General features: G+C 44.3%; 2 protein-coding genes and 1 long non-coding RNA gene across 9 annotated transcripts; 1 reads left to right on the top strand and 2 right to left on the bottom strand.

Moving 5' to 3' along the window:
- The first annotated feature begins 33,649 nt into the window (after positions 1-33,649).
- LOC123408442 (protein NTM1-like 9) lies at positions 33,650-35,198 on the top strand. The gene has a single exon (XM_045101556.1). The coding sequence runs from the start codon at positions 33,789-33,791 to the stop codon at positions 35,196-35,198; it is 1,410 nt and encodes a 469-aa protein (XP_044957491.1). The 5' UTR covers positions 33,650-33,788.
- Positions 35,199-35,387: 189 nt separating this feature from the next.
- On the bottom strand, positions 35,388-46,672 carry LOC123411406. 7 transcript variants are annotated; one of them, XR_006613257.1, is made up of 8 exons: positions 44,467-44,932; positions 43,482-43,734; positions 43,261-43,362; positions 42,672-42,732; positions 42,388-42,570; positions 42,148-42,289; positions 41,056-41,239; positions 35,388-35,404 (listed from the first exon to the last, which is right to left on the bottom strand). XR_006613257.1 is itself a non-coding variant. In XM_045104345.1 (7 exons), exons 2-7 carry the CDS (start codon positions 43,514-43,516, stop codon positions 41,160-41,162), a joined length of 603 nt encoding a protein of 200 aa, XP_044960280.1. In that variant the 5' UTR covers positions 43,517-43,734; positions 44,467-44,932; the 3' UTR covers positions 41,042-41,159. The 7 variants fall into 7 exon arrangements, 6 of the variants coding, with proteins under 6 accessions (XP_044960280.1, XP_044960279.1, XP_044960282.1 ...); XM_045104345.1 differs by lacking the exon at positions 35,388-35,404 and having other exon boundaries at positions 41,042-41,239; XM_045104344.1 differs by lacking the exons at positions 35,388-35,404; positions 41,056-41,239; positions 44,467-44,932 and adding exons at positions 41,342-41,802; positions 46,617-46,672.
- A 22-nt stretch (positions 46,673-46,694) lies between these two features.
- On the bottom strand, positions 46,695-47,336 carry LOC123411405. The gene is made up of 3 exons (XR_006613256.1): positions 47,307-47,336; positions 47,137-47,223; positions 46,695-46,971 (listed from the first exon to the last, which is right to left on the bottom strand). It is a non-coding gene; the product is annotated as an uncharacterized LOC123411405 (long non-coding RNA).
- Positions 47,337-72,089: the final 24,753 nt, after the last annotated feature.

The following is a 72,089-nucleotide window of genomic DNA, read 5'->3' as shown; positions in this document are numbered from 1 at the left end:
ATCTATCCGATGTAATCTTCTTTTGCGGTGTGTTTGTCGAGATCCGATGAATTGTGGATTTATGATCAGATTATCTATGAATCTTATTTGAGTTTCTTCTGATCTCTCTTATGAATGATTTCATATCCTTGTAATTCTCTTCGAGTTGTGTGTTTTGTTTGGCCAACTAGATCTATGATTCTTTCCATGGGAGAAGTGCTTGGTTTTGGGTTCATACCGTGTGGTGACCTCACCCAGTGACAGAAGGGGCAGCGAGGCACGCATCATGTTGTTGCCATCAAGGGTAAAAAGATGGGGTTTTCATCATTGGTTTGAGATTATCCCTCTACATCATGTCATCTTGCTTAAGGCGTTACTCTGTTCGTCATGAACTCAATACACTAGATGCATGCTGGATAGTGATAACCCACAAGTATAGGGGATCAATTGTAGCCTTTCTCGATAAGTAAGAGTGTTGAACCCAACGAGGAGCTAAATGTTGGAATGACGATCGTGGGGGTGAATATCTGAGTTTCGAGTTTGGTGCTCACTTAAAACAATGTGGAATTGTTTCACAGTTGACACCGCCTGGAACACCACAGCGTAATGGTGTGTCCGAACGTCGTAATCGTACTTTATTAGAGATGGTGCGATCTATCATGTCTCTTACCGATTTGCTGTTATCGTTTTGGGGTTATGCATTAGAAACAGCTGCATTCACTTTAAATAGGGCACCATCAAAATCCGTTGAGACGACACCATACGAACTGTGGTATGGCAAAAGGCCGAAGTTGTCGTTTCTTAAAGTTTGGGGATGTGATGCTTATGTCAAAAAGCTTCAGCCTGAAAAGCTGGAACCCAAAGCGGAAAAGTGCATCTTCATAGGTTACCCAAAAGAGACAGTTGGGTACACCTTCTATCTCAAATCCGAGGGCAAAGTGTTTGTTGCTAAAAACGGAGCTTTTCTCGAGAAGGAGTTTCTCTCGAGAGAATTGAGTGGTAGGAAGATAGAACTTGACGAGGTTGTCGAACCTCTCATCCCTCTCGATGGTGGCGCAGGGCAAGGGGAAACCTCTGTCGTTGCGACGCCGGTTGAGGAGGAAGTTAATGATGATGATCATGAAACTCCGGTTCAAGTTTCTGTCGAACCACGCAGGTCGACGAGACCACGTGCTGCTCCAGAGTGGTACGGTAATCCCGTCTTGTCAATCATGTTGTTGGACAACAATGAACCTGCAAATTATGAAGAAGCAATGGTGGGCCCAGATTCCAACAAATGGCTAGAAGCCATGAAGTCCGAGATAGGATCCATGTATGAGAACAAAGTGTGGACTTTGGAGGTACTGCCTGAGGGCCGCAAGGCTATTCAGAACAAATGGATCTTTAAGAGGAAGATGGACGCTGACGGCAATGTGACCGTTTATAAAGCTCGACTTGTGGCAAAGGGTTTTTCACAAGTTCAAGGAGTTGACTACGATGAGACATTCTCACCCGTAGTGATGCTTAAGTCCGTCAGAATCATGTTAGCAATAGCTGCATTTTTCGATTATGAAATCTGGCAGATGGATGTCAAAACGGCGTTCCTTAACGGTTTCCTTAAGGAAGAATTGTATATGATGCAACCCAAAGGTTTTGTCGATCCTAAGAATGCTAACAAGGTGTGCAAGCTCCAGCGATCCATTTATGGACTGGTGCAAGCATCTCGGAGTTGGAACAAATGCTTTGATGCGGTGATCAAAGCATTTGGGTTTATACAAGTGGTTGGAGAATCTTGTATTTACAAGAAAGTGAGTGGGAGCTCTGTGGCATTTCTAATATTATATGTGGATGACATATTGCTGATTGGAAACAACGTAGAGTTTTTGGAGAGCATAAAGGATTACTTAAATAAAAGTTTCTCTATGAAGGACCTAGGAGAAGCTACTTACATTCTAGGCATTAAGATCTATAGGGATAGATCAAAACGCCTGATAGGACTTTCACAAAGCACATACCTTGATAAAGTTTTGAAGAGGTTCAAAATGGAACAGTCCAAGAAGGGGTTCTTGCCAGTTTTACAAGGTACGAGATTGAGTAAGACTCAGTGCCCAGCAACTGATGAGGATAGAGAGAATATGCGCTCCGTCCCCTATGCTTCAGCCATAGGTTCTATCATGTATGCAATGTTGTGCACTAGACTGGACGTTAGCCTGGCCATAAGTATGGCAGGTAGGTTCCAGAGTAATCCAGGAGTGGATCACTCGACGGCGGTCAAGAATATCCTGAAGTACCTGAAAAGGACTAAGGAGATGTTTCTCGTGTATGGAGGTGACGAAGAGCTCGCCGTAAAAGGTTACGTCGATGCAAGCTTTGACACAGATCCGGACGACTCTAAGTCGCAAACCAGATACGTATTTATTCTTAATGGGGGTGCGGTAAGCTGGTGCAGTTCCAAGCAAAGCGTCGTAGCAGATTCTACATGTGAAGCGGAGTACATGGCTGCCTCGGAGGCGGCTAAGGAGGGTGTCTGGATGAAGCAGTTCATGACGGATCTTGGAGTGGTGCCAAGCGCACTGAATCCAATAACCTTGTTCTGTGACAACACGGGTGCCATTGCCTTAGCAAAGGAACCACGGTTTCACAAGAAGTCCAGACACATCAAACGACGCTTCAACCTCATCCGCGACTACGTCAAAGGCGAGGACGTAAATATATGCAAAGTGCACACGGATCTGAATGTAGAAGACCCGCTGACTAAACCTCTTGCACGGCCAAAGCATGATCAACACCAGAACTGTATGGGTGTTAGATTTATTACAATGTAATTCGCATGACGATGTGAGGGCTAGATTATTGACTCTAGTGCAACTGGGAGACTGTTGGAATTATGCCCTAGAGGCAATAATAAGTATAGTTATTATTATAATTCCTGTATCAAGATAGTCGTTTATTATCCATGCTATAATTGTATTGAATGAAGACTCATTTACATGTGTGGATACATAGACAAAACACTATCCCTAGCAAGCCTCTAGTTGGCTAGCTAGTTGATCAAAGATAGTCAGTGTCTTCTGATTATAAACAAGGTGTTGTTGCTTGATAACTGGATCACGTCATTAGGAGAATCACGTGATGGACTAGACCCAAACTAATAGACGTAGCATGTTGATCGTGTCATTTTGTTGCTACTGTTTTCTGCGTGTCAAGTATTTGTTCCTATGACCATGAGATCATATAACTCACTAAGACCGGAGGAATACTTTGTGTGTATCAAACGTCGCAACGTAACTGGGTGACTATAAAGATGCTCTACAGGTATCTCCGAAGGTGTTCGTTGAGTTAGTATGGATCAAGACTGGGATTTGTCACTCCGTGTGACGGAGAGGTATCTCGGGGCCCACTCGGTAATACAACATCACACACAAGCCTTGCAAGTAATGTAACTTAGTGTAAGTTGCGGGATCTTGTATTACGGAACGAGTAAAGAGACTTGCCGGTAAACGAGATTGAAATAGGTATGCGGATACTGACGACCGAATCTCGGGCAAGTAACATACCGAAGGACAAAGGGAATGACATACGGGATTATATGAATCCTTGGCACTGAGGTTCAAACGATAAGATCTTCGTAGAATATGTAGGATCCAATATGGGCATCCAGGTCCCGCTATTGGATATTGACCAAGGAGTCCCTCGGGTCATGTCTACATAGTTCTCGAACCCGCAGGGTGTGCACACTTAAGGTTCGACGTTGTTTTATGCATATTTGAGTTATATGGTTGGTTACCGAATGTTGTTCGGAGTCCCGGATGAGATCACGGACGTCACGAGGGTTTCCGGAATGGCCCGGAAACGAAGATTGATATATAGGATGACCTCATTTGATTACCGGAAGGTTTTCGGAGTTACCGGGAATGTACCGGGAATGACGAATGGGTTCCGGGAGTTCACCGGGGGGGCAACCCACCCCGGGGAAGCCCATAGGCCTTGAGGGTGGCGCACCAGCCCTTAGTGGGCTGGTGGGACAGCCCAAAAGGGCCCTATGCGCATTGGAAGAAAAATCAAAGAGAAAAGAAAAAAAAAGGAGGTGGGAAAGGAAAGAAGGACTCCACCCACCAAACCAAGTAGGACTCGGTTTGGGGGGGAGTCCTTCCCCCCTTTGGCTCGGCCGACCCCCTTGGGGCTCCTTGGGCCCCAAGGCAAGGTCCCCTCTCTCCCACCTATATATACGGAGGTTTTAGGGCTGATTTGAGACGACTTTTCCACGGCAGCCCGACCACATACCTCCACGGTTTTTCCTCTAGATCGTGTTTCTGCGGAGCTCGGGCGGAGCCCTGCTGAGACAAGGTCATCACCAACCTCCGGAGTGCCATCACGCAGCCGGAGAACTCTTCTACCTCTCCGTCTCTCTTGCTGGATCAAGAAGGCCGAGATCATCGTCGAGCTGTACGTGTGTTGAACGCGGAGGTGCCGTCCGTTTGGTACTAGATCGTGGGACTGATCGCGGGATTGTTCGCGGGGCGGATCGAGGGACGTGAGGACGTTCCACTACATCAACCGCGTTCACTAACGCTTCTGCTGTACGGTCTACAAGGGTACGTAGATCACTCATCCCCTCCGTAGATGGACATCACCATGATAGGTCTTCGTGCGCGTAGGAAAATTTTTGTTTCCCATGCGACGTTCTCCAACACTAAAGGCAGGACAAATATTCCCTCAAGTTCTATCGACCACCGATACAAGTCTACGCACACTTTACGTTCGCTTTACCTAGAACAAGAAGGAAACTAGAATTATTTTGTAGGAGTGAAAGGAAAGGCTTACAAGAAAGTAAAGAACACGTAAATAAAACTAGGGGCTGATTAGAAAAAGAAACAAATACGAGTGTCTAACGAGTGTGGAAAAGTGGTGGTAGGAGTTGCGGAATTGTCCCAAAGCAATTGACTACGTTACTAGATCGATAGCAAGTATTATGTGGGAGAGGCCTCTGCTAGCATGTCATCCCTTACTTGGAATTCTATGCACTTATGATTGGAACTATTAGCAAGCGTCCGCAACTACTAATGTTCATTAAGGTAAACCCAACCATAGCAATAAGATATATTGGTCCCCCTTCAATCCCATATGCATCAATTTCTATGCTAGGTTTGAAGCTTCTGTCACTCTAGACTGCCAATACATAGTCCTATCAACATACAGCTAACCCTATGGTGTGATCCACGCGCGCGATCATATGATGGGCACCAAAGGACAGCAACATAACCACAAGCAAATTAAACCAATCATAGCAATTCATCAATCACCGATAGGACAACGATAATCTACTCAGACATCATAGGATAGCAACACATCATTGGATAATAATATGTAGCATAAAGCACCATGTTCAAGTAGAGGGTACATCGGGTTGCGGGAGAGTGAACCGCTGAATATAGATGGGGGAAGATGATGGAGATGTTGGTGAAGATGAGGAGGTGTCGGTGTAGATCGCCGTCACACGATGATGTCCCGGGTGGCGTTCCGGCGCCGCCGGGAGAGAGGGAGAGAGAGCCACCCTCCTTCTTCTTCTTCCTTGACCTCCACCCTAGATGGGAGAAGGGTTTCCCCTCTGGTCCATGGTCTCCATGGCGGCGGAGGGGCGAGAGCCCCTCCGAGATTGGATCTCTCTCTCTGTGTGTCCTTCTATTTCTATGCTCCCAGATTCTGCGTTTCACCGTTTCTTAAATTCCCGGAGATCCGTAACTCCGATTGGGCTGAAATTTTAACACGATTTTCTTCCGGATATTATATTTCTTGCAGCGAAAGAAGGGCTCCAACCTTCTTAAGGAGTGGCCACAAGCCTGCCAGCCGCCGACGTACCTCCTGGTGGCGGCTATAGGGCTTGTGGGCCCTCCGTGCATCGCCTCGCGTTGATTCTTCTTCCCAAAAATCATAAATATTCCAAAAAAAATCCCCGTAAGTTTTTATTACATTTGGACTTCGTTTGGTATGGATATTCTGGAAAACAAAAAACATGCAACAAACAGGAACTGGCACTCGGCACTGGATCAATATGTTAGTCCCAAAAATAGTATAAAAAGTTGCCAAAAGTATATGAAAGTTGTAGAATATTGGCATGAAACAATCAAAAATTATAGATACGACGGAGACGTATCAGATAGCGGTCGATGTGTGGAGTAATAGTAGTAGATGAGAAAGTATCGGTCTACTTGTCTCGGACGTGATGCCTATATGTATGATCATTGCCTTAGATATCGTCATGACTTTGCGTGGTTCTATCAATTGCTCGACAGTAATTTGTTCACCCACTGTGATATTTGCTATTTTGAGAGAAGCCTCTAGTGAACACTATGGCCCCCGGGTCTACTCCACACCATATTTTCAGCCTTACACTTTTACTTCGTTGCACTTTCCACCTTCAGATCTCACTTTGCAAACAATCTTGAAGGGATTGACAACCCCTTTGAAGCGTTGGGTGCAAGCTCGTTTGTGTTTGCGCAGGTACTCTGGACTTGACAAGACCCTCCTTCTAGATCGATACCTTGGTTCTCAAACTGAGGGAAATACTTACTGCTCCTGTGCTGCATCACCCTTTCCTCTTCAAGGAAAAAACCGACGCAAACAAGAGAAGTAGCAAGAAGAGTTCCTGGCGTTGCTTGGGAATGACTTTTGTTGCCGTAGCAGCCACCGGTTGGCGTCGCCTCATATACCACTCCCGCCCTGTCATGGATCTAACATATTCACAGCCTCCTTGTCGGGAGCATCGCTGTCCTTGCCGTCGTCCGCGTCGCCGTCTTCTCTGCCATCCGTCGTTCTCGTCGCCATCTGCAATCACATCGTCATTGGCGCCCTTTCACGCACAGCCCTAATGCACGCCACCCTCGAACTTATCGAGCGACATCGACTCGATGTCATAGTTTTCCATTCTAAATCATTTGATGCGCATAGAAATTATGTTATATGTAAATAATATTATCACGCTCGGATTTTTTTAGATAAAGGGATTTTATTACTTAAGGGCTTTAAGCATTACACCCGACTTGTGCATAACAAGGATGCACACAGCCACAAGTTCTGGAGTTCACGAGTACCCAAACTGAAAGTAAAGCAAGGCGGATTACATATCATGATGAGAAATTGTAAAGCCACCTAAGAGGATGGTAGATCAATCCGGAGACTATGTTGTCATCCGTGCTGGGAAAATAACTCCCTGGCCGCTGCCTCCGAACGTAACGCCACCTCCAAAAACAAGTCTCGGTGCTCCACACACTGCAGGGCCGACCAAGTTTGAAGCGTTGATGTACACCGATGAATAACCTCCATAAAATAAGTTTTTTTGGTGTTAAAAACCTTGTCATTTCTACATAGCCATAGCGACGAAATAACGGCAATCGCTCCCACCCTACTGAATAGTTTAAACCTATGATCAACCCCATTTAACCAGTTGCCAAAAATGCTTGCAACAGAAGTCAGGGTATATAAGGTAGAACCTATCTGGATGGCTGACCATATAGACCTAGCGAACTCGCACTGAAAGAATAAGTGTGTAATAGTCTCGTCGTGTTGACAGAAGACACACTTTTTACTTCCATGCCAATTGCGTTTGGGAAGGTTATCTTTTGTAATAATTACACCTCAACGAAGATACCATGCAAACACCTTGGTTTTTAGCGGGATCTTCATCTTCGAGATTTTGTTATTGTCCTTAATATCAACTGGTACTTCGGGTAGTATTAATGCTCTATACATGGAAGCAACCGAGAATTTACCATTCTTTGTAAGATTCCATCGAAATTTATCTGGACCTTCCAACAGAAGGATGGAATCCAATCGGATGAGCAAGGCGTTCCAAGATGCTTGTCTTGTACCAAGTAAACTTCTCCTGAACGAAACATTTGGTGGGGAGGTACCCAACACTTAGCAATCGTGTCGCTCTTGTTTCGTACAATCGTATACAGAGCCGGATATTGCTCTCTGAGAGTGGATGGGCCTAGCCATTTATCCTCCCAAAAGCGGATTTCTGATCCATCCCTAATTGAGAAAGATCCTTGTGAGAAAAAGAACTTCTTCGTAGCCATCAGGCCTGCCCAGAAGTGCGAATCGCCAGGCTTCCAAAGAACCAGAGACACGGCTTGATTTCCCACATACTTTCTCCTAAGGAGGGTTTGCCAAACTCCATCTTTAGAAAGAAGCTTGAATAGACATTTACCCAGCAAAGCTCTGTTCTTAACCTCAAGGTCACGAACTCCGAGCCCTCCTTGGTCTTTAGGGAAGCAAACCACACTCCACTTAGTCAGCCGATATTTTATCTTCTCACCACCCCCTTGCCAAAAGAATCTAGATCGAAAGTAATCCAATTGTTTTAAGACTCCTTTAGGTAGTTGGAAGAATGAAATCATATACAGTACCATGTTTGTTAGTACCGAATTTATGAGGACCAATCTTCCACCAAGGGAAAGAAGTTTGCCTTTCCAACTATTGAGTCTTAGTTGAAGTCTTTCCTCCACCTTTTCCACTAGCATTTTGTAATGACTAAGATGTGGTCCTTTCCGATTTAGGGAACGAGGCCCCAAAATGGAAAGAAGCGCATCTAAGCGTTGCGCAAGCAAGATAAACATAGCACATACATAATATAAGAATGACAAATAGGGAATCGTTTGCCATCTCCATAGATAATATCAGAGTTTACATCCACACATTTATTCAGACAAGGTAGTTCCGCTACGGACTACATAACATAAGAAAAGGCTATGCTATCCCGCGTGCTTGCCCACGATCACGACCACGCCTCAGTCTTCTGGATAGTTCACGTACAGGCGGTCGGTCTCCTCATCGTACTGCCACGCCAGCTGCGTGCCATCTTGATCACCTGTGTCGGGTGTACCTGTACCTGTTGAGGTGTTGAAGTAATCTGTGAGCCATAGGGATTCAGCAATCTATGACCTTGGTACCGAAACTAGTCAAGTTATTAGGTGAGGAAGGTTCCGTGTATAGGTTGCATCATCCTTAGTCCTTTTCAGGTACTTCAGGATATTCTTGACCGCCGTCCAGTGATCCACTCCTGGATTACTCTGGAACCTGCCTTCCATACTTATGGCCAGGCTAACGTCCGGTCTAGTGCACAGCATTGCATACATGATAGAACCTATGGCTGAAGCATAGGGGACGGTGCTCATATGCTCTCTATCCTTATCAGTTGCTGGGCACTGAGTCTTACTCAATCTCGTACCTTGTAAAACTCGCAAGAACCCTTTCTTGGACTGTTCCATTTTGAACCTCTTCAAAACTTTATCAAGGTATGTGCTTTGTGAAAGTCCTATCACGCGTTTTGATCTATCCCTGTAGATCTTAATGCCTAGAATGTAAGCAGCTTATCCTAGGTCCTTCATAGAGAAACTTTTATTCAAGTAATCCTTTATGCTCTCCTAAAACTCTACGTTGTTTCCAATCAGCAATATGTCATCCACATATAATATTAGAAACGCCACAGAGCTCCCACTCACTTTCTTGTAAATACAAGATTCTCCAACCACTTGTATAAACCCAAATGCTTTGATCACCTCATCAAAGCGTTTGTTCCAACTCCGAGATGCTTGCACCATTCCATAAATGGATCGCTGGAGCTTGCACACCTTGTTAGCATTCTTAGGACTTCTTCTTCTTCTTCTTCTTAAAGATCCATTTGTTAGCATTTGGGTTATACCAAACCTCAGGACGCGACGGATGAGTCACACTATGGGTTATACCAAACCTCAGGTTGCCCTGTGGTTGCCCCATAGTCTGCTCAATTTGGACCAACACTCATGAGGAGCACTGGCCTGGGTTGTTGATTAATTCCTCGGGGTAGCTATTCCCTATGCAAATTATTATTAGGTGATTAGCAAATTAAAACCAACGTTGGGTTCTGCCGGACAAGTCTTAACACTACACGATTTATCAAGGGGGTCCCCATAACAACCCCGAACGTGTTAGGAGCGTTCAGTTATGGAATTAAACACCGGTAACCGGAAACTATGGCGGCAATAATGGAACAAAACACCCGGCAAAAGGCTAGGCCTCCCGTCATACACCAAGTATATAGGTGCATTAATTAAATAGCAGATTTAAACATAATGATATCAAAACTCATGTTATCACATGAGACAATTGCACCTGCAACTAGCAACGCTAACATTAGAAGCCGAGCAAGCCTACTTAGCCATTCAATATTAGCTAGGAGGGGAAAGTGTTTGGGTTTCATGGCATATCAGGAGGCAATTATTTCAGTGGTAGGCAGCCAGCATATGACGAAGGAAACGTGAATCTAGGCATAACAAAGCTAGAGACGGTATCAAGGTCATGGTCATCTTGCCTGTGATGTCTTCAGCTTGGAACTGCTCTTGTTCGTCTTGCACGTACTCTCTTGAATCCACGTACTCGCTCTCTGATCCCGGTGCTACCCAAGATGAAAATAACAGCTAATGAACAACAACACAACATGATGCAACAAACACATGATGCATGAGATGAGAATGTAGCATGCATCTATATTCTAGTCACTTGCATATGCATGAGAAGAAAAGACAAACTTCTGGACAGAACTTCACTCTAAGCTATCTTTACATGCATGAAGATGACATGCACAGGTGCATCACGAGAAAACGATGCAAAAACATATAAAGATCGTTACGAACGGAGCTACGGATCAACCGGAAACTACGAAAAAAAGTATGGAGTCCTACGGATCAAATACACCTCAAGCACACTTCAATGGCATACTTATGGTATTCCCAGGTTGCCACATGATCAAACAAACAAGCATAGGTGGGGTGGTGCAAATAAACTCACCACACCACCAACTATGCACTCACAAGCTCCAAAACAACAAAACTATGCATTCTGTCCTAAACAGCAACATAGCAGTTTGAGAGCAACATACAAGGCACCTACAGCCACCCGAGTGTGCCAAGCAAGATATGTGGCAAAATCTATTCAAAAGCTCTACAAGCATGAGCAAAAAGATAATACAAAGGAGTTACACACAGAAAGATCTACAGGTGCTAACTTGGACAAAAATATCAGTTTTCACGGACTTGGTGAAATTCTCCGACTTCCACCAGTTGTTTATGCTCTGAAGCATTTTGACAGCACCCAAAACAATATCTACAGGAAGTGAAAGTACATGAAAATTGGCAGAGAGCTAGACAAACACAAAAGCTCCAACTCTCTAGTTGATTGAAAGGGCTGATTCCCAACACATGAACTTTTGCAACCACAACTACAAGGGAAGAAAATATCAGCAGTTTCTCAGACTTAGTGAAAATCAGCCACATGCCTACTTTGACAAGCACAACTTGCACATATAAACTCCGAAGCATAAAACAAAACCACCATGTTGTAGAGGGGTTCACCCTCTACTGCCACATCAAGGAATCATCCTCTTAGGCTCATCACATCACATGGCACCAAGCTCTAAACAAAGGATCAAACAAACAAAAAATGACATTCCCAGAAAGTGTTCCAAAGGGAAATCTGATTCCACCAATGGATTCCTGGTATGATTCTACCCCCAAAAACATATATAATACCTAGGTACTTGCATAGAAAAAATAGGCGCAAAGTTGAAAGGAAAAACTACATGGAATCACTTTGTCACAAATAGTGCCATATCACATGTGTTGCTCACTAGATCATCACCTACTCATGCACTTGCACACACTCACAACTCCAATGGTGCACATGAGGGGTAGTCCTCATGTTCATGTGCCTTGGCACATCACCACACACCACATACATGCTAGCATCACAAGTGCCCATGCACCACACCTACACATGCTAGATCTAAAGCACACACATACTTACACCACTATCACTAACACACACACATACATGCTTGAACACAAGTGCTCACTAAGGCAAAGCCATGCCTTGGGCATGTGGGTGTCACACACACACACATGCACCACATGGATACATACACACACCACATGTAAGTTGCACGACATGATCACCTACACACAAGCACATGGGTGCTTGCACACTCACAAGCACACCTCATGCACATGCACTAGTGCACATATGCACAAGCACACACACACACACACATGGTTACATACATCTACACAAGCACTTGGGTGCTTGCACCACACAAGCACATATACACATGCCTACACTAACTCTACACAAACACATACATAAGCATCACTAATCTACACATGCACACTAACTAAAACAAATCGTGAAACCCACTCGCATAGATATTAGGCAAAAAATATGGCTGCCCAAGCAAACTATAGCAAAAAAACTAACAAGCAATATGGAACAGCAAAAGGAAATAACAAAAAAATAACAGGGGGCTTGGGGGTCGAACCCTCAACCTGCTGGCTTAACACACAGCAACAAGCCACTGCACTATCACCACTTGCTCGACAGAACAGAGGGAGTAACCAGGTTATGCTATCCCCTGCTGCTACTGTGCCACAAAATAAATCAACAAAAAGGGGTGGCGCTGCGGGGCTCAAACCCACGACCTGCCGATCTGCAATACCCACTACTACCGCTGCGCTATGCTATCGAGTGTTAACATAGAGGAGGGCTCTGCTCTTTTGAGCAACCCCATCTCCATCTGCTACAGGCCGACGGTAGCCGGAACAGGGGAAGCACGCCGCCGGCGATCCACACCGAATTGAGCACGGGCTCGTTGCTGGGAGGAAGAGGGAACATCCCCGTTTTCATTTCACTACTAAACACGACGAGTGGTGGCCTACAGCTACTGCAGCAACGTGCAGGCGACGCCGGCGACAGAGGGAAGCGTGGCGGCGCAGCTACGGCCTAGGCAGGAACCAACATGCCGAGATCGGGATGGGACTACGGCTAGCTCACCTAGGGAGCGTCGAGGAGGACGGGCTTGACGTGGAGGAAGAAGACGTCGACGAGGAGGAAGAAGCTGCAGCAGAACTTGTCGGAGCAGAGGAGGAAGACAACGTCGAGGAAGTAGGGGAAGCAGTATCGTTCGGCGCCTCCTTGACGCGGCAATGGAACCTCCTTGTGCTCCGCAATCTCCTGGTGCTATCAGCGAGGAGGGAGGGCGTCGACCTTGACGGCGACGACCTTACCAGTAGCCGGTCATGGCGGAGGGAGCTTGGGATCTTCCCCGACGGCGTAGAGAGAGAGAGAGGGGAGGAAAACGAGGAACCCTAGGCTGGAGAGGATGTGGACACGGCTTATATCGCCTCACGGGACGAGCTGGAGCCGCAGGATCGATGCAAGGATGATCGGTGGTGGAGGCTGGTTCGTACAGTGGTGACGCCAGCGAGAGGTAGGGGACGGTCTGGAGCTGGGCCAGCGAGGAGGGAGTTGGGCTTCGCTTGGCGCCAGATAGAGAAAGGAAAAACCCACTGGGGTTTTTTCTATTTAAAACATAGCCAGCAACCAATAATCTCCTAGGTAATCTATGGCTTAAAAAATAAAGATAAAAATGCCCCTAGTCATAAGGAATTATGACCTATTTAAATAAAATGAAAAGGGAATTTTTGGAGCACTTAAATATTTACAAAACAGAATTAAATTATCTGTTTTGTGAATATCTACCCCTCTCAAACATAGATTCAAAGCATATGAGACCTAGCACCACATCCACCACAAAACACTCTAAAAGATCTACATTTTTGAATCAGGGATAGAGCAAGTAAAACTTGAGCTTTGAGAAATAGAGAAGGGGGGTTTTGAAACCTAGTTGAAATAAAGCATAGTTGAAACCCACTTTCAAACACCACTCCACACATCACATATTTGTTGGTGAACGTCGCAAGGGAAACAAAAAATTTCCTACGCGCACGAAGACCTATCATGGTGATGTCCATCTACGAGAGGGGATTTCCGATCTATGTACCCTTGTAGATCGCACAGCAGAAGCGTTAGTGAACGCGGTTGATGTAGTGGAACGTCCTCACGTCCCTCGATCCGCCCCGCGAACCGTCCCGCGATCCGTCCCACGATCTAGTGCCGAACAGACGGCACCTCCGCGTTCAGCACACGTACAGCTCGACGATGATCTCGTCCTTCTTGATCCAGCAAGAGAGACGGAGAGGTAGATGAGTTCTCCGGCAGCGTGACGGCGCTCTGGAGGTTGGTGGTGATCTTATCTCGGCAGAGCTCCGCCCGAGCTCCGCAGAAACGTGATCTAGAGGAAAAAACGTGGAGGTATGTGGTGGGGCTGCCGTGGCAAAGTTGTCTCAAATCAGCCCTAAAACCTCCGTATATATAGGTGGGAGAGGGGGGCCTTGCCTTGAGGCTCAAGGAGCCCCAAGGGGGTCGGCCGAGCCAAGGGGGGAAGTCCTCCCCTTCCAAACCGAATCCAACTAGGTTTGGAAGGTGGAGTCCTTCTCTCCTTTCCCACCTCCTCTTTTTTTCTTTCTCTTTGATTTCTTATACTTTGGCGCATAGGGCCTTCTTGGGCTGTACCACCAGCCCACTAAGGGCTGGTGCGCCACCCCCAAGGCCTACGGGCTTCCCCGGGGTGGGCTGCCCCCCCCCCCCCGGTGAACACCCGGAACCCATTCGTCATTCCCAGTACATTCCCGGTAACTCCGAAAACCTTCCGGTAATCAAATGAGGTCATCCTATATATCAATCTTCGTTTCCAGACCATTCCGGAAACCCTCGTGACGTCTGTGATCTCATCCGGGACTCCGAACAACATTTGGTACCCAACCATATAACTCAAATACGCATAAAACAACGTCGAACCTTAAGTGTGCAGACCCTGCGGGTTCGAGAACTATGCAGACATGACCCGAGTGACTCCTCGGTCAATATCCAATAGCGGGACCTGGATGCCCATATTGGATCCCACATATTCTACGAAGATCTTATCGTTTGAACCTCAGTGCCAAGGATTCATATAATCCCGTATGTCATTCCCTTTGTCCTTCGGTATGTTACTTGCCCGAGATTCGATCGTCAGTATCCGCATACCTATTTCAATCTCGTTTACCGGCAAGTCTCTTTACTCGTTCCGTAATACAAGATCCCGCATCTTACACTAAGTCACTTTGCTTGCAAGGCTTGTGTGTGATGTTGTATTATTGAGTGGGCCCCGAGATACCTCTCCGTCACACGGAGTGACAAATCCCAGACTCGATCCATACTAACTCAACGAACACCTTCGGATATACCTGTAGAGCATCTTTATAGTCACCCAGTTACGTTGCGATGTTTGATACACACAAAGCATTCCTTCGGTATCAGTGAGTTATATGATCTCATGGTCATAGGAACAAATACTTGACACGCAGAAAACAGTAGCAACAAAATGACACGATCAACATGCTACGTCTATTAGTTTGGGTCTAGTCCATCACATGATTCTCCTAATGACGTGATCCAGTTATCAAACAACAACACCTTGTATATAATCAGAAGACCCTGACTATCTTTGATCAACTGGCTAGGCAACTAGAGGATTGCTAGGGATAGTGTTTTGACTATGTATCCACACATGTATATAAGTCTTCATTCAATACAATTATAGCATGGACAATAAACAATTATCTTGATACAAGAATTATAATAATAACTATATTTATTATTGCCTCTAGGGCATAATTCCAATAGTCTCCCACTTGCACTAGAGTCAATAATCTAGCCCTCACATCATCATGCGAACTACATTGTAATAAATCTAACACCCATACAGTTCTGGTGTTGATCATGCTTTGCCCGTGGAAGAGGTTTAGTCAGCGGGTCTGCTACATTCAGATCTGTGTGCACTTTGCATATATTTACGTCCTCCCCTTCGACGTAGTCGCGGATGAGGTTGAAGCGTCGCTTGATGTGTCTGGTCTTCTTGTGAAACCGTGGTTCCTTTGCTAAGGCAATGGCACCCGTGTTGTCACAGAACAAGGTTATTGGATTCAGTGCGCTTGGCACCACTCCAAGATCCGTCATGAACTGCTTCATCCAGACACCCTCCTTAGCCGCCTCCGAGGCAGCCATGTACTCTGCTTCACATGTAGAATCTGCTACGACGCTTTGCTTGGAACTGCACCAGCTTACCGCACCCCCATTAAGAATAAATACGTATCCGGTCTGCGACTTAGAGTCGTCCGGATCTGTGTCAAAGCTTGCATCGACGTAACCCTTTACGGCGAGCTCTTCATCACCTCCATACACGAGAAACATCTCCTTAGTCCTTTTCAGGTACTTCAGGATATTCTTGACCGCCGTCCAGTGATCCACTCCTGGATTACTCTGGAACCTGCCTTCCATACTTATGGCCAGGCTAACGTCCGGTCTAGTGCACAGCATTGCATACATGATAGAACCTATGGCTGAAGCATAGGGGACGATGCTCATGTGCTCTCTATCCTTATCAGTTGCTGGGCACTGAGTCTTACTCAATCTCGTACCTTGTAAAACTCGCAAGAACCCTTTCTTGGACTGTTCCATTTTGAACCTATTCAAAACTTTATCAAGGTATGTGCTTTGTGAAAGTCCTATCACGCGTTTTGATCTATCCCTGTAGATCTTAATGCCTAGAATGTAAGCAGCTTATCCTAGGTCCTTCATAGAGAAACTTTTATTCAAGTAATCCTTTATGCTCTCCTAAAACTCTACGTTGTTTCCAATCAGCAATATGTCATCCACATATAATATTAGAAACGCCACAGAGCTCCCACTCACTTTCTTGTAAATACAAGATTCTCCAACCACTTGTATAAACCCAAATGCTTTGATCACCTCATCAAAGCGTTTGTTCCAACTCCGAGATGCTTGCACCATTCCATAAATGGATCGCTGGAGCTTGCACACCTTGTTAGCATTCTTAGGACTTCTTCTTCTTCTTCTTCTTCTTAAAGATCCATTTGTTAGCATTTGGGTTATACCAAACCTCAGGACGCGACGGATGAGTCACACTATGGGTTATACCAAACCTCAGGTTGCCCTGTGGTTGCCCCATAGTCTGCTCAATTTGGACCAACACTCATGAGGAGCACTGGCCTGGGTTGTTGATTAATTCCTCGGGGCAGCTATTCCCTATGCAAATTATTATTAGGTGATTAGCAAATTAAAACCAACGTTGGGTTCTGCCGGACAAGTCTTAACACTACACGATTTATCAAGGGGGTCCCCATAACAACCCCGAACGTGTTAGGAGCGTTCAGTTATGGAATTAAACACCGGTAACCGGAAACTATGGCGGCAATAATGGAACAAAACACCCGGCAAAAGGCTAGGCCTCCCGTCATACACCAAGTATATAGGTGCATTAATTAAATAGCAGATTTAAACATAATGATATCAAAACTCATGTTATCACATGAGACAATTGCACCTGCAACTAGCAACGCTAACATTAGAAGCCGAGCAAGCCTACTTAGCCATTCAATATTAGCTAGGAGGGGAAAGTGTTTGGGTTTCATGGCATATCAGGAGCCAATTATTTCAGTGGTAGGAAGCCAGCATATGACGAAGGAAACGTGAATCTAGGCATAACAAAGCTAGAGACGGTATCAAGGTCATGGTCATCTTGCCTGTGATGTCTTCAGCTTGGAACTGCTCTTGTTCGTCTTGCACGTACTCTCTTGAATCCACGTACTCGCTCTCTGATCCCGGTGCTACCCAAGATGAAAATAACAGCTAATGAACAACAACACAACATGATGCAACAAACACATGATGCATGAGATGAGAATGTAGCATGCATCTATATTCTAGTCACTTGCATATGCATGAGAAGAAAAGACAAACTTCTGGACAGAACTTCACTCTAAGCTATCTTGACATGCATGAAGATGACATGCACAGGTGCATCACGAGAAAACGATGCAAAAACATATAAAGATCGTTACGAACGGAGCTACGGATCAACCGGAAACTACGAAAAAAAGTATGGAGTCCTACGGATCAAATACACCTCAAGCACACTTCAATGGCATACTTATGGTATTCCCAGGTTGCCACATGATCAAACAAACAAGCATAGGTGGGGTGGTGCAAAGAAACTCACCACACCACCAACTATGCACTCACAAGCTCCAAAACAACAAAACTATGCATTCTGTCCTAAACAGCAACATAGCAGTTTGAGAGCAACATACAAGGCACCTACAGCCACCCGAGTGTGCCAACCAAGATATGTGGCAAAAGCTATTCAAAAGCTCTACAAGCATGAGCAAAAAGATAATACAAAGGAGTTACACACAGAAAGATCTACAGGTGCTAACTTGGACAAAAATATCAGTTTTCAGGGACTTGGTGAAATTCTCCGACTTTCACCAGTTGTTTATGCTCTGAAGCATTTTGACAGCACCCAAAACAATATCTACAGGAAGTGAAAGTGCATGAAAATTGGCAGAGAGCTAGACAAACACAAAAGCTCCAACTCTCTAGTTGATTGAAAGGGCTGATTCCCAACACATGAACTTTTGCAACCACAACTACAAGGGAAGAAAATATCAGCAGTTTCTCAGACTTAGTGAAAATCAGCCACATGCCTACTTTGACAAGCACAACTTGCACATATAAACTCCGAAGCATAAAACAAAACCACCATGTTGTAGAGGGGTTCACCCTCTGCTGCCACATCAAGGAATCATCCTCTTAGGCTCATCACATCACATGGCACCAAGCTCTAAACAAAGGATCAAACAAACAAAAAATGACATTCCCAGAAAGTGTTCCAAAGGGAAATCTAATTCCACCAATGGATTCCTGGTATGATTCTACCCCCAAAAACATATATAATACCTAGGTACTTGCATAGAAAAAATAGGCGCAAAGTTGAAAGGAAAAACTACATGGAATCACTTTGTCACAAATAGTGCCATATCACATGTGTTGCTCACTAGATCATCACCTACTCATGCACTTGCACACACTCACAACTCCAATGGTGCACATGAGGGGTAGTCCTCATGTTCATGTGCCTTGGCACATCACCACACACCACATACATGCTAGCATCACAAGTGCCCATGCACCACACCTACACATGCTAGATCTAAAGCACACACATACTTACACCACTATCACTAACACACACACATACATGCTTGAACACAATTGCTCACTAAGGCAAAGCCATGCCTTGGGCATGTGGGTGTCACACACACACACATGCACCACATGGATACATACACACACCACATGTAAGTTGCACGACATGATCACCTACACACAAGCACATGGGTGCTTGCACACTCACAAGCACACCTCATGCACATGCACTAGTGCACATATGCACAAGCACACACACACACACACATGGTTACATACATCTACACAAGCACTTGGGTGCTTGCACCACACAAGCACATATACACATGCCTACACTAACTCTACACAAACACATACATAAGCATCACTAATCTACACATGCACACTAACTAAAACAAATCGTGAAACCCACTCGCATAGATATTAGGCAAAAAATATGGCTGCCCAAGCAAACTATAGCAAAAAAACTAACAAGCAATATGGAACAGCAAAAGGAAATAACAAAAAAATAACAGGGGGCTTGGGGGTCGAACCCTCAACCTGCTGGCTTAACACACAGCAACAAGCCACTGCACTATCACCACTTGCTCGACAGAACAGAGGGAGTAACCAGGTTATGCTATCCCCTGCTGCTACTGTGCCACAAAATAAATCAACAAAAAGGGGTGGCGCTGCGGGGCTCAAACCCACGACCTGCCGATCTGCAATACCCACTACTACCGCTGCGCTATGCTATCGAGTGTTAACATAGAGGAGGGCTCTGCTCTTTTGAGCAACCCCATCTCCATCTGCTACAGGCCGACGGTAGCCGGAACAGGGGAAGCACGCCGCCGGCGATCCACACCGAATTGAGCACGGGCTCGTTGCTGGGAGGAAGAGGGAACATCCCCGTTTTCATTTCACTACTAAACACGACGAGTGGTGGCCTACAGCTACTGCAGCAACGTGCAGGCGACGCCGGCGACAGAGGGAAGCGTGGCGGCGCAGCTACGGCCTAGGCAGGAACCAACACGCCGAGATCGGGATGGGACTACGGCTAGCTCACCTAGGGAGCGTCGAGGAGGACGGGCTTGACGTGGAGGAAGAAGACGTCGACGAGGAGGAAGAAGCTGCAGCAGAACTTGTCGGAGCAGAGGAGGAAGACAACGTCGAGGAAGTAGGGGAAGCAGTATCGTTCGGCGCCTCCTTGACGCGGCAATGGAACCTCCTTGTGCTCCGCAATCTCCTGGTGCTATCAGCGAGGAGGGAGGGCGTCGACCTTGACGGCGACGACCTTACCAGTAGCCGGTCATGGCGGAGGGAGCTTGGGATCTTCCCCGACGGCGTAGAGAGAGAGAGAGGGGAGGAAAACGAGGAACCCTAGGCTGGAGAGGATGTGGACACGGCTTATATCGCCTCACGGGACGAGCTGGAGCCGCAGGATCGATGCAAGGATGATCGGTGGTGGAGGCTGGTTCGTACAGTGGTGACGCCAGCGAGAGGTAGGGGACGGTCTGGAGCTGGGCCAGCGAGGAGGGAGTTGGGCTTCGCTTGGCGCCAGATAGAGAAAGGAAAAACCCACTGGGGTTTTTTCTATTTAAAACATAGCCAGCAACCAATAATCTCCTAGGTAATCTATGGCTTAAAAAATAAAGATAAAAATGCCCCTAGTCATAAGGAATTATGACCTATTTAAATAAAATGAAAAGGGAATTTTTGGAGCACTTAAATATTTACAAAACAGAATTAAATTATCTGTTTTGTGAATATCTACCCCTCTCAAACATAGATTCAAAGCATATGAGACCTAGCACCACATCCACCACAAAACACTCTAAAAGATCTACATTTTTGAATCAGGGATAGAGCAAGTAAAACTTGAGCTTTGAGAAATAGAGAAGGGGGGTTTTGAAACCTAGTTGAAATAAAGCATAGTTGAAACCCACTTTCAAACACCACTCCACACATCACATATTTGTTGGTGAACGTCGCAAGGGAAACAAAAAATTTCCTACGCGCACGAAGACCTATCATGGTGATGTCCATCTACGAGAGGGGATTTCCGATCTATGTACCCTTGTAGATCGCACAGCAGAAGCGTTAGTGAACGCGGTTGATGTAGTGGAACGTCCTCACGTCCCTCGATCCGCCCCGCGAACCGTCCCGCGATCCGTCCCACGATCTAGTGCCGAACAGACGGCACCTCCGCGTTCAGCACACGTACAGCTCGACGATGATCTCGTCCTTCTTGATCCAGCAAGAGAGACGGAGAGGTAGATGAGTTCTCCGGCAGCGTGACGGCGCTCTGGAGGTTGGTGGTGATCTTATCTCGGCAGAGCTCCGCCCGAGCTCCGCAGAAACGTGATCTAGAGGAAAAAACGTGGAGGTATGTGGTGGGGCTGCCGTGGCAAAGTTGTCTCAAATCAGCCCTAAAACCTCCGTATATATAGGTGGGAGAGGGGGGCCTTGCCTTGAGGCTCAAGGAGCCCCAAGGGGGTCGGCCGAGCCAAGGGGGGGAAGTCCTCCCCTTCCAAACCGAATCCAACTAGGTTTGGAAGGTGGAGTCCTTCTCTCCTTTCCCACCTCCTCTTTTTTTCTTTCTCTTTGATTTCTTATACTTTGGCGCATAGGGCCTTCTTGGGCTGTACCACCAGCCCACTAAGGGCTGGTGCGCCACCCCCAAGGCCTACGGGCTTCCCCGGGGTGGGCTGCCCCCCCCCCCCCCGGTGAACACCCGGAACCCATTCGTCATTCCCAGTACATTCCCGGTAACTCCGAAAACCTTCCGGTAATCAAATGAGGTCATCCTATATATCAATCTTCGTTTCCAGACCATTCCGGAAACCCTCGTGACGTCTGTGATCTCATCCGGGACTCCGAACAACATTTGGTACCCAACCATATAACTCAAATACGCATAAAACAACGTCGAACCTTAAGTGTGCAGACCCTGCGGGTTCGAGAACTATGCAGACATGACCCGAGTGACTCCTCGGTCAATATCCAATAGCGGGACCTGGATGCCCATATTGGATCCCACATATTCTACGAAGATCTTATCGTTTGAACCTCAGTGCCAAGGATTCATATAATCCCGTATGTCATTCCCTTTGTCCTTCGGTATGTTACTTGCCCGAGATTCGATCGTCAGTATCCGCATACCTATTTCAATCTCGTTTACCGGCAAGTCTCTTTACTCGTTCCGTAATACAAGATCCCGCATCTTACACTAAGTCACTTTGCTTGCAAGGCTTGTGTGTGATGTTGTATTATTGAGTGGGCCCCGAGATACCTCTCCGTCACACGGAGTGACAAATCCCAGACTCGATCCATACTAACTCAACGAACACCTTCGGATATACCTGTAGAGCATCTTTATAGTCACCCAGTTACGTTGCGATGTTTGATACACACAAAGCATTCCTTCGGTATCAGTGAGTTATATGATCTCATGGTCATAGGAACAAATACTTGACACGCAGAAAACAGTAGCAACAAAATGACACGATCAACATGCTACGTCTATTAGTTTGGGTCTAGTCCATCACATGATTCTCCTAATGACGTGATCCAGTTATCAAACAACAACACCTTGTATATAATCAGAAGACCCTGACTATCTTTGATCAACTGGCTAGGCAACTAGAGGATTGCTAGGGATAGTGTTTTGACTATGTATCCACACATGTATATAAGTCTTCATTCAATACAATTATAGCATGGACAATAAACAATTATCTTGATACAAGAATTATAATAATAACTATATTTATTATTGCCTCTAGGGCATAATTCCAATAGTCTCCCACTTGCACTAGAGTCAATAATCTAGCCCTCACATCATCATGCGAACTACATTGTAATAAATCTAACACCCATACAGTTCTGGTGTTGATCATGCTTTGCCCGTGGAAGAGGTTTAGTCAGCGGGTCTGCTACATTCAGATCTGTGTGCACTTTGCATATATTTACGTCCTCCCCTTCGACGTAGTCGCGGATGAGGTTGAAGCGTCGCTTGATGTGTCTGGTCTTCTTGTGAAACCGTGGTTCCTTTGCTAAGGCAATGGCACCCGTGTTGTCACAGAACAAGGTTATTGGATTCAGTGCGCTTGGCACCACTCCAAGATCCGTCATGAACTGCTTCATCCAGACACCCTCCTTAGCCGCCTCCGAGGCAGCCATGTACTCTGCTTCACATGTAGAATCTGCTACGACGCTTTGCTTGAAACTGCACCAGCTTACCGCACCCCCATTAAGAATAAATACGTATCCGGTCTGCGACTTAGAGTCGTCCGGATCTGTGTCAAAGCTTGCATCGACGTAACCCTTTACGGCGAGCTCTTCATCACCTCCATACACGAGAAACATCTCCTTAGTCCTTTTCAGGTACTTCAGGATATTCTTGACCGCCGTCCAGTGATCCACTCCTGGATTACTCTGGAACCTGCCTTCCATACTTATGGCCAGGCTAACGTCCGGTCTAGTGCACAGCATTGCATACATGATAGAACCTATGGCTGAAGCATAGGGGACGGTGCTCATATGCTCTCTATCCTTATCAGTTGCTGGGCACTGAGTCTTACTCAATCTCGTACCTTGTAAAACTCGCAAGAACCCTTTCTTGGACTGTTCCATTTTGAACCTCTTCAAAACTTTATCAAGGTATGTGCTTTGTGAAAGTCCTATCACGCGTTTTGATCTATCCCTGTAGATCTTAATGCCTAGAATGTAAGCAGCTTATCCTAGGTCCTTCATAGAGAAACTTTTATTCAAGTAATCCTTTATGCTCTCCTAAAACTCTACGTTGTTTCCAATCAGCAATATGTCATCCACATATAATATTAGAAACGCCACAGAGCTCCCACTCACTTTCTTGTAAATACAAGATTCTCCAACCACTTGTATAAACCCAAATGCTTTGATCACCTCATCAAAGCGTTTGTTCCAACTCCGAGATGCTTGCACCATTCCATAAATGGATCGCTGGAGCTTGCACACCTTGTTAGCATTCTTAGGACTTCTTCTTCTTCTTCTTCTTCTTCTTCTTCTTAAAGATCCGTCTTCTTCTTAAAGATCCATTTGTTCTGAATAGCCTTGCGGCCCTCAGGTAGTACTTCCAAAGTCCATACTTTGTTTTCATACATGGATCCTATCTCGGACTTCATGGCCTCTAGCCATTTGTTGGAATCTGGGCCCACCATTGCTTCTTCATAATTTGCAGGTTCATTGTTGTCTAAAAACATGATTGACAAAACGGGATTACCGTACCACTCTCGAGCAGCACGTGGTCTCATCGACCTGCGTGGTTCGACAGGAACTTGAACCAGAGTTTCATGATCATCATCATTAACTTCCTCCTCAACCGGCATCGCAACGACAGGGGTTTCCCCTTGCCCTGCGCCACCATCTAGAGGGATGAGAGGTTCGACAACCTCATCAAGTTCTATCTTCCTCCCACTCAATTCTCTCAAGAGAAACTCCTTCTCGAGAAAAGCTCCGTTTTTAGCAACAAACACTTTGCCCTCGGATTTGAGATAGAAGGTGTACCCAACTGTCTGTTTTGCGTAACCTATGAAGATGCACTTTTCCGCTTTGGGTTCCAGCTTTTCAGGCTGAAGCTTTTTGACATAAGCATCACATCCCCAAACTTTAAGAAACGACAACTTTGGCCTTTTGTCATACCACAGTTCATATGGTGTCGTCTCAACGGATTTTGATGGTGTCCTATTTAAAGTGAATGCAGCTGTGTCTAATGCATAACCCCAAAACGATAACGGGAAATCGGTAAGAGACATCATAGATCGCACCATCTCTAATAAAGTATGATTACGACGTTCGGACACACCATTACGCTGTGGTGTTCCAGGCGGTGTCAACTGTGAAACAATTCCACATTGTCTTAAGTGAGCACCAAACTCGAAACTCAAATATTCACCCCCACGATCAGACCGTAGGAACTTGATCTTCTTGTTACGATGATTTTCAACTTCACTCTGAAATTGCTTAAACTTTTCAAATGTTTCAGACTTGTGCTTCATTAAGTAGACATAACCATATCTACTCAAATCGTCAGTGAAGGTGAGAAAATAACGATATCCGCCGCGTGCCTCTACGCTCATTGGACCGCACACATCGGTATGTATGATTTCCAACAAGTCACTGGCACGCTCCATTGTTCCGGAAAACGGAGTTTTAGTCATCTTGCCCATGAGGCATGGTTCGCATGTGTCAAGTGAATCAAAGTCAAGTGACTCCAAAAGTTCATCAGCATGGAGTTTCTTCATGCGCTTTACACCAATATGACCTAAGCGGCAGTGCCACAAAAATATGGCACTATCATTGTTAACTCTAACTCTTTTGGTCTCAATGTTATGTATATGTGTATCACTATCAAGATTCAATATGAACAATCCTCTCACATTGGGTGCATGACCATAAAAGATGTTACTCATAGAAATAGAACAACCATTATTCTCTGACTTAAAAGACTAACCGTCTCGCAATAAACAAGATCCAGATATAATGTTCATGCTCAACGCAGGCACTAAATAACAATTATTCAAGTTCATAACTAATCCTGATGGTAATTGAAGTGAAACTGTGCCGACGGCGATTGCATCAACCTTGGAACCATTTCCTACGCGCATCATCACTTCATCTTTCGCCAGCCTTCGCCTATTCCGCGGTTCCTGTTTCGAGTTGCAAATATGAGCAACAGAACTGGTATCGAATACCCAGGCACTACTACGAGAGCCGGTTAAGTACACATCAATAACATGTATATCAAATATACCTGATTTTTCTTTGGCCGCCTTCTTATCAGCCAGAAACTTGGGGCAGTTGCGCTTCCAGTGACCCATACCCTTGCAATAGTAGCACTCTGTTTCAGGCTTAGGTCCAGCTTTGGGTTTCTTCGTCGGATTGGCAACAGGCTTGCCGCTCTTCTTTGAATTACCCTTCTTGCCTTTGCCGTTTCTCTTGAAACTAGTGGTCTTATTCACCATCAACACTTGATGCTCTTTACGGAGTCCAGACTCTGCGACTTTCAGCATCGCAAACAACTCGCCGGGTGACTTGTTCATCCCTTGCATGTTGTAGTTCAACACAAAGCCCTTATAGCTTGGCGGCAGTGATTGAAGGATTCTGTCAGTGATAGCCTCTGTCAGCGGAGTTCAATCCCCAGCTCAGCTAGACGGTTTGAGTACCCAGACATTTTGAGCACATGTTCACTCACAGACGAATTCTCCTCCATCTTGAAAGCATAGAATTTATCGGAGGTCTCATACCTCTCGATCCAGGCGTTCTTCTGAAAGATGAACTTCAACTCCTGGAACATCTCATATGCTCCATGACGCTCAAAGCGACGTTGAAGTCCCGGTTCTAAGCCATACAAGACTGCACATTGAACTACTAAGTAGTCCTCCTTACGTGTTAACCAAGCGTTCTTAAGATCCTGGTCAGCCGTAGCGGGTGGTTCATCTCCTAGCGCAGCATTAAGGACATAATCCTTCTTCCCAGCTTGTAAGATTAACTTAAGATTACGAGCCCAGTCTACAAAGTTGCTTCCATCATCTTTCAACTTAGCTTTCTCTAGGAACGTATTAAAATTCAGGGTGACTGTCGCGTGAGCCATGATCTACAACACAAATATATTCAAAGTGGACTTAGACTATGTTTATGATAATTAGAGTTTAACTTAATCAAATTACTTGCTAAATTCCCACTCAAAAAGTACATCTCTCTAGTCATTTGAGTGGTTCATGACCCACTTACACTAGCTCAAGTCCGATCATCACGTGAGTTGAGTATAGTTTCAGTGTGTAAGCATCCCTATGCTAATCATATCATCTATATGATTCATGATCGACCTTTCGGTCTCATGTGTTCCGAGGCCATGTCTACACATGCTAGGCTCGTCAAGCTTAACCCAAGTGTTCCGCGTGTGCAACTGTTTTGCACCCGTTGTATGTGAACGTTGAGTCTATCACACCCGATCATCACGTGGTGTCTCGAAACGACGAACTGTAGCAATGGTGCGCAGTCGGGGAGAACACAATTTCGTCTTGAAATTTTAGTGAGAGATCACCTCATAATGCTACCGTCGTTCTAAGCAAAATAAGGTGCATAAAAGGATTAACATCACATGCAATTCATAAGTGACATGATATGGCCATCATCACGTGCTCCTTGATCTCCATCACCAAAGCACCGGCACGATCTTCGTGTCACCGGCGCCACACCATGATCTCCATCAACGTGTCGCCATCGGGGTTGTCGTGCTACTCATGCTATTACTACTAAAGCTACATCCTAGCAAAATAGTAAACGCATCTGCAAGCACAAACGTTAGTTTAAATACAACCCTATGGCTCCTGCCGGTTGTCGTACCATCGACGTGCAAGTCGATATTATCTATTACAACATGATCATCTCATACATCCAATATATCACATCACATCGTTGGCCATATCACATCACAAGCATACCCTGCAAAAACAAGTTAGACGTCCTCTAATTTCGTTGTTGCATGTTTTACGTGGTGACCATGGGTATCTAGTAGGATCGCATCTTACTTACGCAAACACCACAATGGAGATATATGAATTGCTATTTAACCTTATACAAGGACCTCCTCGGTCAAATCCAATTCAACTAAAGTTGGAGAAACCGACACTTGCCAGTCATCTTTGAGCAACGGGGTTACTCGTAGCGATGAAACCAGTCTCTCGTAAGCGTACGAGTAATGTCGGTCCAAGCCGCTTCAATCCAACAATACCGCGGAATCAAGAAAAGACTAAGGAGGGCAGCAAAACACACATCACCGCCCACAAAAACTTTTGTGTTCTACTCGAGAAGACATCTACGCATGAACCTAGCTCATGATGCCACTGTTGGTGAACGTCGCAAGGGAAACAAAAAATTTCCTACGCGTACGAAGACCTATCATGGTGATGTCCATCTATGAGAGGGGATTTCCGGTCTACGTACCCTTGTAGATCACACAGCAGAAGCGTTAGTGAACGCGGTTGATGTAGTGGAACGTCCTCACGTCCCTCGATCCGCCCCGCGAACCGTCCCGCGATCCGTCCCACGATCTAGTGCCGAACGGACGGCACCTCCGCGTTCAGCACACGTACAGCTCGACGATGATCTCGGCCTTCTTGATCCAGCAAGAGATAAGGAGAGGTAGATGAGTTCTCCGGCAGCATGACGGCGCTCCGGAGGTTGGTGGTGATCTGATCTCGGCAGAGCTCCGCCCGAGCTCCGTAGAAACGCGATCTAGAGGAAAAACCATGGAGGTATGTGGTCGGGCTGCCGTGGCAAAGTTGTCTCAAATCAGCCCTAAAACCTCCGTATATATAGGTGGGAGAGGGGGGGCCTTGCCTTGAGGCTCAAGGAGCCCCAAGGGGGTCGGCCGAGCCAAGGGGGGAAGTCCTCCCCTTCCAAACCGAATCCAACTAGGTTTGGAAGGTGGAGTCCTTCTCTCCTTTCCCACCTCCTCTTTTTTTTCTTTCTCTTTGATTTCTTATCCTTTGGCGCATAGGGCCTTCTTGGGCTGTCCCACCAGCCCACTAAGGGCTGGTGCGCCACCCCCAAGGCCTATGGGCTTCCCCGTGGTGGGTTGCCCCCCCCCCCCCCGTGAACACCCAGAACCCATTCGTCATTCCCGGTAACTCCGAAAACCTTCCGGTAATCAAATGAGGTCATCCTATATATCAATCTTCGTTTCCGGACCATTCCGGAAACCCTCGTGACGTCCGTGATCTCATCCGGGACTCCGAACAACATTCGGTAACCAACCATATAACTCAAATACGCATAAAACAACGTCGAACCTTAAGTGTGCAGACCCTACAGGTTCGAGAACTATGCAGACATGACCCGAGTGACTCCTCGGTCAATATCCAATAGCGGGACCTGGATGTCCATATTGGATCCCACATATTCTACGAAGATCTTATCGTTTGAACCTCAGTGCCAAGGATTCATATAATCCCGTATGTCATTCCCTTTGTCCTTCGGTATGTTACTTGCCCGAGATTCGATCGTCAGTATCCGCATACCTATTTCAATCTCGTTTACCGGCAAGTCTCTTTACTCGTTCCGTAATACAAGATCCTGCAACTTACACTAAGTCACTTTGCTTGCAAGGCTTGTGTGTGATGTTGTATTACCGAGTGGGCCCTGAGATACCTCTCCGTCACACGGAGTGACAAATCCCAGCCTCAATCCATACTAACTCAACGAACACCTTCGGATATACCTGTAGAGCATCTTTATAGTCACCCAGTTACGTTGCGACGTTTGATACACACAAAGCATTCCTCCGGTGTCAGTGAGTTATATGATATCATGGTCATAGGAACAAATACTTGACACGCAGAAAACAGTAGCAACAAAATGACACGATCAACATGCTACGTCTATTAGTTTGGGTCTAGTCCATCACGTGATTCTCCTAATGACGTGATCCAATTATCAAACAACAACACCTTGTATATAATCAGAAGATCCTGACTATCTTTGATCAACTCGCTAGCCAACTAGAGGCTTGCTAGGGACAGTGTTTTGTCTATGTATCCACACATGTATATAAGTCTTCATTCAATACAATTATAGCATGGACAATAAACGATTATCTTGATACAGGAATTATAATAATAACTATATTTATTATTGCCTCTAGGGCATAATTCCAACAATATCATCATCACATATCACATCCAAGGAACCACAACAACAACAAACACCAGAAGGCATGAATGGAATGAATGCAAGAATGCAAAGGGAAGACAAAGTAACATCACATGAAATAACACATGCATATATCTCACATGGCAATGACATGATGGTCCCACATACATCAAGGTTCCAAATATGACAAATTACACTCCGGGGCATTACACATTTGTAAGTCTTCGATAATGAATCGGAATTCCCAAACAGTTGATAGGAAATTGGCCTTGTTCACAGCCGAAAAGTTCAGCATACAAGGCGGTGTTTTCTTGAGCCTCGCCGAAACAGAACAATTCACTTTTATGGAAATTAATCTTAAGACCCGAAAGTTGCTCGGATGCTGACAAAATCAACTTTAAGTTACGAGCTTTTTCGATGTCATGTTCCATGAAAAGAATTGTGTCAGCGACATATTGAAGAATCAATAAACCACCATCGACTAGATGTGGAATCACACCTTCAATTTGGCCCACGGATTTTGCGCGTTCCATCAAGATGGCCAACATATCAGCCACTATATTAAATAGCATTGGCGATAACGGGTCACCTTGTCTAAGACCTTTTTTCATTTGGAAGAATTTGCTAGTATCATCATTGACTTTGATGGCTACACTTACTCCCAAAACAAAGCTATCTATTAACGCTCTCCATTCAGAAGAAAAACCTTTCATTCTGAGTGTTTGCTGAAGAAAAGACCAATTCACTTTATCATAGGCTTTCTCAAAATCAATTTTAAGAATTACCCCGTTCAGCTTTTTCCTATGTAGTTCGTGAATTGTTTCATGTAAGATCGGCACCCCACCCAGGATATTACGACCTTGCATAGAAGTCATGTGAGACGGACGAACCACATGATCTGCCACACTGTTCAATCGAATCGTAGCGACTTTGGTAAATATTTTAAAACTAACATTAAGGAGGCATATAGGTCTATATTGTTGAATCCTTTTAGCCTCATTAACCTTAGGTAATATAATTATCTCACCAAAATTGAGACGAAACAACTCTAGTTATCCATCGTGAAGACATGCGTAACAATTGTAATAAATCAGACGTGGTGACATCCCAAAAATTCTGATAAAACTCAACCGGAAAGCCGTGAGGTCCAGGTATCTTATTATGTTTCATTTGGAAAACAGCCTTTCTCACCTCATCCTTTGAGTAGAGTTTAGTAAGTAAGCTATTTTTCTCATTTGAAACATGGGGTATATCCTCTGTTCGAGACTCATCCAGTGTGAAGTTGTCTTCCTTTGGGGCTCCGAAGAGGCATTTATAATAACTAGCAAAAGGGCCCGTGTGTTGCAACGGGAGAAAAAAAATCATAATATTCAATGATCATGATCACATTTTGCTGCATCACCGAGATACACTATCATCCTCAATTCCGTGAAATCAACAATATTTTTTAAACTCGTAAACATATTTGAAATCGTGAATATTTTTCAAATTCATGAACACTTTTACAATCTTTTGACATTTTTGAAAATCAAGAACATTTTTGTTATTTGCAAACAACTTTTTAATTGTGAATATTTTTTACAATTTTCCTCCATACCACCTCCAGCGTGTCCACCTTTGAAAAGGTTAAGCATGGCATCTTCTTTTGCGTGTCAATTTTCTCCCGATCTGTCTCTCTTCATAACTCCATAATTTTCTCCGTCTCCTGGTCTTTTTATTTCCCTGGTAATCTCCCCCATAATAATCCCATAAGCTTTCTTTCTATGGAGAGACGGATTAACTCCATACATATTTTCTGGGCTGCTTATATTGATATCAAGTGGTAAAAGTATATAAGTTGATGGTATTCTGTGGAAGGGTGCGATGTGGGACAATACAATACATATGTGCCTTTTTATTACATAACAAATAGTAAAAATGAGGGATGGAAAAAAGTATGGCAATCAGGGATTGTTTTGTAAGGGAATAGGCGCTCTAGCCACCACAACTCGCGTGTGCTCCTAAATAATGAATTTTATATATGCCCATGCTTGTACAACACAAAAGGTAAACTTGATTGTATGTGGTTAATTTATTAGCTCATATATGCCTTGCTTTAAAAATATAAGGACATAAATGATAATTTTATGTATGAAAAAATTGCCGGCACGGCCCATGTGGGAGGTGGCGGCCCAAGGCGGCGCGGTCAACGGCAGGGCGGCGGCGGGTCGATCTGGATCCGGTCCAGGGCGCGACGGGGCGGAGGCGCTCGGCGAGCAGGCGGCTGCGGCGTTCGGAGGGACTGGCAGGCGAGGCGTGCGGCTGCGGCGGCGCGAGGCGGCGGCGCAATGAGAGGCAGGGAGCGCGGGGAGGCGCAGGAGGCAGGGCGGCGCGGCTGCTCGCGGGGGCGGAGCTCCGGAGGAGGCAGGGCTCGGGGCGACGGCTTCGGCAACTCGCCGGCGGCGGGATCCGGCGTGGATCAAGGCCGGCGACCGGCGGGAGGAGCGGGCGGCGGCGCGATGAGCAGATCAGGGGCTTGGGAGGAGTCGGTGGCTGCCTGGCCCGCCCCGTGACTGGAAATTTTACACATGCAGGGGCTTTTTTGAAGAAACAAAATGTTTTTCCACTTAATGAAGCCGAGGGTTGATTACGAAAAAACAGGGGGGCGTTTTTGCAAAACTGCCACGACGGACGACCAGAAACTGTATTTGTTTTATTATTACTAGCAAAAGAGCTCGTGAGTTGCAACGGGAGCAAACCATACAACACGTTCTAACCTAATAACCATGACTTGAGACCTTTAAAACTTTGAAAAAATCTCATCGACCACGAACTACTCCCAACGTCTAGACATATAAAGACTTCCAAAAATCCAATCGAATCCTAGACATATATTTTTGAATCGGTGAACGCTTTTTCGAATCGACAAACATTGTTTTCAAATTTAGTTTTTTTCAAAAAAATGACGAATAGTTTGAAATGCATGAACAATTTTTTACTCACCAACATTTTTTGAATTGATTAGATTTTTTCAAAAAAAATTGAACAAAATTTAAAATTTTGTGTTTTTGAATTAATGTGAAATTTCATGGACATTTGTTTTCAGATTCCTTAATATGTTTTGAATAAACTCACGCTTTTTCAAAATCATGAACATGTTTTTTTCCTGGCCAGTTTCCAAATCACAAATAGTTATTATAATTGGTGAACAATTTTGCAAAACTACCAACATTTTTAATCGGCAAAAAATTATGATTTCCTTAACATTTTTGAATTCACATAAATTTTATGATTTCCTTAACATTTTTGAATTCACATAAATTTTATGATTTCTCGATCATGTTTTCAAAAACTCACAACTTTTAAAATTTAAAAATCCTGAATTGGTAGAAAGAAGGAAAGAAAACAGGATGAGAAAAGAAAAGACAAAAAAATAAAATGAAAAAATAGGGGAGAAAAGCCCCGCACATTGGTCCCAATAATATATATGTGGGTAAGGATTTGTGGGAGAAAAGGAAGGGAGGCAAAATGGTGGAGGCTGGGACTCAAGTCCTGGTCTCCGCGATAGAATCAGGAGGCCCCAGCCACTCAACTGCTTGTGCATGTTTGATTCTAATCAGTAATGTTTTTGTACAAGAATGTAACACGAATTGACTTTGCGAAGAAAATAAAGACGTTTTCCTTATTCATGGTGGCACAGTGGGTAATTTATAGCAAGTTTGAGGGTATTTATTTAAACGGACGACCAGAAACCCTATTTGCTTTATTAGTAGGTATATATATAGATTATTATTATTAGGGAGAGATTTGTAATATACGACTTTAGTTGTGACCCGGATAAGAAATAGGACTTGTATATTATTCAAAATCAAGAAGAATTACAATCAGCACGGCGTCTGTCCTGTCTACATGTTCAGAACCACGTCATGCACGGATTCACCGAGAATTTTAGAAAAATTAAAGCAACGGGAGCAGCAAGTTTCAGATATGACTGACGGGAGAAACTGGGACCGAATCGGATTCAGAGAAATGAAATTTGACGCGTGATCCATCTTGTGCATGTCCATCGTTTATAAATACCAAAGTACAGAACACCTTCGCATCCCACGACACCTTCCGATCCAGCCGCCACCCTCTCCCAAATCCCCAGTCGCCAGCCCTCGATCCCATCCCTAGCTAGAAGCAGCACGCCGGCCGGGATGGAAGGGCTCGACGTCGACGACGTCTTCCAGCACTGCCGGCTGAACCCTACGGAAGTGGATGCCGTCACCTACTACCTGCCACGCCTCCTCTCCGGCGAGACGCTGCACGGCGTCGAGAAGTTCATCCACAGCGTCGAAATCTCCGGCTGCGAGCCCAAGGATCTCGCCGCCCGATACGCGCCCGTGCCGCAGGCCGTGAGCAACGGCGACCGGTTCTTCTTCACCACGTGCAAGAGCAAGAACGGGAGCAAACTCCAGAGCGTGCGCAGCGCCGGCGGCGGCACCTGGACCATCCAGAAGACCACGGAGATCAGCCACGCGGGAGGCAAGGTCGGCGAGGTCAAGAACCTGTCGTTCAAAAAGAAGGGCAAGTCCACCGGCTGGGTCATGGAGGAGTACCGGTGCCTGCTGCCTGAGGCCACCATCGCCGACGGGGTGAAGGTGTTCTGCAGGATGCACTTGGCTCAGCATGCTCCTGCCGCCGCTCGCCAAGAATCGGCCGCGTACATGCTTCAAGAATCGCAGTCAGAGGCCGCGACTGCGAGCATGCAGGCACAGAAGAGGCCAGCGCCCGATGCCGCCGCCGATCCTCATCCCCCGCGCCCCAAGAAAAGGATGCGCGTTGCCACACCATCCTTCACCGCTGCTGCACCGGTTTTCTCGCCGGATGAGTCAATACCTGAAGCTGACGACGACGACATGGGCGGGTTCTCTTGCTCAATGGAAGATCTTTTCGGGCTGCAAGTCGACGAAACTCTCAGGGTGGGAGCTACAGAGAACATCTCTCCGCTCGAAGCTGAAGAGAACATCGAACAGTCTCACCACTCTGAACCAGACGAGGAGCTGCAGTTCCTACTCGATGAAGTAGCAGCAGAGCATGAGCCAGAGGCCGTCCCTGAAACTGAAGCAGAGTGGCAGGCTGACGAGGCGCTCGGGAAGGATGGGGAGGCATATGGCTTTGATATCGAAGAACTAAAGAGAATGATGGAAGCCGACGATGCGCTCGGGGAGGATGGGGAAGCAGATGGTTTTTATATTGACGAACTAACGAGAATGATGGAAGCCGACCCAATTGAAGTCACTGGAGCGAAAACTGGCGTGGAGATGGACCAACAGGAACCTCTGTACCTGGATTGCTTGGACCAAGTCATGCTGGCGGATCGGGCCATGCACAACCCTGCCTTCCCTGATGCTGAGAAGGAGGAGAGGCACAATGACGCGCCGGATCTTGACGCACCATCACTTGAGGGACACGACCACTTGTTCAAATTGCCGCCGAGCTTCTTCGATCCATTTGAAGCAGCGTGGAAGGCCGAAGAGGCGCTTGAGAACGAGATGAGGAACAATACCGCGGCCAATCTGCTTCGAGGATACGACGACTTCTTCTCGTCTGCAAGTGTCCATTAAATCCGATGTTGAAATTGTATGCAAAGTGTATACGAGGATATTCACTGGCTGATATATTAGTTCGTCCTTGTACGGTCGCCACGGATGTACCTCTGAGCAATTTGCTCCACTTGTTCATGCAAGCTACTGAAACTGTTGTTCTTCTTCTTTCTCATGTGATGAATTTCTGCATTCGCTCCTGCACTATACTTCTTCTGCTATGTTTCCTGTGATGGACCATCTTAAAACTGCTCTTATTTTTTGTATATTAGTCTCAGATAAGCAAGCATAATGCAGTTATGATCTGGGCAGCCGTAGATAAGCAGTAACTATCTTTGTAAAATCAAAACTGTTTCACTGCTCGTGATAATCTACAGAACAACTTCAAGTTCATAAGTTGCAGAGCAAGTTCAAGTTTGAGGGGAAAAAAATTGTTCTGTCTATTTTGCATCGCTGAATTCATGTCTTTTATCATCAACTAAAGCCTGATCCTTATGGGAGATGCTAAATTATTCTTCGTTCTCCTGTGATGAATTTTCTGAACCTTGCATTCGCAAATTTGTATGTTGTGGCTCATGTATTTTCTCTTAGTTTCTCTCAGGTCTCAGCTCCAAACTTGTTAGTAGAACTTCTCATGATTCTGGTCAATTTCTATTCATGGTCAACTGCTAAGCTCTTTGGTTCAGTTCTTTCGCTCACATTTGGTTCTACATGAATCAACTCTGAGGTCTTGTTTTTAGTGAGGTTTCCTCTGTACTATCGTTTGAGCAAAGTTAAGCAAGTACTCCTCAACTCTCACTGCAGTTCAGACCTTTTCACGTAAGACTTGAAAGAATGGCAGGTTTTTTTTTGAAAAGGAAAATAATATCAGTTTTTTCTTGAAAGAATGGCAGTTAGCCATGCAACCTTAAACCTTTACTACCAGCTACTGCTAGTCAACTCATCTCAGACCTTCGGTTGAGAGGATACCTGAAGGAAAAGAGAACCAGGTAAATACAGCCTAAACCACCACACCCTCTTCCTCCACCTATGATCTCTACAGCGAAAAGGTGTGCAAAATCTTCTACGGCGCAGCCCGGAGTTGCTTCTTCATACCCTGCGGCCATGGTTTCCACCTATTTTACATGTGCTAGGAGGTATGTTTTGACTCCAGAGTCTTTCTTTTTTTTGAAAATGAAACTTTCGACTCCGGAGTCAGGAGGTCCAAGTATGCAGCTTAGATTAAGTTTTACATGTCTTATTAACTTCTGGGTGTGCTTTTAAGAGCAGATGTACAATCCGGGGTTCATAAGTTGTTAAACCTGAACTTGCAAATCTTGTTCAACTGTCAAACAATAACCTTGAGGAGCTCTCTCTGAACATTTCACATTTATTTGGTTGGAGAAAGCTTATTTCAGATTAGTTGACAAGACACCTCGACAGATTTTTTGTGTGGAATAAGTGGAAATGGGATGTCAGTGAAGAAATGTTTCTCATCGGTGCAGGATTGTGCAAGCTGAAAACAAGACATGCCCAGTCTCCACATGTTCATGATTTACAGTGTGCAGTAGTCATATTTTTCCTTGAAATCTAAGTGCAATCTGTCTGTCTTGTTGTTAACTGAATTTACAGTATGTAAGTGGTGTCTAAATTCTGCAGTATTTATGTTCATGATTTACTGAACTATGTTGTCTTTTTTAACAGTGGCTTGATCTAAATAGTTGTATTTTAGCTCCATAGTTCTGTGTAATTTGTGCCTTGATTTTCTGGCATGTCTGAATTTTGCTGCTCCTGTGCTTGCTACTCCTTAATTCACACATGTAACAGGAGGTACAAGAGGTTAAATTGAATCTAACCTTCCAATGTTATATGTTTTGATCTCCTTTTTGAATTTCCATTTGTTATTTTTAGCTCAAACAAGTACCCATATTTATAAAGATCTAGTGAGCATTCCCACTGTTGGAGAGGGAGAGATCTGAATAGGTTTATGTGACTGATCTTGCTGACCATTTAACTCTGAACTTTCGTGACAGTTACGAACTTTCTTTTGTAGTTTCATTGACTATGCATGAATCCCATCATTTAGTCGTATTTTTTACTGGTATACACGAAAGCGATACGAAACACTTGACTTCGATTCGAAAGCTATACAGGAAGATCTTCAACAACCGCAATAGCAATGCCAATTTATAATCTGATGAAAGGCCTGCGCGAAGTGGCAAGTGGAGCAAGTGTTTCATGCAGGATTCAGAAGTTAACTTGGAAGGACTACAGGAAGAAGGGAGCAGGTCGATGGTGTCTCGTATCTTCTTGAGTCTTAACTTGCACGTCAAGGTTCAAAAGGAAACCCGAGGAGTCGAACTCCTGACCGCAAGCTATAAAACTACGGCGGTTGACGCTCGAGTTGTAAGTTGTTCTTAGCTATAACACAACGCGAGTACTTAAGTACTAGCAACAGCGGCATCCCTTTTTTCAAAAACAACCCAATATTTCTCGCAAAAAATGTGAACAAGTTTCTTAAAACATGTGAATAATGTTTGAAATTGCAAAAAAAATTCAAATATGAATAATTTTTGAAAAAATTCAACAAATATGAAAAACGTGAACAATTTTTTATACATGCTGAAAAAATGTTAAATATACACTAAACAGTTTTTAAATACCCGGTGAACATTTTTGTGATATATGCTGAAGCATTTTTAATACACACTGAACATTTTTGTGATATAGACTGAACAATTTTTAAATACACATTTAGAATTTTGTGATATATGCTGAACAATATTTTAGTACACAATGCACATTTTTGTGATATATGCTAAACAATTTTTGTTTCATGAACAAGTTGTAAAAAGTGAACAAAATTTGAAAACATGAGCAAAATTTTGGAAAAAGGAACAAAATTTAAAAACATGAACAATTTTGGAAATCATGAACAAATATTGGAATTTCAAACTTTTTTTAAAAACGAAGGGAAAAATAAAAACTTTAAAATAAAATAAATAGAAAAAGGAAAAAAACTGAAAAAAAGGAAGAAAGAAAAAAGAAACATGAATAATGAAAAAAAGGCAAAAGAAAAGAAACAGAAGTAACCAGTTGAGCTAATGTTCTAGAAGGTTCCCAAAACCGGTTTGCCTAGCACAGATTTAACAACCGCAGTGGGCCGGCCAGTTTCCTGGTGTTTGCTCGCGCGCTTCAGCGAAAGCGCCGCGTATCCACGCACGCGAGCATCAAATAGGAATTGCCATCGATGGTGGCCTGCCGGGCGTTGTATGAGCTATGGACTGGGCGGGCCATAGCTCATGGGTCAATTTGTTTTTTTCTAGGGTACTCATGGGTCAATTACTCTCTTCTTCATTTTTTGCTTTATTTTTGTACTTTTATTTATACTTTAAAATACTGTACATATATATGCAAAAAACATTCTTTAAAAACGCATTTGAAAAATGTTGAAATGTATTTGAAAAATGTTTAATAAGTATTAAAATGTTAAATAAATATTAGGAAAAGGTTGAACAAGTATTTGAAATTTTTGAATAAGTGTTAAAAGTTGAGCAAGTATTTAACAATGTTGAATGAGTATTAAAAATTGTTGAACGAGTATTCAGAAGATGTTAATCGAGTATTTAGAAAATGCTGAATAAGTATTAAAAATGGAATAAGTTTTTCAAAATGTTGAATAAGTACTAAGAATGTTGAACGAGCTTTAAAAATTGTTGAATGAGTATTAGAATTTTTTTTGAATAAGTATTCAAAATATTGAACGAGTATTTGAAAATTGTTCACCCAGAACATCATCCACCCAGACTGAGGCCACCATCGTCCACCCAGAACGAAGCTTCGACCCGTCCGGGGCCTGACACTGGTCCATTCGAGCATGAGCTCCCAGTCATGGCCGTCACCATCGCGTGGGCACCCCGCGCTGTCGGACCGAACCGGAAAGAAGAGAGGCACCACCACCACCGCACCCCGCCGTCACTCAAGTCGCGACAAGAGACCCGACGGCCGATGCAACCACCATGCGACGGCCAAACCGGACCGGGACAAAGGGAAACCCCTCCCCCTCACGGTCTAGCCCTCCACCCACCAGAGGTGCGAGGAGACATCACAACTGACCAACATGAATAGCCTCGAGTCGCACCCCCACGCCGCGCCTGCAACCGCGGTCAGAGAAGGGACAGGGCCACCAGCACGCGCCCGTAGCCCGTAACCGTTGGCAGCCATGTTCAAGCAAATTCCCCAAGGTAAAGAAACATGCAAAACTTGGAGGGTTCTTTATTGGGCATGAAGATGTAGTTTGACTGTGATTTAAGCATTGTATATGAGCTCGTGTGGCTCCTTTTTCATGGACGATTACTTGTTTATGAGGATTTGATTTGACCGAAGAATAGGACATTGCTACGCTAGTGGCGATGCAGAAGTCAAAGTACGACAGTTTCGTGTTTGGTCGTGAGTTCATCCAGAGAGAATGGGTTGATGCGCAACTACTTTGGTACACCACCGTTTTTCCAGAGAGGTACTTTCATCGCCAATTTAGGATGTCCAAAGATTTGTTCATCCACATTTGCATTTCCGTGAAGTAGCATGCCGATCCTTCAAGCAGAGAAGGAATTGTGCCAGTTTGCTTGAACATAGTACCGAGCAGAAGGTCACTTCCACTTTGCACATGATGGTCTATGGTGTTCCGACATACTATATCAATGACAATTTGGTGATGGCAGAGAGCACTTCTATCTTTTATGTAAAACAATTTGTAAAGACAATGGTGGGTCCATAGTACTTGAGAGCACCCAATGCTTAGGATATTCAAATGCTTTTGAAGAGGAACAAAGTCTGTGGGTTTCCAGGTATGCTTGGGTCCATCGATTGCATGCACTGGAAGTGGAAGAATTGTTTTAAAGCATGGCATGGACAGTTCAAGAAATGCTCGAAGGATGCCAACATCATTCTTGAGGTTGTTGCTGGTTAACAAACATGGATTTGGCATTCAGATTTTGGGATGTCTGGATCTTGCAACGATATCCATGTGCTCGACCGGCAACTCTTTTTTGCCAATTTAGCCAATGGAGAAGTTCCATCGATGACCTTTGAAGCAAATAGCCGCATATACTTGCAAAATCGAGATTCGGATACACACGATGAACTTCAGAAAGACAAAATGGCATGGCAAAAGAACCGCCGAGTTTCATTATTTGTTAGTTGTATTGTGCACATGTTGTAGTTGTGATGCATTTGATGTTATGGATTTGATGAATTATGTAACAACTTAATATTGTGGACACGTGAAAATTTGAAATTTTAATTCAGGATGTTTTTATTTCAAATTGTGCAACTGCACAGTGGCTGTACACATTCACGCGGCCATCGGTTGGTTTTACATCTTCACATTTACATCAATTATTGGGGTTGGAGTTCTACATCACAAATATACTTCATCTGTTAGAGTTGGCTCTTTTTTTAATGTAAAAAACACATTTTGGTGATTTAAATTATAAAAAACCCAGTTTTACATCTTCAAATTTATATCATCTATTGGAGATGCTCTTAGACTATTCAAATGCAGAATTAAATGCATTAGCGGGTCGGACCCGAACAAGGTGTCCAGGAACCTAGGTGCCCCAAACATTTTACCTATATATATATATATATATATATATATATATATATATGGTACTATTAGAATTATCTTTAGCATACCATATTAGAATTATCTTTAGCATGCATCTTGTTATATTTGAAAGCTGTATATTTGAATTATCTTTTCATTTAGAAACTAAAAGTATTTGTTATCTGAATTATTATTATTTTGCATTACTTTTTTCAGGAATACATGAAAGCTTGCGTGTTATTGCATTGATAGAAGGAACTGAAAGGGGTGCGAGGGTAGCCACAGATGTACCTTTGAGGAATTTGCTCCACTTGTTCATGCAATCTAAAACTGTGGCTCTACTTCTTGCTGCTGTGAGCCTGCAATGGTACTTCTGCTCTGTTTCAAGATATATACTACTCCTGTGAGTATAATCTTGTTTTTCGTGTCTTGGGCTGGAATATGCCGTCTGATCCGAAGCATAGTAGGTGCGGTTCTGATCCCATGGAGAATTTGTAAGCTATGTGTCAGTTAGTACAATCTAGTTTTATGGACATATATCTAGTTGACAATGAACAATTGCGTACTAAAATAAAGGTTGATGCAGAATCAGCATGAACTAATCTATTATACATACTACATCATGTGGATTGATTTACATTGAGAGAAAACAGTATTTAGAATGTTTTTGATACGAAATCAGACTATCCTAGGCGTTTAGTCGAGTTATACACATCCCCATTTTATGTAGCTGTGTTCTCCACGTCACCATGCACCACAGTTTGTTTTCATCAGTTGCCCAGGCCACTGGTGAGCCACCCCTATTGTTGTCAGCCTAGTGAGCTTTCCATTCCTTGTGCAACTGGCCATAATTGTAGTTAGATCTTGTTGCAGTGTCATGCTAGCTACTTGGCGTATTACGTCGCAGTACTGATCATATGTTATCATATGAAATCCTCGTATTTTTGCGATTTGTGAATCAGCTGTTCATCTGGTAACTGTCCTCTGATACATCAATATCAAGAAATGACCCCAGTACCTGAACCATCAAGCTACCGACTGAAAAGAAAAACAAGAGTCAATATTCTCGCTCTGGGAACTACTCCCTCCTGTAGGAAACCTAAGGTGTTAAATTTATTGTCCAAGTTTGAAGTATAATATTACAAAACACAGTCACAAGAAAGTACTTTTGAAAAAACATAGCTTTATTGTGCTTTAACATAACCCACATATTCTCATATTAGTAGTTGCACAAATTTGAACTTGGATGGCCAAACTACGCCCTACATTTCCAAACAGTGAAGGAACATTGATGGTTTGTACTGCAATTAATCATCAACTTTCATCATTGAAAATTCGTAATGCAGAATGTAGCTGAGAATGTGGTGGATGGTGAATAAGTACGTATGATGAAGACAGCTCCAATAAGTCCAGTAATGTCCCATCTCTCACCATGAATTGCCCATGCAAAAGTAGCACCCCATACTGGTTCCAGACCATAAATTATTGCAGTTTCTGTAGCTGATACATCACGCATAGCAACAATCTGATGACAGGAAAATAACAGGTAAAAAAGAAGGTATTCCAATAAAAATCTTTGACACCAAACTGAAAAGAATTGACATTGCAAGACTAGTTACTGACCTCTGCCCATAAACAAAATGTTGTTGCGATTATGCCTGTGTATAGTATTGCTAGCCAAGGAAACGATGACATCATACTGAATAACTCTGTTGGTGTCCGTGATTTTAACGTCCAGGGTACCACATTCTGGAGGAAGCATTTAACAATGAACGAGACTGCCAAGACAACAGCTACGACAACGACCTGATTTTAAACCCATTTTTAGAACACTTCATCGAGAAGAAAGTGGAAAATCTTCACAAGATAAATGCAAGAGAAGCATTGAGATTTTGTCAATAACTAACCTGACATACAACAAGGGCTAGGAAATTTTCTTTCTTCATTTTCCTGGAAATATGCTCGATTCTGAGCATGTGAATTCCAAAACAAAAGGCACTAAGGAGGGTCAGAAGATCACCAACCTAAAGACTGTACGCAGAGACAAAATCAATCATAGGTGCATGCAACAATCATGAGGGATGACTTTGACAAAGAGGGAGATCAAATTAAAGATTCAGGAAAAACATAGTAGATTCGAGAGGAAGAAAGGGGATTGGGGATGCAATTGCAATATTTAAATGGTTCATTCCAATACAAAACCAAAATAAATAAAGAAAAGTTGCAGCAGGGCTTTGTCCTACTGTACAGCTAAAAAAACAATAAACCATTCATGGCTTATCTAGCCAGGTAGTCACTGCCTATGGAGCTTGAGCCATACATGATATGTCCAAGTTGTGCAGTTATTATCAACTTAATGAATCAAGAATACAGAGGTCAAATTCTAAAGCACACTAATTCAGAGCTCAAATTCTAAAGCACACTAATCTTGACACAGAACAGTATTATAAGCCATAAGACAAATAAAAACGTGCAGAATAACTTGTGGATCTTTACATGTAGATAGTCGACTTACACATGGTGGAGAACCACTTAACTCCAGAATACCAACCCCGAGAACTGATAAACATGCTCCAAGTCATGTATATGCAGGTATTTCTGCTCCAAGAATACCATCCAAGAAAGGAACAATGATCACCTGAATATGTTTGAGTAAAGAACATACACCATATCTTATATGGAATACTTTATGGACTAAGCTTGAGAAAGGATCTTACGGTGAGGGCGGATATGAAAGATGCACGACCAGCATCAGCAGTAACTAACCCAATAGACTGAGTGAGGTAGGCCAAGGTTACCCAAATCCCCAGTTCTACGCCCCTAATAACAACTTGCATGTCTCTGATTGACTTCAACAAGAATAGCACAAAAGGAATGGCCGCAATAGTGAAGCGTATGATATTGAGAAGGTCAGGATCCAACATAGTCTGCGCTTCTTTGACAATAGAAATGATCAGCATGCGCTTCTTGCTGGTAGAAAAAGAAAGTTCAATTCAGCTGACTATTCAGAAGAAAATCTCAGACAAGAAGTGATCAGCAGTACTCATCACATTTAAAATAGGGTAGCGAGGTGTGAATTTACTTGTATTGTTCATCTGAAATTGGATTCACATTTTCCAAATCACACTACTATAGTATAGTGTATTGACACTCATTTTATGTGCAATAATCAGAAAATGGAGCATGGACTTCTATTCTTAGTAAGCAAGCACTAAACAAATATAACAGTAACACTCAATACTTGATGGTAGAGCCTTAGAGAAGAAAAAGAGGAGAACTGGCATGCTATACCAGGCAAAAAGGATAGATACAACATCCATGAGAAGGTATGCGCAATCACAAAATACATAGAATATACTGAACACGCTCGCAACAGTATTATGTGCGAATTGCAATCACACAATTTATACCTGAAATGTCCATTTCATAGATTAAGCTATTAATCCATGAATGAAGCCATAGTACGGTATATGTATTCCAAAAAGTATATTTCCGTGTACACTAGCTGACTAGCATGCAGGTACGACACAATTCTGTTGTCGTATTGAAATAAACCTCACCATTCCAATCTGAGAAGAAATCACCCGACATATGACACATCCCTCCCCTTGCCATTTCTCTCTGAAATACTATCGAACAGGTGGTGTGCAGCGTGCAGTGCATATCAGAGATGCGGAGCGGGGGAGCCGAATACGTCCATACCGAATATGAGGACTAGCAGGTTGAGCAGGGCTGGGCACCAATGGCATGGCCTTCCGCCACGCAGCGCGCGCCTGCCGCCTGGCCTTCCACCGGGGCGTCGACAGCGGCTCCTCGGGGACGGGGCTGGAGGGCCCGCGCGTCCCGGCGGCACCGCCTTCCTCCACCACTCGCCCTCACCCGACGCCCTGTCCGGGTGGGACGACCTCCTCGCCGGAGGAGGCGCGGGGTCGCCGGACGGAGTCGCGGAAGGGGGCAGGAAGAGGTGGCGTCTTCTCGGCAAGGGCGTAGTGTGGGAGCCGGGGAGAGGGAGGTACGAGAGCAAGGGGAATGGGCTTCTCAAATGCGAAGGCGCCATGGGAGGGAAGGACTCGGGCGCCATGGGAGGGAAGGACTCGGGCGCCATGGGCGGAGAGGAGCATCTCGCCGGAGGAAGGAGGGGACGGTGAGACGATCGAGGGAGGGGTGCTGTGCTGAGTAGCAAGAGTACTTGTGCGGATATTATTTACTCCCTCGGTCCGAGAAAAGTTGTCCAACGCTTAGTTCATTTTCGTTTTTGCAAAAAAAACCTTGGGATCTTAAAATCCCTGCAAATCACCCCTGCCTCTTCTTCCTTCCACCATCGCCCGCTGCAGGAACGAGCTCGAGCCATCGCCGGCAGCCACCGCACGGCCCAGCGCCCTGCGCACCCACCTGCGCCGCCCCTGAGCCCGCCTCGCCCCCTCTGCTTCGTCCTCCTCCCCTTCTCCGGCCCCGGCCATCTCAACAGTGTAGTTGGTAGCGGTGGAGCCATGGGACCTGTCGGTCCGCTTCGTCGTCAATTCTGACGACCCCCCGATGGTTCTTCCCCCCCCCCTGCGTCAATTCCAAGTACCTCGGCAGCAGCAAGCACCCTCCGCTCCTACCTCGTCACCTCACCCAGCGTCGCCCTAGGCTGTCCTCACATCTTCTGTTGATTGGCAGCAGTGGCGGCTGTCATTGCCTCCTCTATTAATTGGCACAAAAAACAAATGATGAACAGCAGATCAACGGCAAGGGCAACAACAAATCAAGAGTTGCAGATCGACGGTAATTCTGGAGACAAGAAGAATTCATGTTCAGTTACCAACAGTGGTAACTGAATCGAGGTTCAGTTAACACAGCAACAATGGTAATTGAACACAAAAACAATGGTAAAAAGTGGTAATTGAGTAGGAGGAACTGCAGATCAAGAATACAGTTATCAACACTGCAGTTCCCGGTCTGGCCGCAGGCGTGGCTCGACACCTTCTTCGCAAGAAGGCACACAATGAAATTGCTAAAACTGCTGGACGGTTGCAACCAATGTACAGTAAAATAAAATGATCATATTCTCTAAATTTATTTCTGAATAATTGGAAACAATTCAGTTTGCTACAGGAACAACGATTAGAAAGAAGAAAGAAGAAAGTGCATCCAGAATCATTTCAAATTTGTGATGGAAAGATTGTGATGTTCTCCAATATAACATCCTTATGTTATTACAGGGAATCTACTAAAGAAATTGTGTCTAGAGCACTTCGGTACAGTTACAAAACAAGGTCACCAAAACATCACGTAATGTTTTGACTGAATAATTTGAGAATACTCCGTTTATGTACCACACAAAAATGCATACTGAAATTTACACTGGCCAATTCTGCATCAAGCATGCCCATGACTCATATGAGACCAGCAGGTTGCAGGCAGAGACTCAAGGATTTAGAATCCACAATTACTCCATAGTACACTATCCATGGATACCACAAGATCTGCCTGGATGCACCATATCACCCTTTTTGCATCCAGACATTTGAAAGATGCAGCCACTCCGGAGTAAAAAATGTTCCTCTTATATTTTCATAAATAGAACTAAAATCCTTCTCTTACTCCGGAGTGAAATGTTCTGATACTGAATTTAGACATGTTTTGACACTGAATTTACACTAAATTTAGCTAGATAAGATTCAGTGTTGCTGCAAGATTCAGTGGCGATTCAACATTTTTTCTCAACAGTTTGTTCTGTTCCATGTCCATTCGTGCCCAGCAATGTCTCTAAGATAAAAGACTGGACCAAGAAAAATGAATTTGGAATTACCAATTAGCAAGCAGTTCAACAGATAACTTGATCTGAAATAACGTGTTACCAGGACTACCTGGTTGGAGCTTCTGCTGGAGCCTGTAGTGATCAGTTGGCGTTGTAGAGCAGTTCCTTCACATGAGAGAGAGAGAGAGAGAGAGAGATTTGGTCAGCGGCTTGTTTCTGGCCAACCTCCCCTGCACAGCAGAGACCACCATCCCCCCTTGATGAGGAGTACCTGGACTATGAAGGCGTCGCCTCATCTCCGCCGGAAAAAGAAAGGTGAGATTTTGCTCTTCCCTGCTCTCCTCCTGCCAACATGGAATTTTGCTCCTCGTGCACTACCCTCACAACGGCGGCGGATCGACGGCCAGGTGAGGATTTGCGCCGCTGCTAGCACCAAATCGACGGGCAGGTGAGGATTTGTGCCGCTGCAAGGCACCGAATCGACGGGTAGGGATGAGGAAAGGTGGGTATTTTAGGACTTTAGGGAACAAATCAATTGATGCACATTGGTGTGCTACTGTTAGAGCGAGTAAAGACAGAGCACCTGCACGGCGATGGTGTGGAGCAGCATTACCGTGCAGGTGCGCCACCTTCGCATCCTTGTGCTGCGCATTCAGCCAAACACCTTACGACTAGCCCCTCCATACACGAGCGAGCTGCAGAGCCGCGTAGTGGATCTGAGAGGGACAGAGGATGGGTGAGGAAGAGATTATGGGGGTGAGGAAGAGCTGACTGAATTTGAAAGAGTGCAGGGACGTACCGGAGCCTCGCCGGAGCCGGAGGATGCACGAGGCAGCGCCGTCGCCGGAGCCGGCAAATCGCGAGCTTGAAGAAAATGGGACTCCTTCCATCTTGAGCTCCTGGTGAGGAATAAGAGAAGAGGCGAGACGAGCGGGGGAAGGCGGCCGACGGTCGGCAAGGCGATGGAGACGGCGGCGAGACGGGGCGACGGAGCAAGCGGCCGGTGCCCTCGTCGGTGTGCGTGGCGAGGCGACGGAGCAAGCGGCTCGCGTGTGGCGAGGCGACCGAGCAGGAGCGGAGGGTTGCGACGTTTGTCGGAGGAAGGGGGAGGGGGTTTTCGTAAAATTTCGCCGGGGACAGCTTTTTTCGGACGAATGGAGTATTTATTTTTATTGAGAAAGAAGATATAGGCGGTTTGAAAAAGATTTCCTTTTAAGGAAAGGCCACAACACAACACGACTTTATAATAAATTAATAAAATCAACAGACAACGAGAGTAACAACCGAACAATCTCTTCCTAATAATAAAGCACCGATGGCTTCTTCCGTTCGTCTCGCGATCGTAGGCCATTTTGCAGAACCCTGAGGTTTTAGTATTCAACCCGCAGTCCTTCTGAGAGTGGATGTGTGTGATACCTTTTCGGTTTTACAAAAAAAACCTTCGTTTCACACTATTCAACCCGCAATCCTCTATCTAGCCGCAGCGAGGACGAGAAGATGAGGGACGGCGCCCTTGTCGACGGCGGCGAAGATGGCTAAAGCCGCGGTGGATGACGGGAAGGTAGACACCATGGGTGCGTGCTCAGGTAAGGTAGGCCATCCTTGTTGTGCTCGTGTGCATTGATGGAGGATGGAAGGGGGACAACTGGACATGTTCAGATGGGTACGCCGGCTGCCAGCGTCGGCCACGAGCACACGCCGCGGCGTGGGCTTGCCGGAGACGAGGCAGAGAAGGAGCGCGGAGGAAGGGCACCTTGGTGCTCGTGGCCGCCGTTCTCGTGGATTGCTGTCACTGTGAGGGAGGGATCTGGCGGCTTGTGCGGGGGCGGCCTTCTCGTCCACAGAAAAAGAGAGTTAGGGCATGAGGAAGAGAGGAAAGAGAGGAAGGAAGGAGAAGGAGAAGGGGCGCAAAGGTGAGGGAGATAGTCACCAGCGATGGCGCCGCCGGTGACCGGTCGACGGCAGGGCAGTGAGCTCCTGTTGAGGCGGCACACAACCAACGTCGTCAGTGCCGAACATCAACTCGTGCGCCTCACAAGACAACACCAGGAGGGTTTCTGGTCATCTGCGTGGTTCCTTCAAGCCAGCGCGCCTGATTAAACACGCAGCCGATAGTGTATGGAGTTCTGGAGACCTACACGAACTGCATTTTCTGCTGCCAATTCTTCTATCCCCACGCCTCTACTGCTGCTCCTTCTCCTTCTCTGATGCCCATGATTGCTCTAAACTTTCCCAAAGCTCCCTGCTCCTGCATCTGAGTGCAACCATGGTGCTGGTCTTAGCGGCAACAGAGTAGTGTTCGAGACGACGGGGGCCTGCTGTTATGGTGGTCCTTGAGCCCAAGGAGAAGTTGGCACCACCACCCCTTCGTTGTAGACATCCTCAGGTTCCTTTTTTCCATCTCCTCCTTTGTCCTCCTGTCTTGCCCCATCTCTCTGCTCTCAGGTCCAATCGGAGAGCAGGTACATGCATCTGATATCCTATGGGTGCGTGATCCGGATTGATCTTAGGTTGGACAGCAGTGTGTAAATAATTTGGTAGATGTTTAACTGAATTTGATAATTTCTGGATGCTGAATGTGAGTTACGGTGTTAGAGGTCCTATGAATGCATTTAGCATGTGAAAAGATGTGTTCACTACTTTTCCAAGTTGTTACCTTTTGAATAGAGAATGCAAAAGTTAAACATAAGGAATCTCCATGCTTTTGCACCGGGTGTGAAATCAACTTTCAAAGATTGACACGACTATTGTTTTTTTGTTTTCCTGGTCAAGACAAAAAAATGATTGTTCAAGCTGATTCGTGTTTGTGCAAGAAGAACTAAAGGAACCTTTGTCGAAGATTTACAAGCTGAAGGATTCGAACTTTATCTCACGTCCACTTGACCACACTTGGGTTTGCCGCCAGCAGCCCTCCAATTGTGCCACTGTTCTGCCTCTTGAGTCTCCGTCGGCCGACTGTTCTTCTCAGACATTGCCGTATAGCTCTTCACCAGCAAACTGTTGTGCTTCTGCACCAGAAATCAATTCCCGAGTTGTTGATGTCCCCTATTCCTCGCAAGATATACCAATGTATTTTTTTCACAAGATGAGTGCTGCAGTATTTGTATGAACTGGAGTATTGTACTATTGCAGTAGTGTACATGCATGGTTCAAAAATCCTTTTTCAGTTATACATTAGAGTGCACATAAGTGGGAAAAGGAGAGGGTGCAGGGTCGGGGGTACATATGCGCACTCGTGGATGCAGGCGAATGGCTTGGGCAGGAGACATGGCTCGCGGCGGCGCCGACTCTCATCGGGAGGATCTCGGGCATTGAGGTCGGGGTGTGCGCTGCTCCCAGGACGGAGGCCACCAACCTGTACTACTGGTAAATATCTACAGATCGTTGTTGTTTGGACAATACACATGAGAGACTTGATTTCACTGCTCCTAAATCACTTGCAGGTAACTGAACTTATTGCGGAAGCTTGGAGCATCCTGAGATCCGTGATGTGTTAGTTAGCTTCTTGCATATTGCTTCCACATACATGCCAGTAGATATTTATTCTGAAATCACGCGCGTTATGGTATACAAAATTACAAACCACAAATATTCTAGCCAATGTAAAAAAGTCCCATACTATTTTAGCGCATCATGCATCAAGAGATTTTTGGACCCTGGTTGAATGCAACCGCTACTAATCCATAATCCAGCAAGCAAAGAACTGTATTCTCAATCGATTCGTCATGTTAGTCATTAATAGCCCTTATTGAGTGACCCAATTCCTCGATCGAGACAATACTGATTTATGAAAAGTAGCATTTGCATTGTAGCGTGTAATAACAAATTATATATGTTACGTGTGATGTTTTGTTTCTCCCGGTGCAACGCACAGGCAATTTTCCTAGTATAATAATAAAGCGCGCAACGCTTCTGTCGTCTGTTGTGGCATTTTTGCAAAAACACCTCTCGATTTTCCGGTGTTCAACTCGCGGTACGTTTTTAAGTGATACAAACAGAAAAAACGTTTCATTTTTGTAGAAACGCCCCTGTTGTTTTCGGAATCCAACCCGCAGTCCATTAAACAAACACATCATGCCAGATCCCCTTCCTCTTCCCCATGCACGAGCGCACCGCCACCGCCGCCTCCACCTTCCTTGCAGAGTCTGCGGACAAAGGAGGAGGACCTCGAGGCCTTCTACCGCCGCTTCATAAGGTCTAGGATCCAGGGCGTGCGGGTCGGTGCCAAGTGCACCGTCATGGTCTACGGGCCCACGGGGTCCGGGAAGAGCCACACCATGTTCGGCTACGCCAGGCAGCCCGACATCGTCTACCGCGCGCTCCGCGACATCCTCGATGGGGGCGCACGCAGCGGCAGCGGCGGCGACGAGGACGACATCGGCCGCGTGTTCGTGCATTGCTGTCAGGGAGTCCCGCGCTCCACTTCGTTGGTCATAGCGTATTTGATGTGGAGGGAAGGGCAGAGCTTCGACGATGCCTTCCAGTTTGTGAAGGCCGCCAGGGGGATCGCGAATCCGAACATGGGGTTCGCATGCCATTCCTCTGCCCCCAAACTCAGTGCTCAGGATGTATCGGTTGGCACCTCACTCGCCCTATGCGCCGTTGCATCTGGTGCCCAAAATGTTGAACGAGCCCTCACCCGCCGCCCTTGACTCTAGGGGTGCATTCATAGTTCACGTGCTCTCGTCGATTTATGTTTTGGGTTGGAATTAAATGTGATACGGTGATGGAGAAGGATGTGAGAGCGACAACTTTTCAGGTGGTGAGGTATGAGAAGGTGCAGGGGCAGATCAAAGTTGTCAGGGAAGGGTTGGAGCAACCTGAATTTTGGGACGCCTTTTCCAGTGCACCTATTAATTCAGACAGCAAAATGAAGCCTGGCAAGGAGCAGATTGATTCACCATCCAGGACTGGAGTGGGAAGCCGGAGAGTGGAATCTTATGATTCTGATTTTGAGCTCGTCCAGAAAGCGATAGCTGGAGGTGTTGTTCCAGCATTCTCGTCTTCTGGGATTGGAAAGGCCCCCATGGAAGAGTCCATGAATCATGCTCCTATGATAAGTTTTGCATCTGCAAGAGATGGTGATTGGTTAAGTTGTCACAACTCTTCAAAGGCCTGAAGTAGTAAAGGAAGGTTGCTGCTGCTCAGGGTCTCCGGGGCTGTTGCTGCTGTTGAATCCACCCCCACGCCGCTGAGACGCAGCGGCCGTAACCTCGTCAGTGCCGATAGCACATCAGCCACCGACGAGGATTCCTTCCTGAAGGCCATGTGCAGAACGGCTTCTCGCAACCTTGACTTCGAAGGTACCTCTCCGTGTAAAACTTTTCTGTCATTTGATAAAGCCAAAGTTTCGCATTGTACTGTATATTTACCTCTATGTTGGTGCTACAGTATGAGTTTACTTTTTACATGTTAAGATAACCCATGTTGATTGCTGCAAAGCTAGCGAGTACTATAAGCCATTATATTTTCTTAATCGAGACACTATTGAAAGAGATATATACCAGTTACAGATTAAAATATTTGATGCTAAGTTGCAAGAAAATATACCAATTATAAAAAGAGATCTATTATTTTGTACTATTTGAGTTATTGAGTTTTCCTTAAAAATGAAACTAAAATAATCACACCTACCATAACAATGATCTTTCTTACATCATTTCCTTTAGATCTTTTCTCCCCCCTTAAGGATGAAGTTATTTTTAAGATTTTATACGAAAAAGAAGACCCGTTGATTAAGGAACCACTATTTTTCATTTTGATTAATCTACCCTTCTAGAATACATAGTATGTAACAAAAGAAATATGGTGCTGAATTAACTGTTTATTTTTTTCCTTTTCGTATTACACAGACGTGATGATATTATAGCCATGTGGCTATAATAAGTTTTTTTAATCCTTTCCTAAAACCAAACCTTTGTATTCTCCTTTTTCTGTGTACTCCCTCTATGAACCACATATGGACTAAATGGATGAACAAAGACTTATAATATGTTTACGTACATCCAAATCAGAAAAAAGGTATAGTATCTTATTGTAGTGATCCGAGGGAGTACCTTTGGTTCTAGGAACTGTAGGTGCTATCTATGGTCCATTTTCTTATTTTTAAAGCATTAGTCCGTTTAGAGATGTGAAGTTGCGGTATTCCTTTATTCCTTTTTAACCTTATGTACTTGAATTACTTTTGCTTACCATGCAATACATGTGTTATACATAACTACTCTCTCCATCTCAAAATAATTGACTCAACTTTGTATTAACTTCATACTAAAATTAGTATAGAGTTGAGTCACTTATTTTGTGATAGAGAGAGTACATATTAGTACCTGCATATGAAATGAATAGCCAAATGTTTAATCTGATAGGTGTTTCAAAAACTAAATAAAAAATATGCAACCTAAATTAGCGGGCATGGTCTTAAATCATGGTTATTGGGTTAAGAGCGTGTTTTCTTTTTATCCCGTTGCAACGCACGGGCTCTTTTGCTAGTCATAATAAACAAAATATCACATCATCGAGCAAAAATAAAATGACCACAACCGGCATAATGGCATGCATGCTGAGAGAAGGTATCCAACAAGATCAGGTTAAAATGAAGATAAAACGGAAAAAGGCAACACCAACTACGGCCACCTGACCTGATCACTCCCGAAGATAGAAGTGGCAAGAAAACATACATGGGCGATGATGACCTTCATAGCCGCCATGTCAGCCTCTTTAATTAGAGATTTTCACTGCTACAAGAATATGGACAGTTTAAAAATGACATTAGTCGTCGAGTTAAGAAACATTTGTTCAGTAATAAACTTGTTTCTAGTTGTCCAAAGGGTTCAACATATGGCAAAGAAGCCAAACCAAAACAGCCTCTTGCAATGACCACATATAGGAGCTGCGATATGTGGAGATTAGACAAATTAGAGGGAGCCCAGGGAACACCCATACACTCCCTGAGACAACTCCAAAGCAAGGCGGTCAAGGGGCATTGAAAGAGGATGTGATCAGTGTCCTCTAAACTCTAGAAGACCAAAGGGGCATCGAAAGAGGATGTGATCAGTGATCAGTGATCAGTGCCATATAAAGATTTTGATTTTCGGGGGCACCCTAGAAGAACAAATGGGCTTGAACTTCGACAACGACGGGCCAAAAGAAAAACACGATAGCAAGATTTAACCAAAAAACGGCCAGAGGCAGAATGAGGCCAAAAGACCACATACTGATCCTCCGAGAGCACAAGGATGAGAGCAGCAAGGCGATGCCAATCTTCCAACTCTTCCAGAGACAGGACCCGACGAAAATCGAGGTCCTAACAACTGACTGCAAGCTCCATGATGGACACACAAGGGGAAGACACAAAAGAAAAAGCATAGGAAAGGAAAACACAAGGGGGCATCCCCTACCCACCAGTCCAACCAAAACCGAACAGGCCGACCATTGCCAACTGGAAATTTCACCGAAGATTTGAACTCGTCGTAGACCTTCAACAATTGGCGCAAAAACTGAGAGGCGGAGGAACCGGACCCAAGATTAGCCACGAGAGGATGCAAATTTAGCTTTAAGAATACGACACCAAAGAGAATCCTGGTCAGACTAAAGAATACACCACCACCACTCAAAGATCAAACATTTTTCATGATAGAGGTATTTAGAATCCCCGGACCCCCAAACCCTCAGTCTTACACATCAGTTTCCATTTTACGAGCATGTACTTCTTTTTGTTGTCCGCACTGTTCAAGAAGAAGCCACTCCTATGCTTGTCAAAGCCAGCATGAATACCATCTGGAAGGCGGTAGAAACCCATGAGAAACATTGGGTGGGAAGTCAGGCACGTATTGATCAGGCTAACCTTACAAGTTGTGGAGTTATAACAGTTCCTCCAAGGCATAACCCTGTTACCCACATTGACAAAAGAGAAATTGAAGTCCTTCAACGGACACTTGAATGTATTTGAAGAGGAAATAACCGATTGAATAATTAAGAAGAGTAGCCACCCTCATAGCCTCCTGGGGAGGGGCACCCAAAGCAAAAAACTTCACTCTTAGCGAAACTAATTTTAAGGCCAGACATCTCCTCGAAACAAAGCAGAAGGAATTTGATGTAAGCGAGGCAACGATCACTGTTCTGAACAAGAATGATAATACCATCTGCATATTGAAGGTGGGAGACACCCGCAGGGAGAAGGTTAGAGCAGACGGGAAGGATCTGGCCCACAGTATTAGCCTGATTTTGAATGCAGGAGGAGGCATCGACCACAAATTAAACAGAAGAGGGGATATGGGGTCACCATGTCTACGGCCGCGACCATTCTTAAAGTAAGGACTGACCGAACCATCAACCAAAATAGCAGTGTGGCCCCACACACAAGTTGCATGATGCGGTGAGCATAGGCACTGTCATAGCCCTTGGCAAGTACAACATCCCCGAGAAAGGGCCAACTAAATGAATCGTACGCTTTCTCAATGTCCAGCTTCAACACAACCGCATTGCAACCATTAGAATTAAGGTCATGAAGAACTTCATGCAGGCTGAGGAAACCAGCTAAGATAAAAGCAACCTTTGATGAAGACACACTGATGTTGACAAATGACCTTATGAGCAACCAAAGATAAGCAGGTTGCAAAACCCTTAGAGGAGAACTTGGAAATATTGGTAATATGGGCGATAGGTCTAAACAACTTAATGGAATGTAACAGCCTGAGACTGACGCTTGAGATGTCTTCAAGTTATTTTGAGTTTCTTATGTGTTTTATTTGTTTGTCGCATTCATCATCACATCATTCCCATCATATGCATTGCATCGACACTCCATTGCCATTGCTTTTGAAAAATTACACCCGTAAGTAGCTGCTGGTTCTCCCCATTATCGCCTCGTGACCAAAAACACACGCACATGCCCGCAGCATCGATAAAATATTGTTTTTAAATGTGTGCATAAAATATTCTCGGAATGGGTCGAAAGTTGGCTTGTGGTATTAATATAGTGTATGTAGATCGCGTGCCGAATTTTGTCGCATTCGGAGTCCGTTTGATACCCAAATCGTTAAACATATAGCGACACTATAGCCGGATAAACGTTAGACGTTTTCGGTTTCCAAAATATGTCATTGGGCCACAGACTTAACTCTCTTCTTGACCCAACTACTCTAACACAACCCATCTAGACCCACCTAATGCTTAGTCATCGGAGGAGCCGTTCGATTTCGATCAGAGGGTCGAAAATTAGAATACCTCCCCTGCCCGCCCGAAAACCTAGACCTTATCACCCTACTATAAATAGACACCTCCCCCTCCCATTTTTAGCCTTCTCCTACCTCCTCCCCTCAAATTCTGCATCAGCCCCATCCACGGGCGCGACTTGGTGGCTCCTGATTCGGCGTCGCCTTCAGCCAACAGGGCTGTGTCACCTATCCCCGTGCAGCTCCCACCTCCCGTAGGCCCGTCGGGGCCCGAATCTGTCCCGCCCCGGGACCGATCCGGGCTGAGCACTAGCTCTGTACTGCTCGACTGCGGCCTCGCCTCTACCCCACCGCATCGCACCCGCCTACGCTCCCGCACCCTGCCGCCATAGAACCCCGTGGCCTCGTCGATCCCGTTCCCTAACCTCGCTGCCGCCAACGGACCCATCGACCGGGCCTTCTCTTTGCCGCCTGTCGTGCCGCCCTGACCATCGCCCGCCGGATCCGCGCCCGCCAACCGCCCTATGGTCTCGTCGCCACCAAGACTGATGGGAATGGCCGGATCGCGCCGCCCCGGCATTGCAATTGCCGAATTTGCGCCCCCACATCCCGCCAGTGTCGCCCAACAACGCCATGGCCTCCTCCGTGCTCGGTCGTCGACCTTGTTCGCTAGAACCACCACTGCTCGATTTGCTTGGGTGCGTGGTTGCGTTGACCCACGAGGTGGGCCACCGGCCGACCCACCAGCATGTCATGCAGTTCCGGTCAAAGGCTCGTTGGTGAGCAGTCCCGCGTTGTCACGCGTTCATTTGTTGTTTAGGCTATATAGCGCACAGTCCGGACGTAGTCAAATTTCACTAATTTATTTTCTTCTGCTAAGTAACATCATATATGTATTTTGTGTGGGCCCTAACCTTGTGCGCGTTTGCCCCATTGAAATGATCCATATATGAAAAATCATCTACTTTTCATACTCTACATGACGGCATCATTTGCACACATATTAGGAGTCATCTACTTGTTGTAATCCCTGTTGCAAAAGTGCATCCCACCGTAATCTGCAAAATTGTTATTTTATTCAAACTTCTGTGGATGATTGCATCTAAACCGTAGCTCCTATGCATGTGATTCCTTCATGGGATTTGTTCTATGTGATCTCTACTTCAATTACATGCCTCTGGTTGCTATGTCAAACATCATTAGCATGTCCATTTCTTGCTCTCAAGTAGCCTTCGTGTTAAAACTGCTAATCTGTTAACGATAAGTTCCGTTTTGTGAAGATCATATTAAGCAAACCGTGCCTCCTTTGAACTTCTGCCATTGGAGTAATTTGTAGTATGTCATGTCTACTTGCTCATAGTATGTTTTCCATATCATGAAGTCCATGTTTAGCTATAGTTTTCGTCATGTGAACATGCTTACTCAATGTTGTTGTTCTGATATGTCAAAATAATTCTAAGTCTGAAACTGTTATATTTTGTTGCTGCTTCGCCATGTGAATTGCCATTGATCTACAATTCTTTTGGTGTTGGCCCATGGAGTGTTTTGTAAAGCATGTTATGGACTATCATGTTGTGCCATTAGTTTCCATGTATAGCATTTGCATCACAGGTATTCCCGCTGTCAAACATGCCAATCTGTTAAAAACTGCTCCTCTTGCACCCTGTTATGTTCACTAAGTCTGAGAGTTTGCTTATTTCATATTGACTTGTTGAGTTAATACTAGACATGGTTCTGTGCATATTTAGACCATGCTCATGTTGAATGAAATAAAGTACATCATGTCCTATACCATTCTATAAATTATCATGCCATGATAGGTTCTGTAGCATATATTTTTCTTGCTGTCAATATGCCTTCAGGTTAAAACTGTTTGAGAAAAAACTATTATTTTCACTATGTCCCTAAATGCTATATTTTATAGTCATGACTCTTTTGAGTATGATTCCTTTTGATGAAATGAAGTGTACGTTACATGCTACTGCCCCATGCTTTGTTTGTGCATTTTAGATCATTGTAGCTTATGGTTTTGATGTGTGGAAATTGCTATGTTGCTACTTTGGACAGATTTTATCAAAACCTTGTGTTGCTCATTATTGCTGAATCGTTGCTCCATTTTGAAAATGTTATACATGAAACTTGCCTAGAATCTCATGTAGTTCCATAATATCTTGTTGCATCCATGATTTAAATGTTTGTGTTTTTGGTTTGCATTAATGACAAATTTATCTTGTGTGTGTCATATTTTTAGGCCGTAGCTCCATTTTGCATGATCCATACATATAAATCGCCTAGAATGACGTGTAGAATCACATGATGCACTTTATGTTCCTGTATAAAAAATATAAGACATCAATAGTTTAGACCTGGCCAATTTCGTAGTGAACATATGAGGTTGTTTCGGAAATGCTATATGTTGTTTCCGACCTCATTTAAAATTCCCAGATAGTGTAGTTTCATTATGCTTCGCCTATTGCCATGTTTAACAACATTTAAACTTGTTGTGTAAATAAACGAGAGTGAACTAAATGATTCAAACGTGTTGTTCCGTCAATATGCAACTCGTTGCATATTGAACTTCACTTAATGTGTAGCACTTGATTGTTGTGCCATGCCATGCATAATTAAATGGACATGCAACATATTTGTTTGCGCATCATATCATGAATATGTTGTGGTGTTTATCGTGTGTTGACGGTTTGTTTCGTTATTTCTTCTTCATGATAGAGTTTTAAAAGTGTGAGGAGTGTGAGGATTCATTTGACTATGTTTTGTTCGTCTACTTCACGGACTCGTTCTTCTTCCAAGCGGTATCTCAGGCAAGATGATCACTTTCCCGGATACCACTACTATCATTGCGATGCTAGTTGTCTCGTTCCTATCGCTATGTCTCGCTTCCTACCACTTGTTTGTCAAGCCTCCCAAAATGCCACGATAAGCCTCTAACCTTCCACATCCCAGCAAACCATTGTTTAACTATGTTATCACTTGCTCAACACTTCTTATAGCATTGCTAGTTGCAGGTACAGGTTGTTCCATGTGATGACATGGATATCTTTGGGATGTTGATGACCCACAAGTATAGGGGATCTATCGTAGTCCTTTCGATAAGTAAGAGTGTCGAACCCAACTAGGAGCAGAAGGATCTGACAAGTGGTTTTCACCAAGGTATTCTCTGCAAGCACTGAAATTATCGGTAATAGACATTTGTGTGATAAGATGATTCATAGCAAGTAGCAAGTAACAATAGTAACAAAGGTGCAGCAAAGTGGCCCAATCCCTTTTGTAGCAAGTGACAAGCCTGTACAAACTCTTATAGGAGGTAAAGCGCTTCCGAGGACACATGGGAATTTCTGTCAAGCTAGTTTTCATCAAGTTCATATAATTCGCGTTCGCTACTTTGATAGTTTGATATGTGGGTGGACCGGCGCTTGGGTACTTCCCTTAGTTGGACAAGCATCCCACTTATGATTAACCCCTCTCGCAAGCATCCGCAACTACGAAATAAGAATTAAGACAGAGTCTAACCATAGCATTAAACTAGTGGATCCAAATCAGCCCCTTACAAAGCAACGCATAAACTAGGGTTTAAGCTTCTGTCACTCTAGCAACCCATCATCTACTTAATACTTCCCAATGCCTTCCTATAGGCCCAAATAATGGTGAAGTGTTATGTAGTCGACGTTCACATAACACCACTAGAGGAAAAACAACATACAACGCATCAAAATATCGAACGAATACCAAATTCACATGACTACTTATAGCATGACTTATCCCATGTCCTCAGGAACAAAAGTGACTACTCACAAAGCATAATAATATTCATGACTAGAGAGGTATTGAATAGCATCAAGGATCTAAACATATAATCTCCCACCAAGTAATCCAACTAGCATCAAGTACAAAGAGTAATTAACACTACTAGCAACCTTACAAGTACCAATCGGAGTCGCAAGACGGAGATTGGTTACAAGAGATGAACTAGGGTTTGGAGATGAGATGGTGCTGATGAACATGTTGATGGTGATGAGTCCCCTCCGGTGAGAGGAGTGTTGGTGATGACGATGGCGACGATTTCCCCCTCCGAGAGGGAAGTTTCCCCGGCAGGACGACCCTACCGGAGCTCTAGATTGGTTCTGCTAAAGTTCCGCCCCGTGGCGGCGGTGATTCCTCCCGAAAGCCTCCTCTTGGTTTTTTCTGGAACGAAACCCTCCTTATAGCAAAAGAGGGGGGACAGAGGGCCAACAGGGAGCCCACAAGCCGCTAGGCGCGGCCAGGGGGTAGGCCGCGCCTAGCAGGCTTGTGGCCTCCTGCTGGCTCCCCTCTGGTACTTCTCCAGCCCAGTATTTTTTATAAATTCCAAAATAAATCCTCGTTGATTTTCACGGCTTTTGGAGTTGCGCAGAATAGGTATCTCAAACTTGCTACTTTTTCAGGCAATAATTCCAGCTGCAGGCATTCTCCCTCTTCATGTAAACCTTGCAAAATAAGAGAGAAAAGGCATAAGTATTGTACCGTGAAGTGTAATAACAGCCCATAAAGCGATAAATATCAACATGAAACCATAATGCAAAATGGACGTATCAACTTCCCCAAGCTTAGACCTTGCTTGTCCTCAAGCAAAAGCCGAGATCAATAAATATGCCCACATGTTTAGAGAGAGAGGTGTCGACAAAACAAGATATGGACATGCAGGCATCATGATCATAGTCACAACATCAATATAATCATATAATCTCTTATGCTAAAGTGATAATTCCTTCACAAAGTAAAGTATGGATCAAGAACCTTAGTGAGAATTAACAACCAATAGCCTTTAGTCATTGAAACAATTGCAATTTATCATAACATCGGAAAGAGTGAAATAAGAGCTTGTAAAGAAAATCCACATACTCAATCATCCTTTCGTCTCCTACACTTGCCACAACTCACGTGGTACTCACGAGATCAAAGTTTCAGTTGGACACAGAGAAAGATAGGGGCTTATAGTTTCGCCTCCCAACTACTTACCTCAAGGGTAATGTCAACAATAATAATTCATTAATACTTACTTCCAAGTTGACATATGAATATATATCTTTCCCTAGCATATGACGTTAGCCAAGATAAAGGCGTAATAAGGAATTGGTGTAGATCACCATGACTCTTTCAAGGGCAAAAAGTAAAGGTACGAGATAGGCCCTTCGCAGAGAGGGAAGCAGAGGTTGTCATGTGCTTTTGAGGTTTGGATGTGTGTCCTCTTAGTGTGAAGGAACGTCACTTTATATTGCCTCCTGTGATAAAGAACTTTATTATGCAGTCTGTCGCTTTTATGTCTTCCTCATCACAGGTTCGTACAAAGCTTATTTTCCACACACTAATAGATCATACATATTTAGGGAGCAATTTTTATTGCTTGCACCGATGACAACTTACTTGAGGGATCTTATTCAATCCATAGGTAGGTATGGTGGACTCTCAAGGCAAAACTGGGTTGAAGGTTTATGGATGCACAAGTAGTATCTCTACTTGGTGTGGGAGTTTTGGCTGATATGGGGTGGAAGCAATCGTCACATGTCAAGGGATCTCTAGTCATATAATCATTGTTCGGAACCAAGCAAACATAATTCATTATGTTGTCTTCCTTGTCCAACATCTACTTCTAAACATGCAATAGTTCAATGAGTGTTCACAATCATAGACGGTGTCAAAGATGATATATTTATATGTGAACCTCTCCTTCTTTATCACTTCCTATTAATTGCAACAATGACCAAGGTCTACGTTTGTCTATCCTCAACAAGTTTCAATCAACATTCTTTTTATATGTGAAGCCATCACTTCCCATAAGCTCAGTACATGATCTTTCATGCTTTTGTTCTTTTATCATTTTTTATTTCAGATCATGGCCTGAAGCAAGGCCCTTAACTAAAACACTCTTTATTATATGACTCACGAGCTCGAATACATCGGGGGTGACACAAAGCAAAACTCAAGACTAAAACACTAAGAACTTTAATCTACTAGAGAAAGGTAAAACCAAAAAGGATCGAACTAAGAAAAGGTAAAGGCAAAAGATGTGATGGTGATACAATACCGGGGCAACTCCCCCAAGCTTGGCACAGGCCAAGGGGATTGCCCATACCCATGCTTAGTTATATTCCTTCGGAGGTGATGGTGGTGGAGTTGTTTTGTCCTTTGATTCCAAGAGGGCCATTAATCTTTGATTTATACCTTGGAGCTGTGTGATATGTTTCTCCAGCAAAACCACTTCACGAGTGAGATAAGTATTATGAAGACGAGTTATTTCACATAACCTCAAGAGCTCAATCAAGGATGGAGGTAAAAGGTGGAGGTAAGGTTGAAGAAAATCCTCTTCCTCAGCTTCTTCCTTGTTGAGCACAGATTGCCCTTCGTCCAACGCCGGATTCTTCTCCTTACTTTTGCCCTTAGTTTCTTTAGGTAGCCTTTCCTTGACCTCCATGACCTCCATTCTTTTCAGATCAGCATTTACTTCTTCATGGACTTGAGGGAGATCGTTCTCCCCTACAGATTCCTGAGACGACATCTTGCTCTAAATGTGCGGCAGAAACAGGCTCGAAACAAAAATAGAGGAAAATTGCGTGATACGAGGGTCATACCTTTCGGGAGAATATATAATGATTTTTTCCGACCAGAAGGAGTACTCCGCAAGAAAACGGAGTCCGGGAGGCACACGAGGTGGTCACAAGCCTCCTCGTGCGCTTTCCGGACTACTTTAAATTTTTCTATTTTTCTATAAATTCCAAAACGGAGAAAAATTCGTATTGGAAAAGTTTTGGAGTCGGTTTACTTACCGAATCACATACCTCTTTGTTTTCGGAGTCTGAAACAGGCTGATAAATATCCCTTATGTACTCCTCCGGAGTTATGGTATTGATAATATTGCTTTCAACATTTATGGGAGTACCTGAGATATAATGCTTGATTCTTTGCCCATTTACCACTCTCGGAAAATTACCTTCCGTGTTGTTGATCTTGATGGCACCGGAATGATATACTTCCTCAACAATGTAAGGACCTTCCCATTTAGAGAGAAGCTTGCCTGCAAAAAATCTTAAACGAGAATTATATAGCAAGACATAATCACCTACATTGAACTCACGTTTTTGTATCCTTCTATCATGCCACCTCTTAACCTTTTCTTTGAACAACTTGGCATTTTCATATGCATGAGTTCTCCATTCATCAAGCGAGCTAATATCAAATAACCTCTTCTCACCAGCAAGTTTGAAATCAAAGTTGAGCTCTTTGATTGCCCAATAAGCCTTATGCTCTAGCTCAAGAGGTAAATGACATGCTTTACCGTAAACCATTTTGTACGGAGACATGCCCATGGGATTCTTATAGGCAGTTCTATAAGCCCACAGTGCATCGTCAAGCTTCTTTGACCAATTCTTTCTAGACCTATTGACAGTCTTTTGCAGAATTAGTTTAATCTCTATATTGCTTAGCTCTACTTGAACACTGGACTGAGGATGATAGGGAGATGCAACTCTATGGTTGACATCATACTTAGCAAGCGTTTTATGGAAAGCACCGTGAATGAAATGTGAACCACCATTAGTCATTAGATATCTAGGGACTCTAAATCTGGGGAAAATAACTTCTTTAAGCATCCTGATAGAGGTGTTGTGATCATCACTACTAGTTGGGATAGCTTCTACCCACTTAGTAACGTAATCAACAACAACTAGGATATGAGTATACCCGTTGGATTTTGGAAAAGGTCCCATATAATCAAAGCCCCAAACATCAAATGGTTCAATGACAAGTGAATAATTCATAGGCATTTCCTGACGTTTACTGATATTACCTATTCTTTGACATGTGTCACAAGACAAGACAAACTTACGGGCATCCTTGAAGAGAGTGGTCCAATAGAAACCTGACTGCAATACCTTGTGTGCAGTTCTATCTCCCGCATGGTGTCCTCCGTAAGCCTCGGAGTGACACTTCTGTAGGATCTATCCCTGTTCATGTTCAGGTACACAACGTCTAATAACACCATCTACTCCTTCCTTATAAAGGTGAGGGTCATCCCAAAAGTAATGTCTCAAATCAAAGAAGAATTTCTTCTTTTGTTGGTATGTGAAACTAGGTGGTATATATTTGGCAACGATATAATTTGCATAATCAGCATACCACGGTGCACTATGTGAAGTATTGATGACATTCAATTGCTCATCAGGAAAGCTATCATCAATAGGTTGTGGGTCATCAAGAACATTCTCCAACCTAGACAAGTTATCTTCTACTGGGTTCTCAACACCCTTCCTATCGACAACATGCAAATCAAATTCTTGTAGCAAGAGAACCCATCTGATAAGTCTAGGTTTAGCGTCTTTATTTTCCATGAGGTACTTAATAGCAACATGATCAGTGTGAATAGTGACTTTGGAATCAACTATGTAAGATCTGAACTTTTCACATGCAAACACGACTGCTAAAAATCCCTTTTCAGTAGTAGCATAGTTTCTTTGGGCACTATCTAGAGTTTTATTAGCATAGTGAATAACATTCAACTTCTTATCAACTCTTTGTCCTAGAACAGCACCAACAGCATAATCACTAGCATCACACATGATTTCAAAAGGTAAGTTCCAATCAGGTGGTTGAACAATAGGCGCAGTTATCAAAGCCTTCTTAAGTATTTCGAAGGCTTCCTCACAATCATCGTGAAAAACAAAAGGAATATCCTTTTGCAAGAGGTTGGTAAGAGGCCTAGAAATCTTAGAGAAGTCTTTAATGAACCTTCTATAGAAACCAACATGACCAAGGAAACTTCTTATAACTTTGATATCTGTGGGGCATGGCATTTTCTCGATAGCATCAACCTTAGCCTTATCGACTTCAATTCCTCTTTCAAAAAATTTATGTCCTAAGACGATGCCTTCATTAACCATAAAGTGGCACTTCTCCCAATTCAAGACAAGGTTGGTATCTTTACATCTCTGCAAGACTCGATCAAGGTTGCTGAGGCAATCATCAAAAGAAGACCCGTAAATGGAGAAGTCATCCATGAAAACCTCAACAATCTTTTCACAAAAGTCAGAGAATATAGCCATCATACATCTTTGAAAGGTGGCAAGTGCATTACATAAGCCAAAAGGCATACGTCTGTAAGCAAAGGTACTGAAAGGGCAGGTGAAAGTAGTTTTCTCCTGATCAGATTGTGCAATAGGTATTTGGGAGAAACCAGAATAACCATCTAGAAAGCAGAAGTGTGTGTGTTTAGACAGTCTTTCTAGCATTTGGTCGATAAAAGGCAAAGGGTAATGATCTTTCCTAGTGGCTTTATTCAATTTCCTGAAATTGATCACCATTCTATAGCCAGTAATAATCCTCTGTGGGATCAATTCATCCTTATCATTAGGGACAACGACAATACCTCCCTTCTTAGGGATGCAATGCACCGGACTCACCCAATCACTATGAGCAACATGATAGATAATACCTGCTTCCAGGAGCTTTAGTATTTCTTTTCTTACTACCTCTTTCATCTTAGGATTTAATCTCCGTTGATGACCGGCAATTGGTTTGGAATCAGGATCGGTTTTAATCTTGTGCTAGCATAGAGTGGGACTAATGCCCTTAAGATCATCAAGAGTATATCCAATAGCAGCACGGTGCTTCCTCATAGTTTTTAGTAACTTCTTTTCTTCATGCTCTGAGAGGCTAGCACTAATAATAACATGATATATCTCTTTTTCATCGAGATAAGCATACTTAAGAGTATCAGGCAACTGTTTAAGCTCGAACACAGGATCACCCTTTGGTGGGGGTGGATCTCCAAGCAGTTCAACATGCAAATTATTCTTAAGGATAGGATATTGTTCAAAGATAACTCTATCTATCTCATTCCTTTCATCCATATGCATATCATTTTCATGCTCAAGCAAGTATTGCTCTAGGATCAGTAGGAGGCACAACAATAGAAGCTAGGGCAATAATTTCATCCTTACTAGGCAACTCTTTTTCATGAGGTTGTCTACCAAACTTAGAGAAATTGAACTCATGTGACACACCTTCAAAGCCAATAGTGACAGTTTGCTTCTCACAGTCAATATGAGCATTGACAGTATTGAGGAAAGGTCTGTCAAATATGATGGGACAAAAGCTATCTTGTGTGGTAGCAAGAACGAGGAAATCAGTAGGATACTTCGTTTTACCACACAAGACTTCAACATCTCTAACAATTCCCAAAGGGCAGATAGTATCTCTATTGGCAAGCTGAATAGTGACATCAATAGGTTCCATCTCAGCAGGTGCAATCTTGTCTTTAATTTCATCATATAAGGATTGAGGTATTGCACTAACACTAGCACCCACGTCACATAAACCATGATAACAATGATCTCCTATCTTAACAGAAACAACAGGCGTGCCAACAACAGGCCTATGTTTGTCTCTAGCATGTGGTTTAGCAATTCTAGGAGCATCTTCAGAGAAGTGAATATCATGGCCAACAACATTGTCGGACAGGAGATCTATGATAATAGCAATGCTAGGTTCAACTCTAATTTGCTCAGGGGGTGTAGGTGTTCTAATGTATCCCCTACGTATCACAGTTGAAACTTTAGAATGATCCTTTATCCTATCAGGGAAAGGTGGTTTCTCAATGTAAGCACTGGGAACAATAGGATCATTATAAGCAATGCATTTCTCTTCAACTGGATTGGGTTTAACTACCTTGACTTCTAAGGGAGGATGATATTTAAACCACTTCTCTTTAGGGAGATCAATATGAGAAGCAAATGATTCACACAATGCAGCTACTATCTCAGAGTCAAGTCCATATTTAGCGCTAAAATCACAAAAAGTATTTGTTTCGACAAAGGATTTAACGCAATCAAACTTGAAATTCCTACCTGACTCCTTACCTTCATCAAACTCTCAATCTTCAGAGTTGCATTTAATTCTTTCCAATAAATTCCATTTGAAGTCAATATCTCTCTTCATAAAAGAACCGGTACAAGAAGTGTCAAGCATGGTGCGATCATCATGAGAAAGCCGAGCATAGAAGTTCTGAATGATAATTTCTCTCTCGAGCTCATGGTTGGGGCATGAATATAACATAGATTTAATCCTCCCCCAAGCTTGAGCGATGCTTTCTCTGTCACGAGGCCAAAAATTATAAATATAATTCCGATCACGATGTACTAGATGCATAGGATGAAACTTTTGATGAAATTCCAATTTCAACCGGTTGTAGTTCCATGATCCAGTATCATCTCATAGCTTATACCATGTCAATGCTTTATCCCTCAAAGATAAGGGATTTTTTTTTCTTGACCTCATCCTCGGGCAAACCTACAAGCTTAAATAAACCACAAACTTCATCTACATAGATTAGATGCAAGTCGGGATGTGATGTTCGATCTCTTGTAAAAGGATTAGCCAGCAGTTTCTCAAGCATACCCGAAGGAAATTCATAGCAAATATTTTCAGTAGGTGCAACAAGTTGAGGAGCAACTCCTTGTGCTTCCATTCGAGGTGAAGATACCCCGAACAAGCTCCTCAAAGGATTAGTTTCCATAGTGACAAGTGACAATAAATTTCAGCACACTATATAAATGTTTCCTTACCAAATTCCACTTACCAAAGGCGCTTCACTCCCCGGCAACGGCGCCAGAAAAGAGTCTTGATGACCCACAAGTATAGGGGATCTATCGTAGTCCTTTCGATAAGTAAGAGTGTTGAACCCAACGAGGAGCAGAAGGATCTGACAAGTGGTTTTCACCAAGGTATTCTGTGCAAGCACTGAAGTTATCGGTAACAGACATTTGTGTGATAAGATGATTCGTAGCAAGTAGCAAGTAACAATAGTAACAAAGGTGCAGCAAAGTGGCCCAATCCCTTTTGTAGCAAGGGACAAGCCTGGACAAACTCTAATAGGAGGTAAAGCGCTCTCGAGGACACATGGGAATTTCTGTCAAGCTAGTTTTCATCAAGTTCATATGATTCGTGTTCGCTACTTTGATAGTTTTATATGTGGGTGGACTGGCGCTTGGGTACTGCCCTTGCTTGGACAAGCATCCGACTTATGATTAACCCCACTCGCAAGCATCCGCCACTACGAAAGAAGATTTAAGACAAAGTCTAACCATAGCATTAAACTAGTGGATACAAATCAACCCCTTACGAAGCAACACATAAACTAGGGTTTAAGCTTCTGTCACTCTAGCAACCCATCATCTACTTACTACTTCCCAATTCCTTCCTCTAGGACCAAATAATGGTGAAGTGTTATGTAGTCGACGTTCACATAACACCACTAGAGGAAAAACAACATAGAACGCATCAAAATATCGAACGAATACCAAATTCACATGACTACTTATAGCATGACTTATCCCATGTCCTCAGGAACAAAAGTGACTACTCACAAAGCATCAAGGATCTAAACATATAATCTTCCACCGAGTAATCCAACTAGGATCAACTACAAAGAGTAATTAACACTACTAGCAACCTTACAAGTACCAATCGGAGTCGCGAGACGGAGATTGGTTACAAGAGATGAACTAGGGTTTGGAGATGAGATGGTGCTTATGAATATGTTGATGGTGATGAGTCCCCTCCGATGAGAGGAGTGTTGGTGATGATGATGGCGACGATTTCCCCCTCCGGAAGGGAAGTTTCCCCGACAGGACGACCCTGCCGGAGCTCTAGATTGGTTCTGCTCAAGTTCCGCCTCGTGGCGGCGGCAATTCCTCCCGAAAGACTCCTCTTGGTTTTTTCTGGAACGAAACCCTCCTTATAGCAAAAGAGGGGGGCCAAAGGGCCAACAGGGAGCCCACAAGCCCCCTAGGCGCGGCTAGGGGGGGTAGGTCGCGCCTAGCAGGCTTGTGGCCTCCTGCTGGCTCCCCTGTGGTACTTCTCCGACCCATTATTTTTTATAAATTCCAAAATAAATCCTCGTTGATTTTCACGGGTTTTGGAGTTGCGCAGAATAGGTATCCCAACCTTGTTCCTTTTTTAGGCCAGAATTCCAGCTGCCGGCATTCTCCCTCTTCATGTAAACCTTGCAAAATAAGAGAGAAAAGGCATAAGTATTGTACCGTGAAGTGTAATAACAACCCATAAAGTGATAAATATCAACATGAAAGCATGATGCAAAATGGACGTATCAGATGTCACAATATTCTTGCTATTTAATTTAATGCACCTCTATACTTGGTAAAAGGTGGAAGGCTTGGCCTTTTGCTCGGTGATTTGTTCCACCTCCCCCCTAGTTACTTATGTATCGATGTTACGTTCCATATTGAGCGCTCCTAACATGCTTGGGGTTGTTATGGGGACCCACTTGATTTTTTTGGGATAAAACTCTTCTGGCAAGGCCTAACATTGGTACTACATTTGCCTAACTAATAAAACTTGCATAAGGACTTTTCGGACCCAATGGATAATTAATCAACAACCCAGGCTAGTGCTCCTCATGAGTGTTGGTCCAGCCCGTCAACCTCCAGTGGCCGCCAGGGGAAACTCTCTGATTGGCCTACCAAAAGTATGGACAATTCAGCCGTGTTATGAGAATGAGATACGTGGCTCCTATCGGGATCGTCGATGCACCGGGCGTCCTTTATGTATTTATTTTACCTTTATCAAACGCCTTGTGCACCGAGATTCCAAGGATTCTTTGGGCCATCTCGAGATTGAGATTTTCCATGCAACTTGTGGCTAGTTTGTGATGTATGTGTTGGAGCACCCCTATGACTCCTTGCTGGTTGCGTTGGTTTCCATCCAATCTTAAAAGGTGACGTACCACAGCGACGACAAGTATTTCCCCCCAGTTACGAAACCAAGGTATCAATCGAGTAGGAAGATCCACAAGACTATGTAAGCGATACCCTGCACACAAATGAAAAATCCTCGCAACCCAACGCATATAGGGTTTTCAATCCCTCGTCAATAAAATAAAATGGTAAAAGTATAGATTGATAGATGCAAATAAAGTGATGGTAAATAAAACACATCAAGATTTTTTTGGGGTTTTGGTAACATAGATCTGGAAATAAAAGAGCAAATAAAATGGGAACGTGAATAAAAAATAGATCTTGCAAATAGGTGATGTAAAATAGACCCCGGGGCCGCAGGTTCCACTAGTGGTTTCTCTCAATAAAATAGCAAATGGTGGGTAGACAAATTACTGTTGGGCAATTGATAGAAGAGCAAATAATTATGACGATATCCAAGATAATGATCATGTATATAGGCATCATTTCCAAGACAAGTAGACCGACTCCTGCCTGCATCTACTACTATTGCTCAACACATCGACCGCTATCCAGCATGCATCTAGTGTATTAAGTTCATGGAGGAACAAACTAATGCTTTAAGAACAATGATATGATGCATACAAGATATATTCATGTAGACGTCCCTGAAGGTGATTATGTCACCGATAGGCAGAAAGATGATCTTTGGACCACGCTGAAGGCAAATTTCACCCTACCGCCAAAGGAAGATCCGAATAAGCCAGTTATAGAGCCACTTATCAAGGCATGTGCTCTTAATAAGATGGCACATCTATTCTGGAAGTGGAAGAATGATTTGAAATCAATGTTTGTCGACAAAGGGAAGACTCCAGAATTCGTCGACCGATTTGAGAAGATAAGAGATCACTGGCCCGCATTTGTGGCCTACAAGTCATCGGAGAAGAGTAAGAAAATGTCAGAGACAAACAAGAACAATGCCGCAAAGAAGCAATATCACCATCACACGGGGTCAGGTGGCTACCTCAAAGCCCGACCGTTCTGGGACAAAGCTGAGAACGACCTGATTGCTAAAGGGGTCCAACCACAGACATTGAACTGGCCAGAGCATCCAAGGACTTGGTTCTTCGGGGTTGGGGGAAATTTGGACCCTGAAACAGGGAAGGTTCGTTGGACGAACGAGCAACTTGCAATACCCATGATCAAGCTTCAGAAGTGTATCGCCGCAACACAGGAAGGGACGTTCATTCCAGACAGAGAGAATGACGAGCTAACTGAGGCCCTAGGGAATGCTGAGCACCCTGGACGAACACGAGGCACACCAGGCTCCGTTCGTTTCCTAATGCAAGCGGTTACAGAAGCGGGAGAGAAAGAGGAAAGCGGAGCTGAGCGACATGCAACAGATCAAGGCAAGACTGCAAAAGCTAGAGGAACTTGAGAGCCAGCGAGCTGCCGACCAACCATCTCAGCGGCACGAAGCTATACTAGAAGGTACCCCACCATCTAAGCGGAGAAGCAGCATGGCTTCCACGGAGCCCGTTCAGCATGACTTCACGGCTCCTAGCTACCTCGTGGATACTATCACGGAGGCTCAACGTTGCGAGCTTATGATGAAATGTCGGAACCTCACTTTCATGGCGGTTGTCGGCTCTGTTGAACCTCCTCAACCCAACGAAACTTTTCACTGCCTTCCGATTCCACATGGCTATGCTGTTGTGATGGTGGATCAAGTAATGGAGAATTTTGAGCAGCTCGACCTTGACCACCCTATAGGTGAAGGGGAGATTCATCTGGTTCATGCTGTGGGGAGTACATGCCTATGGCAGAAGGAGTTCCTCAAGCTTCAAAACTGGACGCCTCTGCCTCCTCCTTCTCCGACGACGACGAGTGAGGGCACTCCGCCTCCTCCCCCTCCTCCTCCGGCGAGTGATCAGGGCACTCGGCCTCCTTCTCCAGCTCCTCCGTCACGTGAGGGCACTTCGCCTACTCCGGCGCGTTAGAGCAGTCCGCCTCCTCCTTCGCTTCGTGAGCAATGTCAGAAGACAAACGCCGCAGCTCCAGCTCGTCCGGCGCATCAGAGGAGTCCACCTCCTTATCTCAAGTGGAAGAGATACGACTCCTTCTCTCCGGTGGCTAGCAGTACAAGCAGAGGCGGGAAATTCGGTACATCTCTCAAGCCTGTGGAGAAGTTACTATATGATAGGACCAAGGAGGAAAACGAGGAGATATGTCGTGCCGAATTGAGGGCCCATTTTGCAAAGAAAACTCCACCTCCGAAGGAGAAGCTAGATCCGGTGAGAGTGGAGCGCACTATCAATCAACTGCAGCGTCCACCATCGCCTCTGCCGGATTCCAACTATGACCGCATTTTTAAAAAGACATATGCACAAGCGGTGCGGCCGGGAACTACTTCTAGTGATGCAAGGTTAGCAGAACGAAGAAGTGGGAAAACAATTTCCGAGATCGATATCGTTGTCGCTAATCATCCGGAGATGGTGCCCGGTACCAATCCTGATGATTACTTGGGGGATGATGTAACAAAAGAACAATATAAATACGCGCATGGGAAGCCTCTCGTCAAACCTGGTCATCCTGCTCCAACAACGATGATGCACAGATTGCATGAGTGGTACATGAAAACCTGCAGGGAGTCTGGGAAAAAATCTATGT

The sequence above is a fragment of the Hordeum vulgare genome, chromosome 7H (assembly GCF_904849725.1).
Source record: "Hordeum vulgare subsp. vulgare chromosome 7H, MorexV3_pseudomolecules_assembly, whole genome shotgun sequence".
NCBI lineage: Eukaryota > Viridiplantae > Streptophyta > Magnoliopsida > Poales > Poaceae > Hordeum > Hordeum vulgare.
The sequence above is the reverse complement of the archived record's forward strand: the minus strand, read 5'-3'. Positions and strand labels throughout refer to the sequence as shown.

What these genes read in the sequence shown, in the direction of transcription:
- LOC123408442 (XM_045101556.1), top strand. Translation starts at nt 33,789, where the DNA reads ATGGAAGGGCTCGACGTCGACGACGTCTTCCAGCACTGCCGGCTGAAC.
- LOC123411406 (XM_045104344.1), bottom strand. Translation starts at nt 43,516, where the DNA reads ATGCTGGTCGTGCATCTTTCATATCCGCCCTCACC. An exon ending in CTTTCATATCCGCCCTCACC is followed by an intron (nt 43,363 to 43,481) that starts GTAAGATCCTTT and finishes TTCTTGGAGCAG; the next exon opens with AAATACCTGCATATACATGA. An exon ending in CATTTTGTTTATGGGCAGAG is followed by an intron (nt 42,290 to 42,387) that starts GTCAGTAACTAG and finishes TCCTGTCATCAG; the next exon opens with ATTGTTGCTATGCGTGATGT.